The 71,675-nt window shown below is 45.0% G+C and overlaps 3 protein-coding genes and 1 long non-coding RNA gene across 6 annotated transcripts in view; 2 read left to right on the plus strand and 2 right to left on the minus strand.

The window, feature by feature from the left end:
• KCNE2 (potassium voltage-gated channel subfamily E regulatory subunit 2) overlaps positions 1-7,927 on the plus strand; it is an 18,217-nt gene extending 10,290 nt beyond the window's left edge. Inside the window, exons 1-2 of one of the 3 annotated variants that reach the window (XM_045002511.1) lie at positions 1,061-1,092; positions 7,181-7,927. In XM_045002511.1, coding sequence (XP_044858446.1) covers positions 7,193-7,570 — 378 coding nt within the window. In that variant the 5' untranslated portion in view covers positions 1,061-1,092; positions 7,181-7,192 and the 3' untranslated portion in view covers positions 7,571-7,927. Of the gene's footprint in view, positions 1-1,060; positions 1,093-5,412; positions 5,551-7,180 lie in introns of those variants that run through there. The other 2 variants (XM_045002510.1, XM_045002509.1) reach the window with 2 other exon arrangements.
• Positions 7,928-11,615: 3,688 nt separating this feature from the next.
• On the plus strand, positions 11,616-24,125 carry SMIM11 (small integral membrane protein 11). The gene is made up of 5 exons (XM_045002512.1): positions 11,616-11,671; positions 12,747-12,809; positions 16,701-16,812; positions 19,780-19,960; positions 23,939-24,125. Exons 3-4 carry the CDS (start codon positions 16,792-16,794, stop codon positions 19,945-19,947), a joined length of 189 nt encoding a protein of 62 aa, XP_044858447.1. The 5' UTR covers positions 11,616-11,671; positions 12,747-12,809; positions 16,701-16,791; the 3' UTR covers positions 19,948-19,960; positions 23,939-24,125.
• Positions 24,126-34,363: 10,238 nt separating this feature from the next.
• Positions 34,364-35,262, minus strand: C1H21orf140 (chromosome 1 C21orf140 homolog). The gene has a single exon (XM_045000872.1). The coding sequence runs from the start codon at positions 35,214-35,216 to the stop codon at positions 34,455-34,457; it is 762 nt and encodes a 253-aa protein (XP_044856807.1). The 5' UTR covers positions 35,217-35,262; the 3' UTR covers positions 34,364-34,454.
• A 23,609-nt stretch (positions 35,263-58,871) lies between these two features.
• Positions 58,872-71,675, minus strand: part of LOC123365132 — a 14,110-nt gene continuing 1,306 nt past the window's right edge. Inside the window, exons 2-3 of the long non-coding RNA XR_006577442.1 lie at positions 61,406-61,522; positions 58,872-59,614 (exon numbers count right to left, since the gene is read on the minus strand). This is a non-coding gene — a long non-coding RNA (uncharacterized LOC123365132). The remainder of the gene's footprint in view (positions 59,615-61,405; positions 61,523-71,675) is intronic.

Consider the following 71,675-nt stretch of genomic DNA (forward strand, 5'->3'; position numbering starts at 1 on the left):
GCATGTGACATGGTGTGCCTAGAAGGATCTGTTCTATCTCCCCTGTTGTTCAACTCGGCAAGATCATTTTGAACCACAGGGTGGGTTATCATTGTGCTGAGGATGCGCCTCTGGGTGTGTTTTGATCTGTGAACTCAGCAAGCTCAGCAGGTGCCAGGGAGAATGTTTCGACAATGTTTCCAGCAGGGGTATCTCAGTCTCAGTCCTGAGGAGACAGAAGAATTGCAGGTGGTCAATAGGAGGCTGTGACACACTCTCAGGGCATCCAGAACTGTAGGTTACCCTGCTACCCTTCTGCCTTAGCAATAGAGGGCTTTGTTGGTGCTAAATTGTGTGACCTGCCACCCTTAGGCAGCCAAGCAAACTCCTTAGAACTCCACCAGTCCTAACTTTGCCTTGGTTAACTCTTGGTGTACTTCAGTTCCTGAACTCTCCAGAAGCCTCGCCCTGCAGCATCCAGCCCCTGTCATGAAACGCTCACAGAAATGACCAAGTTTGCTGTCTACAAAGAGATCGGACACACACCCAGCCTGTTGGCTCAGCTGGGGACGCCCACCTCCCTCTCGTATAACAGCACGGTGATGAATTTCTCATAAAAACAAGAATGAGTTTATTACTAAAGAACAGAGATGGAAGTGACACTAAGCAGAGATAATAGCAACAGAAAATGGTTACAAACAAAACAGAAGTATAATCACGCTGCCTAGTGACTAAAACTTAGCTCTACAGGCTACAATCCTTGACTAAGATAAGCAACTTTTCAGTGTCACTCACCTCACATGGCTGGGGATCCACCCTCCACCACAGAACGCAAAGAGTGCTGACCTCTTTGTCCCCTCAGCGATGGATAAGGCTATGTTTGTGTCCCAGAGGTCATGGAAGTCACGGAAGATAGTCTCCTTTGTGTTAGTTACGCAATACTTGATTCACAACAGACACCAAGGCAGACTGGTAACATTCCTTTGTCTGGGAAAGACTTGTTTATCTGCCCTGCTTGGTTACATGGTTGTAAACACTTTTTAGTCTACACATACAACTTTTTAATTAACGGCCACACAGACATCATGCAATGTCACTGATGACCTGTGTGAGGTAAGTTTTCATTTGATAGTTTACAGGACTTCTTTATAGATAAATATCATGAGAGTAATGTGTTAGGTGTAGTGAGTTTGTCAGGCCTGATGGGAGTTGCTGTTACAGGGCAATGACCCCTTGCCAGTGGGCACTGAGGGGCTCGTAGGATCACAGAGGTGACTCCATTTGTCTTTGTGTCCTTGCTTATCAAAGGGTTGGTAGTCAGTGAGGTTAACTCCAGTCTCTCGAGGTTACTTGAAGGCATGTGCTGGACCAAGTAAAATGGGTTGTGTTTGCTTTTTCATGTAAACACTTTGTGCAGGCTACACCCTTATTTATCCCAGATAGCTGGCACAACAACAAAATATACCGCCATGGCAACAGTGCTCAGTTACTGTAATTACCTCCGTGCCATCCTGTGCAGCGTGTGTTGAAAAGAACAGCACATGATTGCATCCCAGCCACCTTGCATTCTCTACGTCGGCTGCAACAGACTGAGTCCAGTGTTGCCCCTGCTGGTTTTTAAACACTTTAGTGATGTAGGAGCTGTTTCTAAATCGTCCCCTTCAGACTGGTTCTGATGGGTATTTGCACTCTCACCCCAGCTACATTTAGGGATTCTCCACAAACCATGTCTTAGGCTGGCAGATGATTGAGCTGCTAGTGTGTGTGTACGTGCATGTGTACAACTCACCTGCCCCTCTCAGTCCATCCCGCCACACTTCTAAGTAATCACTGAAATTGTCTCTGTGTCCCAGTGTTTTATTATGATCACTGATGGCCCTGCTAGGTAGAACCTTTCCCAGTTCTTCTCCTCCTGGCAGTCCTCCCTCCATTTGTTTATGCAACTTTTATTGTTTTAGAACAGGGAGTAAATATTATACAGAATCCTGAGCACCTCACGGGTGGGGCACTTTATACATACAACTATTAATATATTTAGAGACAGGCCTCCCCCAGCACTCCAAATCCAAACACTTCTGACCTTTGGGGGCATTCAAAGCCCAGACACAAACCTTGATCAAAAGGACCTCTCCCTAAAGTGGGCTGTATTAGAAAGCCTGATCAAAATTGTATGGCTTAGACCATCTCTAATAATGTTGTTATACAGCTCCATGTTATCTATCTAGCTAATCACAGAAGAAAGAGTGACCAGCTAGCTCAGGATTTGGCAATGTTGCATAGTGACTTTCTTCTGAACCACAAGTTGTTGGTCTTGGATGCAGGAATTGCGGGCAGGGCTGGATGGAGGCAGAGACACCATACGTCCTTCTGTAGGCCTCCCACCACTTGGAGTCATGTGATTTCATCTGTAGCTCAGCTTTGACTCTTTTTTTTTTTTTTTAGTAAGTTTCTTGTCCTCATGGTTGTGAAGAAGACTTTGAAAATATGACCTAAATGTAACTGATATAGTGACAAATATCAGAGTGGGTAGCCGTGTTAGTCTGGATCTGTAAAAAGCGACAAAGAGTCCTTGCATCTGACAAAGTGGGTATTCACCCACGAAAGCTCATGCTCCAATATGGCTGTTAGTCTATAAGATGCCACAGGACTCTTTGTCGCTTGATATAGTGACATCTGCCTGAGTCTGCCAACAGCCTGAACCAATAGCTCTGAGAAGGGCGAACTTCCCTGTGTTTCTCACTGGGGTGGGAACTCCAAGACCCAGCATGCTGGGATGGCTCCACAACAGCCACCCCAGCAGATACACCTTGGCTGCAGGGTAAATAGAGGGACCCACTTGCTGTCATCCCCGTCCATCCACTGGGGAGAAGGGACCCCTGTTGCTGTCCCTGCTTCACCCAAGGGAAGGAGAGTCCCTTGCTGACATCCTTGGGTGGAAGAAGAGGGATCGTGCTGCTGTTCTTGCCTCTCTTAAAAAGAGAAGGGAGGGGGGCTTCCCTTGCCACTGCTACTCTAGTTGGGGACCTGTGCAACAGGTGTAGAGCCACAGGGGCCCCTCTGTCATGGTGTCCCTATGGCCCTGCATTGCCCTAATTCAGCCCTGGTCCCAGGGTGAAAGGCTACAGCCTGTGTTATGCAGGAGGTCAGATTAGATGTCCGTGATTGTCCCTGTGGCCCACAGAAGAGAGAATCCTGTTGCTATCTACCTACTACTTGTGAGTTCTAAGGCAATTCACACAGGAAGCAGCAAAATGGAAGCCGTAGCAGTAAAGGCTGCCGGGAGCCCACCAGCACTAGGACGTGTGCATGCAAGGAGAGTCATTCAGCGGAAGCAATGGCAATAGCCATGCCAATGTCGGCAGCCTGGCACTAACTTCAGTGGAGCTTTGCCGGGGCAAATGATTTTTTTAATACAACAGCATTCATTTGCATGCTCTGAGCAGGCTGATCATATGTTGCCAGACTGCTTGTGCTTTCGTCTAGCTCCTCACAGGTTGATGTGTTGGAAAACCTATTTTCTCTGGGAATCGCTTAGGGGCAAAAGGACGTCTAAACTGGCAATGCTCTTTTGGGGAGGAACTATCTCTTACTAGGTGTTTGCACAACGCCTCGTCCAATGTTCTGAGCTGGAGCCTCTGGATGTTATTCTGCAATGTATGCATCATCATCCTGGCCAAAGACCATTACAAATCTTCACAACAAAGAGGTCTCCGCCCCATTAGAGTAAATCACTGCTATGTCTAAGGTTTTTCAGCTAGGTTTCCGCATGGTACTTGTACAGAAGAAAAGTTAATGTGTAATTCACTTTTTTAAAAATGTATTTCGTCCTCTTGCTTCTACCAATGGTCTCCATCCAGGCCAGGGTCGAGACATGTTAAAGAGACCAGCATGGAGAGGCTTGCCCAGCTTCTGCATGTGCTGTACCTGTTCCACATGAAAGACAAGGACTTCGCCATTAAGAGCTGTCATCAAGCTGACATCTTTCTTGAGCCTTCCTTTGGAATATAGATCATTGCAAAGAAGAAGTGTAGAGGACTTCTGGTGGAGCTATCTGGTAGACACTCAGAGTAGGAAGCTGATGAGAGGTGCAGGTGTCTGCACTTGAAAACAGAAAAAAACAAAAACAAAATTAAGTTAAAATGAGGGTTGCTGTAGGCTGTGGTCAGATAGGTGCTGCTGTGGGCTCAGCATGCCAGAAGGGTGCTGTGGCTCTGGGAAGAAATCCACTGCAAAAAGACTGGATCTGGCCAGGAGAGCTTCATGCTTGAGGAGCCCATCTCCTGCAGCGTGAGCTCCAAAAGGAGGCTGAATGACCAATAAAGGGAAGGTCAACCATCTGAAGCATCTAGGGGAAAGGCAAAGGAAGTGGCAAGGTTGGGACAGAGGAGCTGGGAAGGTACCCAAGGAAGAAATCACAGAATTGTAGAACTAGAAGGGATCTTGAGAGGTCTTCTAGTCCAGTCCCCTGCATTCAAGGCAGGACTAAATATTATCTAAACCATCCCTGAGAGGGGTTTGTCTAATCTGCTCTTTAAAAACTTCAGTGATGGAGATTCCACAACCTCCCTAGGCAATTTATTCCAATTAACTACCCTGACAGTTAGGAAGTTTTCCTGATGTCCAACCTAAACTGCCCTTGCTGCAATTTAAGCCCATTGCTTCTTGTCCTATCCTTTTATGTGCTTGAAAACTGTTATCAGGTTCATCCTCAGTCTTCTCTTCTCTGGACTAAACAAACCCAATTTTTTTAATCTTCCCCCCTAGGTCATGTTTTCTAGACCTTTAATCATTTTTGTTGCTCTTCTCTGGACTTTATCCAATTTGTCCACATCTTTTCTGAAATGTGGCACCCAGAACTGGACATAATACTTCAGTTGAGGTCTTATCAGCATGGAGTAGAGTGGAAGAGTTATTTCTCGTGTCTTGCTTATGACAGTCCTGCTAATACATCCAAAAATTATGTTTGAGAAGAGTAAGAGCTGGAAGGATTGGGGGGCGGGGGAGGTACTCATAGTTGTGATTTGAGGAGAGAAGGAAGGAAAATAGAAAATTCTACTCTTTGGGTGACGATACACCAGCTCTGCAGAAAAGTTCTTTTACTGTGTCTGTGCAGTATTCAGCACATCACGCTGAAGTTATTCAAGAGGTCTTTTTTCATTTTTTAAAAAGCACGTCTTGACCCTTAGCCTATAATGTGGAATAATCAATACAGAACAAGTTATGTCAATGTATAATCTTAAAAACCTTCATGGTGTTCTTTTAAACTTTATGGTATTATAGTAATTACAAACTTAAAGAGTGCAGTACACTGTTAGCCAATAAGATTACATTAGTTTTCAGCCAATATTTAACTTTCCAGTAAGATTAGATTTAACGTTTCATTTAATATAAACATAGAAACTAGAGTACAATGTAGTTATTTCACTGGCCAGTATATAGCTTAGTCTAAGCTGGTAGTTTCTTGAAGCTTAAGATTTTTCTCTACCCTCCAAGATTATTGTAACATTAGCAAGTGAAATTTTAAAATCTCAGTTGTTGCTGTGAATTTAATTACACGAAGACACAGAAGAGGTAAGTTTCTGTTAATAATTTTTCATTTCCAATAGAAAAAGCACAATACCTTTTCTTTTGAATCTTTTCCACAGAAAAGCATAAATAATGAACAAAATGGAATGTGCATGACAATTTTTAATTTTACTTATTTTCACAGAAAATTAATTAGGTCATCTTAATCTTACACAGTTGTGTGAATATGTGTACACACACACACATTCAAGGAGAAGATATGTGATAGTAGATTTAATTGAGCAGATGAAGGCATAACAAGATCCAGTGACTGGATGATGAAGTTAGAAGAATTCAAATTGGAAATAGAATGAAAATGCTGATCAGACAGGATAATTCCTCATTGCAGCAGTTTACCAAGGGATGTGGTAAATTCAACATCACTTTAAGTCTTTACATTGAGATTGGATTGGATACTCTAGCTCAAACACAACTCATTGGGCTTGATAGTTTTTATGCATGCAGTAGCAAAGAATAATATCCACTGAAGGAATTACTGGTTGAAATGCAAAGGCCTGTGCTATGCAGGAGGTCAGACTAGATTATCATTATTAGGCAATTCTTGTCTTAAATATCTGTGAAATTGTGATCCAATCACAGCTTTTTATTTTATTTTAAACAAGCAAAAAACAAGCAAACAAAAAAAGCAAAACACCCGAGGAAATAAACGTTTTGTTTGAGCTTTTAGACAAAGAAAATCTAAAGTTACAGTTCCCACCACAATCATGATACACCACAATGTGCAGAGAGAAATGCAGTAACACAGCATACTATGTAGTAGCACCAAATATTACATACACAATTGTGGGCAAATCCTACCCCTGGCTAGAGGGGGACCCCTGATTGTGGAACTGGTGTGGTTCTGGCATGTAACAAAGGCAAAATTTGGAGGGGGCTGTGTAGAAGGATGTATTTCCAATGAGGTGTTCCAGCAGCAAGAATGGGACAGGTGGGGGCAGAGATTCTGGTTTGGGACTGGAGAATCTGCTACGTCATACTCTTCCCATTCTCCCACACCCCATCTGGGGGTGCAAAGGCCACAGAGGGCACTGCAGGCACTGTGCGTCCGTAGTCTCTGTGTAATAACTCTGCTACAACACCTGCCTGAAGAGCAGGATTCCTTCCTCCTGTCCCTCACTCTGCCTGGCACTCAGCTAGCACTGTGCGAGGGGTGCATATTTGGATATTATGCTCGTCCAAATGCATTTGTATGTGTTGCGTATGGGCATGCCAGATTTCATTTTTTTTAGATGAAACAAGAAATGGATCGCTGAATTCTGTGCTGATATACCTTGTGCAGCCTCATTGATTTGAATGGCACTGTCCTGGCTGCTAGTCAATGCAGAATTTGACCATTCCTACTGAGCCAAATCCTAAGGGTCTTACTCAACTTTTACTGAGTCCTAACTTAGACAAAACTCTTCATTTGGCCTGAGTATAGACTGAAACAGAACTGAACTAAGAACTAAGTAAAGACTCACTTGATCCCCTAAACACATGGTAAAATGCAGACACTTGGGACCAGATCCTCAGCTGGTCTAAACTGGCACAAAAGTTTACGCTAGCTTAAGGAATTGACCCTGCAGTTGTTATAGTACAGAATTAAAAATATCTATATATTTGTTTTCAATGGCAGTGCACGGGAAATATGGTCGATTTACAAAACTTCACCCAGATATTGGAAGATGTTTTCAAAAACACATTTCTTAACTACATGAATAACTGGCGCCGGAACACGACAGCGGAACAAGATGCACTGAAAGCAACAGTTGATGCAGAAAACTTTGATTATGTTATCTTGTACCTCATGATAATGATTGGAATGTTCTCCTTCATTATTGTGGCTATCCTAGTGAGCACGGTGAAATCAAAGAGGAAAGAACACTCTAATGACCCATATCACCAGTACATTGTTGATGATTGGGGTGAAAAATATAAGGGCCAGATTCTGAATCAAGACGACTTGAAGTGTACGATCCGTGAAAACATCAGTGCAAGGGACAAAACAACCCCTGGATCACCTTGATTTCTTGGAGATAGCACCAGTGAACACACTAGAAAGCCATGTATGTAATGTAATGTTTTCACTAGGATTCTGAATTGCCATCACATTGTCTGATAAATACCCAGAGGTGTCTAGGTATAGATCGTTCCTGAGAAATTAAATCTACTGCTTCACTGTGAGATTTTTGGGTGAGGCTACTTAGTCAGCCATCTGAGAAAGAGACATATTCATACTCTATTTTGATTTTCTATTCTGCTTGACACTTGAGAGGCATGAAAACACCTCACAAAAGTCACCCCCAAACTATGGGCAGATTTAAAATCTGGATGCGGATCTGACTCTGAATATCCCAAATCGAAATAACGGACAAAACCAAATCCCCAGATCTGAAGACATGTGAACTTCAAGGTGCTCAAAATCTGGATCATGATCCAACCAGGGCAGCTGGAGTTCATCTTTTATAATATAATAAAATCTTATAAAATAAATCTACATGTAAACTGTCTGAACAATAGTTTATGGTGTTAGCTATAGGAGATATTCTATCCCTCCATCCGTTCAGCACGAATAACACTGATTTTACAATGCAAATTCCCATTTTCAGTTTGATATTCTTCCATATCCAAGACAAACATTTAAAATACAATACCTCAAAGAGTCCAGTTTTAAAGCTACAGAACTCTACCTCATCCTTTAACCACCTACTGGTTATCTGCACTCGGCACCACCCACCTTCCAGGGTTCCACCTTTGTGTCTGAAGTCTTTGGAGAACCAAATCTTTGTCACAAAGCCTGGTGCTCTCTAAAATGTATAACACATTCTTCCTTAGTTAATTGTCTTACTTAATCCCTCCTCTCTTTTATTGTCCAGTGGAGAAGGCTGGGAACTGGGAGACCTGGGTTATACCCACTTTTCAGTGGTGTATGTGGCAGTCAGGACCCTGAGAACCAGTGAGGTCCTCTGTGTGTGTGTGTGTGGATGTGCGTCCACATATGGAGTGATGTAAAGATCCCAAGCATTGGACCTTACTCCTGCCAGCCACACGGGTGCACTTTTTAGGTTTTCTTCCTGCATGGGAGGGAATGGGTGGGTGGGTTTCTGCTCAGTGGGAACAGGTTTCTGGAGGCAGAGACTATGTCTTCTCCTATATTAGTAAATCACCACCAGGCTGGTGCTCAAACAATAACTATAGGCCGAGCTGGTAGCACCACCTATCATTAAGGCACATAGAGAAAGGGGATAGGAGCTGGGTGCAGATGGCTAGGAGCAGACAGGGAGGAGGCAAGAGCTGGAATGGGGACCAGGAGCCAGGGGGTGGATAGGAGAAGCGCGGGGTGGGGGTGGGGGTGTGTGGATGTGGATGGGAGCAATGAGAGAGGGAGATAGGGTGGTGTTGGGATGGATAGGAGCAGAAAGGGACTGAAACAGGCTGAAGGCACAAGCGCAAATCTGGGTTTGTAATCACTATAACACATTGCCCTCCGGAACTTGGCAGAGAAATGTAGAGACTCTGGACTCCTGGGTTCTATTCCATCAGCAAATAGCTATCCCGATAATGGCTGGACCACACAGACTATAACAGCCTATTACTGCTACCAGTTATTCCATTAGCTCAAGTGGTCAAGGTCTGTTCTGTGGATCTAAAAGTCCCAACCCTGCTGATGAGCCATGTGAGGGTCAATATGGTTCTACCATGATGGGATTTCTCGTTCCTCAATTTGTTTAATCAAAAAATAGGAAAATACATTAAAAATAGTACATGAAAAGAATGTGAAGGCTGCAGAGTCAAACACCTCAAAGTTAGGAAATAATAGAATTCAGGTTGCCTGAGCAACATTAATTCAGCCCCAAGTGTGTATGTATTATGATACAGTTTTCCAAATGACCCCTGCTTCATTCAGTGCACTGGCTGGACCAGTTCTGGGATGAATTAGGGTTGTGTAGTGAATAGGGCTGTTGTGTGCAGCAGGGCCCGTCCCTCATGCTGGGCTACTTAAACCAAACTTTTCACAAGTGGGAATTAAATGTGTGTTCCTCATTTTTGGCTGCCAGGCTTGAAACCCTGAGGACAGATGTGCAGAAGTGCAGAATGCTCACAGCTGTACCTGAAGTCAATGGGAGCTCTGCTTTGAACATATAAAGTGCTACAGAATGCTAAGTATGTTGAAAACTCAGTCCCTAGGTGTCTCAGGTTAGGCATCCAAACTTAATTAGTTTCAGCACCTACAGGTCTTCACTTTGCAAGTTTGTTACCCATGGGATTCAGTGACAAAACAGCCTTCTGAAAACTACACAACAACACATTTAGTAGGAACAATGCATTTAGAGAAAAAAGGATTTTAAAACAACAGTTTTCAGGCATCTCTGTCTATCCTAAAATCTTACACTGTCCTGATGGTAAACTAGTCAGACCTAACTGGTTCACAGCCCAGCTTTCGCTTAGCAGTGCCTGGAAGTACTTTGGTTCAGGCTTCAGGCCTTAGACTGGGCCTCTGACACAAAAGTTTGTTTCAGGGCCTCATCTTACTACAGCTTTAGTCTGTAGCTTAGCATGGCTTAATTGCACACACGGAAAAGGATAACCACAGGACATGAAAATCTCCTGAGAAATTAACAGTTTAGGCATTAATTTTTCCATCACTAGAAAGTCTTATTCTATTTCTATCCAGGTTACTTTGCTTAAGGCCTTCTGTTTCCATTTAGCTGCCTTTTTACAGTGAGCAGCTATGTGTGTATGGAGTAACAAAAATACATCAGTGTCCAGCAGGGGTGAACTAGAAAGACAATACTTGTGCTATTAAAGGAATGTTGTCAGGTCGAAAATCATGTTTTGAAAATAATAATATATAAATATAAATAAGACATAATATGTCATGTAGGTCTACATGGCAAACCAACACCATTTGCTATTCAAACCGAAAGAGTGTTGCTGTTTTTTTGTGTGTAACTCATTTAGGTTGGACATTGAAACTGTAGAGATTATCTGTCTTGCAAAGACGTTGCATGAACTCTTCAAACATGGAGGGACAAATACACTATCTGGGTCAGATCCTCAGCCTCTGTAAGGTGACTTCAGCTTTATTGCTCCTCAGCTATACTGATTTCAATGGAGTTGCGCCCATTTACACTTGCTAAGCATCTGGCCCCCATCTACCTAAACCAATAACATGTATAAAATTGTATCAGAGCAATTCTTTAAAAACATTCTTTAAAAAGAAGCAAACTGCCCACATTTCCTGGTTTCCCGTGTTCCTTGTCATGGTATCTTAGGACCCTGTTAGAAAAGAAAACAGGTAGTGCATTATTGGGTGGCTCTCTCCGACTCCCATTGGCCCAAGGCTAGGAGAGATGATCTAGCAGTTAGAACACTAGACTAGGATTCGGGCAACTTGGTTCTGTTCCCTGCTCACCCACAGTCTTCTTTTGTGAACTTGGGCAAATTAATCTGTCCTATACTTCAGTTCCCTACATATAAAGTGGGAATAGCACTTCCCTGCCTCAGAGGGGTGTTTGTAAGGATGATGTCCATTAATGAGTAAGAGGTGCTCAGACATAAAAGTTATGGGGGCCATAGAAGAATCTAGATCAAATATTTTGGGTGGAGAGAAGGGTTCCTTGTCTTGTTTTTCAGGGACAGATAAGGTGATGAGATGGGTGTAGAACTTCAACCTAAACTACCAGGTACAGGTTAATTCCAAAGCAGATCTTAGTTAAGATTGTCTGCAGGTAACGGTCAAACTGCCATAGTGTATAGGGTTTAAATGTCAGCCAGCACAGATTCATGTCAAAAGCATGTATCTATGAATATGGGATGTTGTGGGTACTTTAACTCTGGATTTCTATTTTTTTCCACACCTGTAGAACAAGCTCTCCACGTGTTCTACCAGGTGTCATTCTAAAAGGACAAATTCCACATTATCATTGTTAATAATATACATGGTGTTAAATGTGCCAGAATGTGCACTGTGCACGTTTGTTTTATGGAGGTATACTGGAAAAAAGGGTTAACAGCCAGCTATGATTGTGGCATGCTGGGAGCTGTAGTTTGCCAGCTGTATGGCTTCTGGTATTTGTAGTTTGTGTCCACTTCCCCTCTGTGTGTAATGGCTGCGTGCTGCAAGGTACTGTATCAATCTGTTCTCTTTGGGAAGGTCTTATTTTTAAAATGAATCCGTGACCTAGGGGTTTCTGTAAGAGCTGGACTTTCGGCACAAAATGCAAACCTTAAGCAAAGTGAGTTTCAGGTAAAGTTACGTTTCTGGGCCTGATTCCCTGTTTGTTTGCATCGTGTGTTGGCATTGCTGTCAGACACCTTACACACATGTGCAAGGTAGTTCAAAATTGGGCTCGTTTGTATTTTTCTGGGCTATGTCCATTTCCCCAATCTGTCTCAGCAACTTTATTGGACACATGTTGGACATTTTGAGCCCCAAATTTTGTAAGGAACCCCACCCCAGCTCATTAAAATGGTTTGATATGATTTTAAAATTCAGTGAAAACATATTTGACTGGATGTGACCATCCCCTGCAGTATTGCAACCCAAGCCCTGATGCAGAGTTCTGGGGTATGAGAACCTGAAAATGAAGTTGGCTATGGACTAGTCAGTTTCACTTATGTTCAGTTTCCCTGTCTCAGCTGAGTGAAGTAAATGAATAGCAGAAAGAGAGTGAAGTATTTTTTTCAACACAGTAATTTTCAGTTTCCTGAGCTGTGTGTGCAATTCAGGTACAGTGTCGGTGACAGCTGGGAGAGGACTTCCATTGGGGAGTGCCTTGTTTGGGGGTGAAGAGTTGTGGGGAGCAGAGGTAGCAGGGCCCAAGTAACAATGTCAGGGGAAGGCAGTACAATCAAGCAGTGGATGGGTAGGGGACGGGCACTGGGGAGTGGTGGGAAGCTGGTAACTGGCAGCAGGAAAGCCAGACAGGGTGCTGAGGGGTGCAAGGCAAGTGAGAAGCAATGGACATGGGTGGTGTTAAGAGGGAGGCATGCAGGTGGAAGTAGCCCAGCAGTATGGTGGTTGGGCTGGTAGTGAGTGCAACGGTGGTGGTGGCATTGTGGAAACCCCTCTGATCTACAAGCAGTCTGGCATGTGACTAAAATGGTGTGCTGGGGCCCCTGGGTTAACAATCTGAGATGCTGCAGGCATTTAAAATCTGTCTCTTTAAATTTCCCTTTGCTCCATGTTTAATTTCCAGAGTATGGCATATGTGAGGCTCTGTCGGAGAGGCTGTTAATACATCTGCTCTCTACAACTCCAGGTATGAAGATCTCAGCAGTGCTGTATATTTCTGTTATTCATTTAACTGACTGCTCTCAACTACACTGGTTTGAACCCAGAGTAACTCCACTGGCCTCAACTGAGCAACTTTTGACTTACACCAGCGTAGCCTAGAGTAGAATCTGGGCCGCTCTGTTTGAGTTATAAAAGTATCTGGATCCGACTGGCCCTGTACGATTTCATCCTGTATCATATGCATAGGCAGCGAGTTACGTGGGCCCGTGGTGCCCATGCTCCACCAGTATTTAGGAACATTGGCCCAACTCCACCAATGTTTGGTCTTACCGTGCTTGGGGGGAGCCCCGTGCTTCAGGTGGATGCGGGGTCCAGGGGTGTCTGGGGGGATAGCGGGGGGCCTGGCGCCGGCAGCAGCAAGCAACCTGGCTCCCAGTGTTGCTTGGGGTAGGGGATGGAAGCCAGGAGGAGAGACGGGGCAGAGGCTTGGGAAAGGGGTGGAATGGGGGTGGGGAGGGGTGGGCTGGGGCCAGGTCACTTGCTGCTGCTGGCGCCAGACCCCCTGCTAACCCCCCAGGTCCCCCTGGACTCTGCGTCCCCTTGAAATGTGGGGCTCCCCAAAGCGTGGGCCCCGGGGTGGTTGCCCCGGTCTGTCCTATGGATGGGACAGCTCTGCTTGGACCCGTTCTGGGCACGACCACAAATTATACAAACCCGGCGCCCATGATCACATGCACTGTTGGGGTTTTGAGGAATTGTGGGAGTGGCAATCCAGGTTCAGATCCTCTCCCGCTGTGTCACACAACGGCTTTTTGTCTGGGTTCGGAGAGCCATGTTGGGGTATCTTGGTCCCACTCTCAGAGAGCCCAGCCTGACACACAGCGTAGCATCAACAAGTCAAGCCCTGTGATTGTTCCTCTGCCCAATAGCATGCTGTAAAATGTATCGATGGTCTCTTTAAATATGTGAACGAGGGGAAGCTAGCAAGATCAGCAAGATAGTGAGAGATGGTCCGAAGAAGAAAACATGGTTTCTGTCGAAATGGAAGGAGGATACACATTTTTAGTGCAGGTTATAGTCTGCCATCACCTTACTGTAGGCGCAATCAAATACATTCTACACCTCAACCCCGATATAACGCGACCCGATATAACACAAATTCGGATATAACATGGTAAAGCAGCACTCCGGGGGGGTGGGGCTGTGCACTCCAGCGGATGAAATAAAGTTCAATATAACACGGTTTCCCCTATAATGCGGTAAGATGTTTGGGCTCCTGAGGACAGCATTATATCAGGGTAGAGGTGTATTTTACCCTTTTATGGTGCCTTTCGGCTCATAGCGCTTTATATACGTTAATTAAGCCTCATAACACCCCTGCCAGGTAGAACAGTATTATGAGCCCCACTACACTGCTGAGTAACAAAGCTATCAGCAGGCCATGGGAGTTTCCCAGACAACATCACATAAGAGGCCTCATTCCCTACTACCTTGTACCTCATCTAGTCATTTACAGCTGTGCACAGTTGATGTGAGACTGAGTGAGTGGAGGATTATGGTTTGGGAGCAGAGGTAGAGAGGAAGGATGGTGCAGTTGTTAAAACAGCACCCTAGGCCTTGAGAGTCCTGGGTTCACTTCCCTGCTCTCCACTTTGATTCATTGTGCCTCAGTTTCCCCATCCATAAAACAGGGATAATGGTACTTAGAGAGGTGTTGTGGGGATAAACATGTTAAAGATTATGAGGTACTACTATGGTGGTGGTCCTTTTACGTGCATTTGCGCAGGTGTAAATGACTATGCAACGTGCAAGTCAGTGGTGAGCTGAGCCCTGGAAGTCTGTGACAATGCTCAGAGTAGAGATCAGATGCTCGGTCGCTCATGTGACATAACCACAAGATCTCCTCAGAAGTCCTGACTGCAAGTGAAGGTGACCTCCTTTACACTGAGCTGGGTCTCCTTGCCGTGACCGTTGTATTTATTAAGAGAATATACGTTTTCAGGGGAACAAACAGCTGAGTGTAGATGTTTTTAAACTCCTATCTCTGCCTTATCTGCCTTTGAAAAAGCAAACATGAAACTTCGATTGTTTATTTGCCTGCCTCCCTTTAAGATAGCATAACCTTGAAAGTACAGTGTGTGAGCTTTTTTGTTTTTAAACCAGTGATATCATTGCTAATAAATGTTTCTTTAAAGTATGAAGCAGTCAGTCCTGCCTTTCATACATACACATCCAGGCTTCTTTCTCCTGCCAAGATTTACCAGGCCTGGGTCAAGATGGGGAAGCAGGAGAACCCAAGAGGCCTAAAGCAGGATTAAGTGGGGCCACTGGAGGTTGGGGACATCAGAGAGTGGGTATGCAACACTGATATATAAAGGTGGCTTCAAATCAGTTCAGAACAGTGAGTAAAGCTGATGCTGTAAGTAGGAGAGATGGCAGGAGGTAGGAATCTGTCTCATGGGCACACAAGAGCCTTAAGACCACTCACTTGACTCCTCTATCTTAGTCAGAGAAGGATCAGAAAGGCAGCAATGGTGGGCTTATTGTTATTGTTTGTATAGCTCTGCAAGTGGCTAAGAAGTGGTCCCCATTCTGCAGATCACACGGTGAATCTGTTGTTATACAGAAGCTCCCCGACTTATGCAAGCGTTCCGTTCTGGAACGCCTTGTGTAAGTCGAGTTTTGCGTAAGTCGGGAATGTATCTCCTACAACTACGCAAAAAAAAAAAAAAGTGCTTACATAACTTTTTCTGTAAGTCCGGATTTCCGTAAGTCGGGTTTGCGCAACCTGGAAAGCGTCTGCACAAACATGGGACACATATAGGGAATCAGCTCAGGGACAGGTAGAGCATGTGCAGGGAAATCTATTTAAAGTGGAACCCGTGTGTCTGATGTTCTGAAACCACTGGATAAGCAGAGGTGAAAACCAAAATGCAGACTCATCCATATGTAGCTGCCTTATGTCCACTTGAGGCTCCTCAAGCATTCCTCAGCTGGAGATCTCAGTGCTAGCAGCAACAGCAAGCGCCCTAGAGGATCACTGACAGTGAGTTTGACTCATGTTGTGTTTGCCATAGGAAGACTTACGTATAATGTTTTTTCAAAATCCAGAAGCATATTTTCACTTCCCCCAGATGATACTAAAGATGAGCAGTGTTTCTCAAACTGAGGTCACCGCTTGTGTAGGGAAAGCCACTGGTGGGCCGGGCCAGTTTGTTTACCTGCCCCGTCTGCAGGTCCAGCCGATCGCGGCTCCCACTGACCGCGGATCGCTGCTCCGGGCCAATGGGAGCTGCTGGAAGTGGTGGCCAGTATGTCCCTCGGCCCACGCCATTTCCAGCAGCTCCCATTGGCCCGGAGCAGCGAACCACGGCTAGTGGGAGCCGTGATCGGCCGGACCTGCGGACGGGGCAGGTAAACGCACTGACCCGGCCCACCAGGGGCTTTCCCTACATAAGTGGCAACCCCAGTTTGAGAAACACTGGACAAGAGCAATCGAAGCAGTGGGGATTCAAGCTCTGAGCAGGGCCGGTGGGATTAAAACCGCAGCCTTGGTTTTGGTGGGCTTGTTTTCCTAAAACATCTCATGGGGATAATTCCTTTGCACACACGTCATGCTTATTAAAGCAGCCAGCATTGCATTTATAGTTGAACAGCTGCAGGGATGGGCCCCCTCCATACAAACAAATGACACCTGTTCTAGGCCTGTCAACCTTCAGCTCTCTGTAAGGCTCCAAATGGCTGTTGTACTTGTCACTCAACCAGCTACAAAATAATCTGCTCCCTGCGAGGTGGTTACTGAATGTTCCGAGACTATTGTAGCAGTAGGCTCGGTGTGCTTGTCAGAGACCCGCAGCTAGGACATGTCAAATGCAGACAGACTGGCTCATTTCTTTCTTTATTTTTATTTCCTCAGATGAATCCGCCTCCACCAGTTTCTTATAAATCTGACAAACGTTGCTGGGCTTAGACTGTGGTGTGACCCGTGACATCATCAGAGATCCAAGATGGTGGAATTTAATTGGAGGGTGAGGAGACTTTTGTTATTAAAGCCTGGAGGGTGGGGGGAGTGTTAAAGAGGAGTGTGTTAAGCTAGAGTTGGGGATGTTGTGTTGGAGCGTGTGTGTCTTTGTGTGGAATAAACGCCATGTTCACGTGTAAGGGGATTTAACCACAGCTCTCTCCCCATGGAATCTGGAGACTTAATATTATATTTCCTACCATATATATTCAGTGCCTTGCAAGTTGACTTTGCTGTGTGCATATGAATAAGGACTTTGCTGTGGGCCTCAGAGTACTATAGGCAGACTCTGTCTTGCTTCTCCATACACACACTCCACATGGCATTTGGCTCTGCTTATCTTACTTTCTGTCTAGTCTCCTTTTCATGGCTATGCTGTAGCGCAGTTGCTGTGTTGTATATACCACTCATCCCCGTTTTGGTGTGCGGTATCCCTGGTACCGATATACCACTTAGCAAGCAGCACACCAGACGCAATGAAGCGGCAGCCAGCACATCCCTCGTCCGCGCCACTTCCTGCAGCCCCCATTGGCCTGGAACAGCGAACTGCGGCCAGTGGGAGCCGCGATCGGCTGAACCTGCCAACGTGGCAGGTAAACAAACTGGCCTGGCCTGCCAGGGGGCTTACCCTGGCGAGCCGCGTGCCAGAGGTTGCCGATCCCTGGGCTAGGCACTAGGTCAGCTAGGACTTAAATTTTTCTTCTCAATTCTGTTTGCTTGCCCCATACTCCCATATTTATGTGTGTGCTTAAAGCTGAGCATATGCGTAATCTTTGCAGGATCCTGGCCTCGGTTTGGTTTCCTCTGAAGAATTTAATATTGGTCAATATCAGAGACATTATCAAATATCTTCTATCCTGAATCGAGCAGACATCCTCCCACCCACCTATGCCCTGCTTACATTAGAAAAACAACCCATTTACTAAGAACATGGGTAGTTTCACTAAAAGGGTGCGGAACATAGTTTCCCTTTGTCTGCACTTGCAATTAAGTTCAGCACCCATAGCTTACAACCATTCTAGTGTAGGCAGGGCCCCAGTGAACCCGTCTCACCATACTGTAATGGATATTTATTACCTCATTGACTTGTGATGATGCCTAGAGCTTGGTTAAGAATATACATAGACTGTCACAGGGTTGGACGGGACCTCAGGAGGTCATCTAGTCCAACCCCCTGATCAATGCAGGACTGATCCCCAACTAAATCCCCAAATGGCCCCCTCAAGGATTGAACTCACAACCCTGGGTTTAGTAGACCAATGCTCAAACCACTGAGCTATCCCTCCTCAATCAATCAATCAATCAATAAATATATAGTTTATTCTGCAAGTTTTTCTGTGTGCAAATTGTCTGCAAACAGATCTGTTTTCTCAGATTCAGCCATTACTCAGAATGATTAGCCAGATAGCTTTTGTGACTGATGTGTGGCCTGAAGTTTATTCACAAGCAGCACATTGTGAAATATTCATTATGAAATGTCTGAGCTCTTTTGACTGGACACAGAGGTCACTGCAACCTGGGGAAGCAACTCAACATAAAAATGGGGGATGAGCCAGCATTTATTATCCACCCCTGGGCAACAAAAACAGCCTTATCCCAAGGAACCTACAAGTTCCTGTTTCTGGATCAGCTGCTTCTATGGCCCCTCCCTGGAGCTCTGTGTGGGCCAGAGATGGGATGAACACAGGGTTATCTGATCTCTGCACCCAGTCCCCTGGTGTATTTCTGTGCCCTGAATGGATGAGATTTTTTTTTCAATATGCAGCACTCCCTTTTTGGACTTCGACATCTGCACGGGTATTCACAGAAACCACCGTCGTTCCTCCATCCCCCCCTCCCTTGAGAGAGGAATACACATCTCCCCATGTCTGGATGACTATCTCAACAGATCACCTTTATAGATCAATGTTACGCAGAGCCTGGCAGCCACTGCTACATGCCTTCAAGATTATGGCTTTGAGTGAACAAGGAAAAGAGCCAATTACAGCCCTCACAACCCCCCCAGTATTGGTGGGGTCTGGTCACCATCCAAGACAGTGTCCTTATTTCAGAGGAAGATCGTGTCAGTGATTTGTCAGACATTGGCCTACAGCTCCTAAGCTACAATTCTTGGCTCAGCTCCGGCTCTTTTGGTCTCGTACATGAATACCTTGTGCAATTCCTGTTTTGTTTCCATCCTGCAATTGCAACAAACCAGTACATAAAGATCTTGGTCTGGAGCCAGTATTACCATTGCCTGATTTGCTCATCTTTGAGCTGCCTGATATCAGGTCCAGGTAAGATGGTCATCAGCATGGCTAGCAGGCTCCATGTAAGAGGAGCACATTTGGGCTGTTGTGTAACTCAAGCAATGAGGTGCCAGGAGGAGTTTTGATATTTAATGGTTCTAGAGTTATCATCCACCGTAATCCCTCTTTTCCAGTTGATGATTCTTCAGAAACCTGGGGTGAAATCCTGACTCCCATTGAAGTCAATGGCAAAACTGAGTACATAAACTTCTAGGAAGGCCAAAAATCTTCAGCACTGCCCAGGAAAGCAACTTTGATCATGCCTAATGTGTGAGATGAGTGTAGGAATCAGGTGAATCCTCACAATTACCACTCCAAGTTTGCTTTCTGCAAATTTCTTGCAACATTCACTTAAAATTTGCCCTTCAAACAAACCATGTTGCCAGTAAACTAATTCACAGAAGAGCAAACACAGAAGGAGGTGTGAATATGGGCAAAGCAAATTCGTTTACAAATTGAGATGAATGGAGGGAAATATTTTGCAGTCTGCATCTGAACTCTGATCCACATGGCCTGAAATTTCCCATGGGAAGAACGCATGCACTGCATTGCCATAGCATGAACAAAGTCTTGAACAATACAGCTTCCATAGGGAAGTTGCATAGTATGCCATAGATGTGCTTTAAATGTCCCAGTTGCTCAAGTGTTGTAGAAACTCTGTTGAAATATATTGTTTTATATTTCAGGTTTTGGAGAATTTTCCACTGCTGATGTACATTTTGGCAGCTAAAACATTAATTCTTTGCTTGGCATTTGCTGGAGTAAAAATATACCAGAGTAAAAAAATTGAACAAAAAATGAAAAAAGAACGTGAGGCAAAGCTGAAAAATGAAGCAGAGAAGAAGGAAGACTGAAGAGTCTTACAAGGTATAGAATTACTGGCTCAGTTGGTGTGCAGTATACTGTTATAGCTCATTGTTATGTTTTGCTTCTGATCTAGTTGGATTCAGGCGTTATCTCGCTCATCACCACTTATCTTGTCGTCAAACAAAAATATTTCCTGTGGTACTTCAGCACATGCATGTACACTAAGCGGTTCAATCCTCTAGCACTGACACAATGATCACCAGAAAAGTCACACTGCAGTGAAATCTCTTTAAGATATTCTCTTTCTGCTATGTATCTACCTAAGTTTTTATACCATGCTCAGCGCCTATGGGATCTGAGCACCGGAAAACAAGTTTAAATTGGGCTCAACTGAGGGGTAACTGGGTGAAAATTCTCCAGTCTGTGTTATATATGAGGTCAGGCTATATGATCTAATGGTCCCTTCTGGCCTTTAAAAAAATCTAAGACTTTAAAGAAAACCCAAATCTCTCACATAGTTTAAGTATGTTACAGGACGAAAGTAATTTAGCTGGAAGAGCAAAACCATATCGCAAGGAGTTCTCCGAGGTGGATATATCATGCAAGGTGGATATATCACTACACAACAGGCTATGCACTTTACTGGTATAAATGGGCTCCATTTTGGGAGCTGTGAGCAGTGCTCGGTGCTTAGAGGTGTTGCATACCCTTGCCTCTGACTGGCTTGAGAGAGAGCTGAGCACGCTCAGCATCTGATTGAGCCCATAGCATGGAGAATTATAGTCGTGCCAGTATAATGTACACCATCTAGGATGTGGTACCCAGAAGAGTGTTGTCTAGTGATTAGCGCATAAGACTGCAGGGGGGATCAAGAGACAAGGGTTGTATTCTCTGCTCTGCCACTTGTTTGCTATGTGACTTTGGACAAGTCACTTTCTTGCTCTGTGCCTTAGTTTCTGTATCAGTAAAATGGGGCTAATATGACTTTACTTCTTTGTAAATGTAAAGTGTTGTTATTAGCAGGACTCCTGTTGCATTTTTAAATTAAGCATCACCCCACGTAAGAAATCAGTTTCGATTTTTAAGAGTGTTAGCAATTTGGGCCCAAGTCATGTCACCATTATTCTTCTTCCAGAACTCCTTTTAGAGTGAATGGGAGTTATGCATAATAGCTGGTGGCAGAATATGGCCCTAAGAATAAGTTGTGGGAATGCAGTGGTTGTCTATATGCCAAGTTGCTTCACCACTTTAGGTGCTGCGTCAGCTGTGATTTTAAACTGATGTAGTTAACTGGTACACAAGGCTCCATAGACACTCCTAATTCAGTTTAAACCAGACTTATTGCAGTTTGGCCCAAGCTGATTAGGAACTGGTTTAAGGCAAATGGAAATAAACTACTCTTAAACTGAAATAAGAGTTTCCCTGCAGGGATTTGCAATGATTTAACTAAACCTGTTCAACTAAACTGGTGCAAGCTGTAGATAAGGCCTAAGGAAAACAGCAAAGGGCAGATAGAAAAGTTTCCATGAGACACATTCATTCAGTATGATTCTGCATGTGAATCAAAATACTAAAATGGTAGCTGTCACTAGCAGGCAGGGAGACTCCCTGTGATCCAAATATCCAGTCCACAGCATGGCAGCATGACGCCATGCACCACAGGGAGGGTCATTGTTAGCTGAGACAGGAAGATACAGAGGAAAATGTTTTGAATTTCTTCTGTGTGTAGTCCTTTGATTTGACGTCTGGGAAGGATTAATTTATGAACTAGAAAGATAGGGAAGAACTGTTTTGTTTCTCTATCATGTTTCAGTGACTGTTTTATTAAAATTCTACTCGGCTCGGGATAAGATTTCAGAAATAAATATCCAGGGCTGGTGTATGTGTGGGAGAAGAAGTGTTAAGGAGCCCTCTCCCTCCATTCCAGCCACTGGGACACAGCACTAGGGAGGTGTGGGAAAGTCTGGCTGTCACTGTGGCCTGTATCTGCAAGGGAAAATGGTTTCCTGCCTAAGGGCTATACCCTGACCCTCCATTAGCTAGTGTTCAGACTGTGGTTAGTAGCACTCCGCTACTTTTATGACAGCAGCAAAACCTACCCTGCCTGTGTACTATCACTGGTCTGCCATGAATTCGGGCCAGAAGCATTCTTGGCAGGGCACAAAGGTTATACCTGCCAGTGTTAGAGATTTTCCCCCCAAAAGGCATAATTTGGTCCTGACGTGTTTTGGGTCTGATTTATACTGCCTGTCATCTTAGACTGTGAACATTGGAGCAGATCCTCCACTTGGCACTGTACAGCAATGAGAATGTTTTGCATGTTTAATAAGTAATAAAAATTCTGCTGGAGAGAGAGAGAGAGGTTAAACCAAAGTAGTTGCATCCCTGCTCCTGCCTGGCATCCGGTTTCATGTGGAGCCCTTCCTTGATGTTATCCTCTGAGAGAGCCATGCTGCCATGAAGCATGGGGAGGCCCAGGGAGTACTGAGGAGATGGGCTTCCACAAGAACACCTTGGCTATCCGAAGGTGTCCCCAAATCCTCAGGATCGCCTCACAGCTATTGGGACACTCATGGATTGGAGGATCAATCTCTTCTTCGTTTACATGGGGAATGGTGGCAGCGGGAGGAACCCTCCAACCCAAAGGATGTTCTAACACAGGAACATAAGAGTGGCCATACTAGGTCAGACCAATGGTCCTTCTAACCCAGTATCCTGTCTTCTGACAGTGGCTGGTGCCAGATGCTTCAGAGAACAGAACAGGGTAGTTACTGAGTGATCCATCCCCTGTTTTCTGGTGCCAGCTTCTGGCAGTCAGGGGCTTAGGGTCACCCAGAGCATGGGGTTGCATCCCTGACCATCTTGGCTAATGGACATTGATGGACCTTTCCTCCATGAACTGAACTTATCCTTTTAGCCTTCACAACGTCCCCCGGCAATGAGTTCCACAGGTTAACTATGTGCTGTGTGAAGAAGTACTTCCAAATGTTAGTTTTAAACCTGCTGTCTATTAATTTCATTAAGTGATGCCTGGTGCTTGTGTTATGTGAAGAGGTAAATAACACTTCCCTATTCACTTTCTCCCCACCGCTTTGTGCAATCAACATAGTGTTAAGGCGGCAGAGCTTTGTGTTCGGCCATGGCTTTCCACATGGGAAGGCTGATTTAGACCAGTGGTTCTCAATCTTTTTTGGGCTCGGCGCCCGTTTGTAAGTGTTTATGGCTTCTCACAACCCAGTAAATACTCTGAGGGTAGAGGGTCTGGGGCATTTTAGTGCCCAGGCGAGCAAGCATATTTACACCCCCTACCAGAGGTGATGTGTGGGGAGATCACGTGCCTCCCCAGATTTTTTTGGTTGTACCCCCTCCCCCAACCCAGAAAGCCTGGGTGGTCTATTGAGGTTCATTGGGGGTGGAGGTGGTGTGCCCTCCCTGAGCCCCACTGCATGGGGTTGACCCCATCGAGCCCCACCTGGCATTGCTGGCCTGAGCCACCCCTGAGGCTTTGCGCTCTGGCCAGCTTCCCCTCTCACCCTGCCCTGGTTCTGATCCTGCCCTGAGGTGGTCTCAGGTGGATCCTGCCCAGCACTCATCCCATAGTGGCAACTCCTGTGCTGTGGGGCTGACTGGGCTTCGCTCTGGGCGTTGCAAACTCCGGGGTTGCAGCACCAGTCAGGTTTGGCCCCGCCCCCGTGACTGGACCAGCTTTGTGTGAGTGGAGTTGTGACCTGGCTCATGGGGTTGCAGTACCTCTCACTCAAATTTGGCCTACCCGGACTCCCGTAGTCATGATAGCTGGGCCAAGCCTGAGTGGCGCTGGGACCCCAGAGGTTGCAGTGCCTGAAGCAGGGAGGTGAGCCCAGCCAGCCCTGTGGGATAGGAGACACAGGAGCTGCTATGTGCCCCTTCGAAACATTCTGGTGACCCAATTTGGGGGCCCAACCCAGGGGCTGAGAAACCCTGATTTAGACCATATGTTGTTGAAAGCGTATCATGTTTTCTGTTCTCACTAATTTAATCATTGTTTTTTCTCTGCAGATTTCCTGACGTTTCCTGCTCATGTGGATACCTTTCCCGGGAGGGTGAAGACTTCCCTTTGATTGAACGATGTGTCAAAGAAATAAACCGTCCCCGAGCAGCATTCACTTAAACTGCATATTGACTTTTCATACATGTAATAAGAATATCCATCCTCTATTTATTCAATAAAGGTTCCTCAATAGGAGCGGCCTGAGTCTCTGCTTACCAGAAATGCTGCACTTAAGGCAGGTGATGTAAAAGAGGCTGTTCTTAAAATCAGCTGTGGAGTGCAGAAAGACAATCACTTCTAACGAGGAAATCCATCACAAGTGCTACAAGCTGGTGGCGCTTGCAGGAGGCAAAAGCCCCAGACTCTCCTTGCTCCTTTCTCAAGGCAGCCTGCACCGGCTGCAGAGGAGAGCATAGGGCATGCCTAGTCCCTCCCCTGGACCCAGAACCAATCCAGGGTGTAAGCTGTAGGGACAATATCCATGTGTCTTCCTAGATCTACCCTAACTGCAGCGCCTAGTGCACACAGTGCTGTACTGTAATAGTAATAGCACAAATCAAACCATAACTATTAAAACTCAGGTTTCAGAGTAGCAGCCGTGTTAGTCTGTATCTGCAAAAAGAACAGGAGTACTTGTGGCACCTTAGAGACTAACACATTTATTTCAGCATAAGCTTTCGTGGGCTACAGCTCATTTCTTCGGATGCATAGAATGGAACACACAGACAGGAGATATTTATACATACAGAGAACATGAAAAGGTGGAAGCATGCATACCAACTGGAAGAGTCCAATCAACTGAGATGAGCTATCGTCAGCAGGAGAAAAAAAACCTTTGAAGTGATAATTGAGATGACTCATAGAAGGTGTGAGGAGAATTTAACATAAGGAAATAAAACTCAGCAATTTCTGCCCTTTTGAGCAGTTGGAGGTTTCGCTTGCATTATTTTGCTACACAGAGAACACTTAGAGATGCCAATAGTTACAGCTGCCTCAGTATTTCCATTATAAAGAGTCTTTCATCAATGGCTTATAACTTCTCAAAGTTTCACCCTTGTGTCTGAAATTTGAGGGAAAAATCAGGCCTGTGGCTCTGAGGTCACAATTTGGGCCTCCGTATAGTGCAAGAGGTGACCAAACAGTGGCTCACTGCTGCCCTCTTTCTGCGACTGCCCATTGTTGTATCTGGTGAACTCAAACAAGCAATTCTAGCTATTGGAGACTGTGTAGATCGGGGTAGGCAACCTATGGCATGTGTGCCAAAGGTAGCACAAAAGCTGATTTTCAGTGGCACTCACACTGCCTGGGTTCTGGCCACCGGTCCGGGGGGCTCTGCATTTTAATTTAATTTTAAATGAAGCTTCTTAAATATTTTAAAAACCTTATTTACTTTACATACAACAATAGTTGAGTTGTATATTATAGACTTATAGAAAGAGACCTTCTAAAAAGATTAAAATGTATGACTGGCACGCGAAACCTTAAATCAGAGTGAATAAATGAAGACTCGGCACACCACTTCTGAAAGGTTGCTGACCCCTGGTGTAGATATTGTGGGTATTGATTTGTTTACTGCTCATGTAACTGAGGTGCAGCTCTGGGGTGGGTTTCAGTAGCACAGAATTACATAGGCTACCAGTAACAGTGATGACTTTTTAGAAAAACCTAGCAGTCGAGCTAGCTACCTCCATGATAGTCTCTGACAATCCACGTTTTGTAAAACGTATACATCTACCAGGGACAGAAACTGAGAAGGTGTGGAAAGGTGAAAGCGTCTGTGGTGGTACAGAACTCGTCTTGCACTGTGAGTCTCCAACAGTTTTCAGTTGACAAGCCTGTCCATGGAATATTTATGTACTGCCTAGGGCCATCATGTGGCAACCACAGTGAATTGCAACAGTTTCCATATCTGCCTCTGGATCATGTGTATGTATGAACATGGCGTGTAGTCTCCTTTAATGACTCCACTGCATTCAGTTCCATTCTGCTCCACCGTCTGGGGAAAAAGCACACACAAAAGATATTTAATCAAACTGTAAAGCCCAACCCTTCAGAGAAAGCCCACTGGCTTCAAGAGGATGTCATGCTTTGTCAGGTAATGACTGAATGGATCAGAGCTCATATGCCAACATATTTGGATCATATCTTCATGATCTTCCCTGATTTTTAGAGTCCTGTAGCTAAAATGATCCCCATTCTAGGAAGCGGCATACATGGTTATTATAGTCCAAGAGTAGATTTTTAAACACACTTAGGATAGCAATCATTTGACTGTGTTGGAGTGTGGGTCTCTACTCTGAACCGTGATTATGTAACAATGGCACCTCCTCCCTCAAAACAGCTGCCCCCAGTGCAGAGTCAGCAAAACATGGGCCTACTTTAAAAAAAAAAAAGGGAAGAAACTTGCTTAGCGCACAAAGCAACTGAGGCTGGTGTTAGAATTTGTGGGACCCCAACCTGCCAATGGTGAATGGAGGACAATAAAACAAAGGCAGCACTACCTCCTCATCCTGTCCCGTGGCTGCAGGGGGTGAGGAAGCCAGGGGGGAGTTGGTTTTTCCCTCCCTCTACCTCTGATTCTGCTGCCGGAGCAGGAGTCCCTGCCTGCACGCTCTGTAACTAGGGTGACAGACAGCAAATGTGAAAAATCGGGACGGGGTGGAGGTATGGGAGCCTATATAAGAAAAAGACTCAAAAATCAGGATCTTTGTCCCTATAAAATCGGGACATTTGGTCACCCTATCTGTAACTCAAAGGCTGGCCACTTGCATTCCTTGTGCTTTAGCTCTGCCCTGAAATTAAGCAACCCAACCATAACCAAACATGCAGTACCTTAGCAAAGGGATGGCGTGGGTGTGTGTTCGTGTTCCCAGAAATGTGTCAGCGGCCTGCTGGTGCCTGCACTTCAGAAACAAACTGGTTTTCAAGTCTTAATGGATCATGGTTTTAAAGAGCTTCTCCACAACCATGAGGGCTAGAAAGTTACTTTTCCAAGAAAGCTGAATGTCTCATATAGTCACGGACTCCAGCAGCTGGGGCTTTAAGAAAAACACCAAGTATTGTGAGACATGATAAAAATCAGCAACATTGTGCATTATGGACTGCTTGAATAGAGTAAGTATGGCTTGACCCAGCAATGCTACACTGGGGTTTTTTATTTAATACTTTGCTTTTTTTTAATACAAAGTGAAAGTGAAGAAAAAGGGTTCCAGCTGGAACTGCATCAGACATGTTCAATAAAGAGAATGGAATTACCCACTCTGGAATTTGGCCTGAACAATGGTGTTAACAGCCTGGTTTTGGTGTCGTCTTTTTTTTTTTTAAACCTTGAGTGGTTAGGGCCTCAGCTTTAGGTTTCTCCTGAAAAGCAGTGTCCCTTAATATTGTAGAAAGTTACATCTTCTCTGGCCATGGTATTCAGGGATGGGCCATTGCAGTTCCAAGAGGTTTCTGGTGTTTATACTTATTTAGAAGAAGAATATGCAGCTAAAATGCCGTATCTCCAGAAAAATTGCAGGCTCACACTTCCATGGCTGATCCTTGTCTACCAGGGGATTGGTTCAATAATACAGCTAATATAGTACACCAGACTGGGATTTGGGAGACCTGAGTGCTGTTCCTAGTTCTGCTGAAGTCATTCAGGTGCTTCAATATCTTTGAGGATCTTTGCCTCAGTTTCCCCATCTGTAAAACAAGGATAAATGATACTGATCTTTTTTGTAAATCACTTTGAGATCTATTGATGAAAAGTGCTATACAAGAACTAGGTATTATTACTTCCAGCAACGAGAGAGTATTTCTTATAGGTTCCCCCGTCCAAGTACTGAGCAGCCCTATGTAGTTTATGAGAGCAGAACCCAAGGAATGTGGCCATATTTTTCTCAATATACCATATATACTCGTTCATTAGCCCGTTAGTTTATAAGTCAACCACCCAAGATAGGTTAAAAATAGCAAAAACTGTATGATCCTTTCGTAAGCCGACCCTCTATTTCTGGGGTTGGCAAACTTTGGCTCCTGGCCCCTTAGGGGCTCCATGACTGCAGATGCTCCAGGTAAACAAAACAACAATGTATTAGATAGTCAAGTCAATGATTCCATAGAGTTTAAAATCATCAAATTTTGGTGTAGACCCATCTATAAGCCGACCCCCGCTCTTTGATGCGTCACTTTTTCCCCAAAAATATTCAGCTTATGAACGAATATATACTGTAGATATCCAACAGCAAAATCTAACTCTTTTACATGAATAGTCTGCAGTTGTCAGAGTATTCATACTCCATGAAGCTAGAAACTTTATAGGGCATTTTATGAAAAGTTTGTTTGTTGCAGACATACATAATTAGGCATATTCTGGTCTCTGACGCCATATGGCTCTTTTCCTGTTTGAATCTGAGACAATATCCACTGCAAACATCTCTATAACCAACCAATAGCAACATCAAAGGCTGTATGTCACACCTGTTGTGAGGCTAAAATCAAGTCTATAAACTGCTTGGAGATGCTCAGATAAATAGGACTGTAGTAGTTGCAAATTATTTATAATTGTTACTTTTCATTGATTATAAGAATGATAGCAAGGGCTTCATTTTTTAACATGTGTGTGTCTTGTTTTTTAATGCTTTTTCTTGACATTTGATACTCCTCCCCTTTTTCTGCTTAGGATGACCAGACAGCACATCTGAAAAATCGGGACGGGGGTGGGGGGTAATAGGAGTCTATATAAGAAAAAGACCAAAAAAATCAGAACTGTCCCTATAAAATCAGGACATCTGGTCACCCTATTTCTACTCATGTTGCCTTTTTTCACCTTATTTTTTTAAGTTCACCATGTTTGTCTTTTAAAACCCCTTTTTGTATTCTGCTCCATGCTCTCCCTTTATATATAAATTGTTCCCCCCTTTGCTTCTCCATTCCGATCTCTCTTGGCTTTCTCTTCCTAATTCCTGGTGACTGCCCCTCCAGTCCGTCCCCTCCACTGTGGGACTTGCTCCATGTAGTATTGTAGCAATCAAATGCAATTGTCGAGATCCAGTCTGAACTGAGAAGTACAGCTCGGGCTTTGGAGGTGGGTGCTTACCCATTTCACATTGCGTGTGAAGCAGGGTGGAGTAAAATGTGCTGATAGCTGCAAGTACTGACTCACTTTGAAGCTGATCCTTATTTAAAATTGTATTGCCCATTTTCTGTGTCAAACTGAGGATTAGCTAAGCATCTCTGTAATCCTAGGGCCAGCACAGACAGGAAGGGCTCCAGAAGCAGCTAGGGAAGCAGCACCTTGCAATATGCTCAAGCAGCCACCTATGGCCAACTTATAGAGTGTGGCATTAATGGATTCCAAGAGACCACCACAAAATAAGGTCTGTCATAATGTTGAGCCATTGTAGAGCACAGGAAAATGATGAATTCCAGAGGACCTCCTACAAAAAATCTAGTGCTGTCCTATTGCTGGAGAAAACTGGAAATGTATTTCTATTTCTTATGTTTGCACACGGCTCATAGAATAATTTACATCATTCTCACTTGTTCTTAACATAAGAGAGCTTAAACCCAGGCAGACTATCCAGGAGCTAGATTATAATGCCCAAAAGTAAGCGTGTAAAAATAAATTGGGCTTAAAATTAAGAGGTAAACATGTGATCCACTCCCCTTTCTCCCAATTCTGCCCTAATGACCTACTAAACTTCCATGCATGAAGTACTTGGGCATATTGGTAAACAAAGAACCAGGAAATTATCTAGTCATTGCATGCCTGCTCCATGAACTGGAGCAAATAAAGTTTTCATTGAGAGGCTGCTCATTGAAAAAGTGTCTCCACTTCAGAACCAATTAACCAGTGAGATAGTAATTTCAATGGGTTCCTTGGGTTTCTTTCAATTAATACATAGGTCCATGTAATTTCAAGCTATTTGCATTCCGGCTTGCCTTGGGCACCTGCTATGGCTCTTTCATCAGTATTAGAATTTGCATCCGCCTCTCATCTGACCTCTAACCTTTATTCAAAGTTACTTGAATTACTTTATCCTACTTGTGCAGTTTAATCACACAAAGAGATATGTGGATAGGAATTAAGATATATGCTTTGATAATAGGTAATGTTCAAATGTATTGGACTATACAGTACTACAAGGGCTGGTACTAGTGAGACTATACTGAAATCACAGCAAGTTAAAACCATATAAAGAATTTATTACACTCATCCATGCTAGTTTAAATGCCCTCTGCTGGGAATTGGGTGCATGTTATTTGTTAATATCCTATTATTAAAAATGGTTAGTCATAGAAAATGCTTGTTATTCTAAATTACCAGCCCAGTCAGAACTATATTATTATGTATTATTTGTATTACTGTACAGCCTAGGGAGCCCTAGTCATGGACCAGAATCCCATTGTGCTAGGTGCTGTCCCAAAGAGCTATATTAGCCACGTGGTTTTTCATCATCTTAAAGGATTGCAAAATCCTGTAGAGAATAGGTTGCAATTTCCATAAATTGTGCAAAAGAACTTAAGGTGGATGTGACAGGTTCAGTCACAGAGACCCCCACCCCACCTTGGGACGGTCACCTGATGTGCTGAAACTGCCTCTGAGCCCGTTTTCTCTGATGGCCTGGGACTCCAGAACCCTGCCATGTTGAGCCAGACATGCTAGCCTGCTGCAACGCAGACCCAAGGTCTGAACCATGCCCCCAAAGCTGCAGACTTAATTGAAAACAGCTCAGCAAGTACTCCTGTCTCCAGCACCCAGACACCCAGCTCCCAATGGGATCCAAACCCCAAATAAATCCGTTTTACTCTGTCTAAAGCTTAGACAGAGTAAACTCATAAATTGTCTGCCCTGTATAGTACTCATAGAGAGATATGCACAGCTGTTTGCTCCCCAGATATTAATAACTTATTCTGGGTTAATTAATAAAAAAAGGATTTTATTAAGTATAAAAAGTAGGATTTAAGTGGTTCCAAGTAATAACAGACAGAAAAAAGTAAGTCACCAAGCAAAAGAAAGCAAAAACGCACAAGTCTAAGCCTAATACATTAAGAAACTGAATACAGGTCAATCTCACCCTCAGAGCTGTTCTTCTCTCACAGCCTAGACTCCTTCCTAGTCTGGGCCCAATCCTTTCCCGGGTACAGTCCTTGTTAGTTCCAGCTCAGGTGGTAACTAGGGGTTTTCTCATGACTGCAGCCCCCTTTGTTCTGTTGCACCCCCTCTTATAGCTTTGGCACAAGGTGGAAATATTTTGTCTCTCTGGATCCCCACCCCTCCTTCTAAATGGAAAAACACCAGGTTTAAGATGGATTCCAGTTCAGGTGAAATGATCACATGTCACTGTAAGACCTTATTCTTCATTACCCACAGGCTGGCCCACACATCCACAAGAAGGCTTGCAGGTAAACAAACCATCTACAACAGGCCTGCACAACTCGTAAAGCGGCGAGGGCCACATTACTCCAAAGAAAACAGCTGAGGGCCGAAACCTCCCAGCCCCGCGGAAACACCCCCCACCCAGCACCTCGCGGCCCCGCGGAAACACCCCGCCCCAGCACCGCCCAGCCCTGCAGAAACAAACCCTCCTTCCCCAGCGCTGCCCCACCAAAACAGCTGTGGGCCAAAAAGAAAAGTTGGGGGTGGGGAGGTGATACTTGATTTTAAATCAACCAGGGGCTCCCAGCTGAAGAGGTGGCTGGGAGCCCTCGGGGCAAATTAAAGGGCCCGGGGCTCCGGCAGCTGGGGGAACCCGGAGCTTTGCAGGGATTTAAAGGGCCCAGAGCTCCTGCTGCTGAGGGGAGCCCGAGCCCTTTAAATCCCAGCCCCGGCCCATCCGCTGGAGCCGCGGCCGGGATTCAAAGGGTTCTGGGCTGCCCGCAGCCACGGGGAGCCCTGAGCCCTTTAAATCTCAGCCGCCGCCGGGAATCTCTGCGGGCAGCCCAGAGCCTTTGAATCCCAGCCGCGGCTGAGATTTAAAGGGCTCTGGGCTCCCCACCGCTGCGGGCAGCCCAGAGTCCTATGAATCCCAGCCGCAGCTGGGATTTAAAGGGCTCTGCGGCTGCGGGCAGCCCAGAGCCCTTTGAATCCTGGCCGCGGGCCGTATGTTGTACAGTCCTGATCTACAACCAATTGTCCTAGTCAATGGGAGCTGTCAAGATTCTAAACCACCATTAATGGCCCACACTTTGCATAATTACAATAGGACCCCAGAGTTATATTTCATATTCCTAATTTCAGAAACAAGAATGATACATTCATACAAATAGGATGAACACACTCAGTAGATTAGAAGTACTTGTGGTGGTGATACCTTACAAGAGACCTTTTGATTGAAGCATAAGTCAGTTACATTATATTCACACTCATTAGCATATTTCCATAAAACATATGGAGTGCAATGTCACAGTGGATAAGCTCCTGCCTGTGTTAAGCTTTTAAAAGTTACTGTGTTACTACGACATAAATTGCTTCCAGAGGAAGGTCTTATTTCCAAGATTGATGACAATGAAGAATCTCATGCGATAGGGGAAGAGTCTCTCTTGCTTATCTAAGGGCCTTTACTCACACTGAGTAGTGCCTGACTCTGCAGATAGTCCCATTGACTTATGGGGGGATGGCTCAATGTGAGTAAAAGGTGTCTCAATCTGTTCCTAAAGAAAAACACAACTGTGCAAAGGGGAGGCACATAAGCTCAGTAGGGAGGCACTGTATTGGTGAAGCAGTCCAACACTTTGTTTTGTTCTAGTGTTTAGTTTAGATTCTGATCTTACTTCTGCCATAGTAAATCCAGAGTAATGCAATGGATTTATTTTGGATTTATCCTGGTCTAACCCAGATCAGATAGTTTTATTCTTGTGTATAGTGTAGTATTATTGTTTAAAGGTCAAGAAAGACATTCCAAAAATGTGCTGTATATCATCTACTTTGTTAATGAAATAATTAATACTGTGCTGGCTATGCAATTATTGTCCTTCATCACTCAAAAGACACACTGGGCCAGATTCTCTTCTCAGATTGGTTTTCACACCAATTTAACTCCATTGACTTGAGAGGAGCTACTTCTCATTCACACCAGTGCAAAATCAGAATCAGGCCCATGGTATTTGAACAATAAAAGCTTGTCCTCTCATACTTTTTCTATTCCTTCAGTAACATGTGCCCATACTTGGGCCATTTCCATTTACAGCATTTAGTCTGTCACGGCCACTTCCCCCTCCACCCTCCCACCCCCCACCCCCCACCCCAAAAAAGAGCAGCAGTTTATAGTAATTGAACACAAAGCTACGAAAAGACACACTTTTAGGCATATATTCACACAGTACTAGAAAATATACGGTAGGGAAATGATACTGCTCTGATTCCACCGTCATCCCCCAGGGGATGGACTAGATTTCCTAATTAAGTAATTTACTTTTCCACCTCTAATTTCTATAATATATTATGTGGTTTCCACACATGGAAAAAATTGCCTGCATTTTCAGTGCATCAGTCAAGCCATTAGAATAAAAATGGAAAAGCATCATGTGATCCAAATGTGTTTTTTTGAGTTGAAGTTTTATCATTTTCTGTGTAAGAGGCACATGGGAGAGGTATACAAAATAATGAATGGTGTAGAGAAGGCAAATCATGCACACTTATTTACAAGAACAAGAGAACATTCAGTGAAATGGAAAAGGCAACACCGGTTAATTTTGATATGAAGAAATACTCCTTTAAACAAGTCAGACTTAACCTATGCAACAAGGCGTTGAGTCTGAGAACTTAGTAGGATTCAAAAAAGGATTAATTGTTTAAATGGATAAGAAAAACACACTGTTACATTAGGTTGAGTGCAATATTTTATCCAAAGGGATATAAACCAATCACTAACAGACAGGGGTTAGACACAAACTTTCCTCCTTGGCAGGTTATTCCATAATTGACCACTATGGGGTTTCTTGTATCTTCCTTTGAAACATCTGGTGCTGACCATTATCAGATACTAGTCTGAAGTGGTATGCCAATACCTATGTTTTATGTTAAAGTCAACTGTAACTTGAATTCCTCTGGCTTGTTTTCCCTGTTGAGCATTTCCACCTCAGATGTACTTTACTCATTAGTAGATCTCCCAAGTGGGTCAGAGATCAGATACAGATACAAAATTCAGATACAGATCAGGACCCAACTCAAACGCTGGGGTTTGATTTGGTGAAGGAAAGAAGAAAGCCATAAAATTCAGACCCTGATCAGCATCCGAACTTGTCCCCAAATCAAGCTGTTTGGATTCTGGGTTTTGGTTTGGGCCCATCTCTGTGATTAAGGGAATTAAGTCTATCCATCCCAGCATTTATACACCATTTCCCACCCTAGTCCTGGACCACATAAAGATCTTACAATTCAGATTAACCTGATGTTTGTTATTAACATCACTGTTGATGTTTCTGTTTTAGGGTGGCCTCTAAGGAGGGAAGTGGCTCAAGAGAGCTGGTACACTAATAGGTCTTTTAGTTTATTTATTTTTAAATCAAAGAGCATTTGATGTTTGCAGGAGGAAACCTTCAAGCAAATGTATCAAGGTAGTAGTTCTCCCATCTCCGCACTTTGTTAGTCGCCATCTTCCATTTGCCTGGGGTCATCTTCTCTAGTCCTTTCTCAAGCAAGTCACTGAAAAGTATACACCTGTAGGAATACGTTCTCTCAATGGACCTCAGACAAAACTCCTTCCTGTTGTTAATAATAAACCACTTCAGAGAAGACCACGCAACATCCATAGGGTGGAGATAGTTGTAGGGCAAAGGCACGGAGAGAAGCTCATGGCCATTGGCTTTAGCAATTTGAGGGCAGCACTCAATGCTGGACATGTAAATGACTGATGGGACCTGCGGGTGAGTTATCTTCTCCTGAGCAGTGGGTTCTTTTGTCTGCAGCACACTAGGCTGCCTTTTCTCTCTCACTACAATGATGCATTTCCCATAGAACTTGTTCAGAGAATCGCAGAATTCCTGAAAGATGTCTTCATCCTGCTTCATGGGCAGTTCATCTCTTAGCAACACTCTGTATCTCCAAGGCACCCAGCCTTGACTGCTTGCAGCATGAATGAGTGTCCATGTTGGCCAGTTCAGACTGTCTTCCTGCAATATCTTTTCCCCTGTTATGAGAGATTCTGAAATATCAGTTTCTCCTAAGAAGATGGTGTTGAGACCATTAAACTGCAGAGTCCTCAGAGCTTTTAAATACTTCAGGCACTGCTTCCTCGCAGCAGTGTCAAAGGAACTCCTGTGAATGATATGCTTTAAAAGAGGATTTACAAAGCGATACATGTTGCTTTCCCCAGTACTTTGAAGTTCACAGAAGGTTCTGATGATACAGGGTAGAAAAGTGATGATCTCATAATGGCTCTCATTACAGTGGTGTTATTCAGTAGCATCATAACAGACAGTGCATGGTGTTAGCATTTTCAGATGGCTGTTCAAAATTCAGAGCGATCTCAGGAAATAATAGCTCTGTCAGGCTAATTACCCCCTCTTCCCGCCTACCTCCCCGTGTTTATTAACATAACCTATCCCAGCTTAGTGTGGCATCTGCCCCCTGTGGTGGTAACTAGGCCACACAGAGGTTGATGACCCTGTTACAACCTTGGGTAAGGTAGGGCTTTTAGCTCAAGCCATGCAGGCAGGCCTGGATTACGATCTAGAGGTCCAAGGTTTAATCTTCACTGTCAATGGTCAACTGGGGTGTACTGTTACAACAATTTGAAAAAGAGAAGGTTTTGGAGTGAGGTGTTACCACAGCCACTGGCGGAACACACCTGCCAAAGTGGCAGTAAGAGTCCTCTGGCCTGTCCCGATGCTGTTGGAGGGCAGGGCAAGTAGAATGGTGGGATTCACCAGGGGGATTTAGATGCCTAACTGCCACTTTAGATGACTACGTCCAATATTTAGAAGCCATTGGCATTCAGAATCTCCCTGCTCAGCTGCCACCTAACTCTGTCGGCCCTTAAGGCTCCGTCTACACCACAAAAAGCCACCCACAGCCATGAGTCTCAGAGCCCAGCTCAATTGACTTGGGCTCATGCTATGGGGCTAAAAATAGCCTGGTAGATGCCCTGGCTTGGGTTGGAGCTTGGGCTCTGAGACCAGGCGAGGGTGAAGATCTGAGAGACAAGGCTTCAGCCCAAGCCTGACCATCTACACAGCTAGTTTTACTCACATAGTGTGAGCATGAGTCAATTGACCCAGGCCCTGAGACTCACTGTCGCTGGGTTGGGTCTTTTTGCTGCAAAGATGTATCCTAAGTTTCCACTGTTAAAGTGCCTGTAGTATCTAAATTTCAGTGGCTGGGCGTGAGCACAGCTGCCTAAGTGCTGACACTGCCCAGCAGTGTGGTGCTAACTCATGCCTAAGCACCAGAGGGATTCACAAACTAGGGATCCCTCCTTTCAGCACCTAAGTCCTCCTTGTGAATCTAGCCTTGCTCTCACCCAAGGAAACGAGACAAAGTGGGGAATGATGGGAGGGAGAAATTAAGGCTACTTTGGGGATGGAGGTCATGTGGGGATGGCATGTTGGTGGACCTCCTTCATCTCCCTCGCTCCTGAAGACTGGTGTGTATGTGGTTGGGGGAACGGGATGAAGAAAGTTTTTGCGTGGGGGTCTGAAAATGGGTGAGATATATTTCAAGACTTAATTTCTTACCAACTTTCCCCCTACCTTTAGAGGTACAGACAGGTTTGCTTCTGCTGTAAAAATCTGGAAGTGCTAACCTCAGGATTGCTAAATTGCTCACCCTTAACCTGTATCTACTTGCCAGGCACTAAACTTTGGCAGATTATCAGTTTTCTAGGCTGGATTACACAATTAAATTCTCTGGCACAAACTCTTCAGTCTCTGAATATTGCATGCATGTTCTTGCCCTCTCTGAACAGAGCATACCCTACGACCCACACAATCACTTCCGTAAAATTCCTCTTCTTGCCATCTCCATTCCCCAAGTGGACATTTACTGCCTTTATTTTGAACCAGCTGGTGAGAATTCTGAGTCCAAAATACATGTGAAGGGAGGGCAGGAACTCCATCTCCAGTGACTAATGCACCTGACCCGTCGCCCGGGTTTTGAAGCTGGCTCTGCTTGCTAAGGATAATGAGTGATCCTGCCATTCGCTGTAGCCTTGTTAAACAGAGAATGCAAAACTAGCAATTTGGAGATGCAATCTGTCTGCAACTCCCTCAGCTGAAAAGTGATGGAAGATGTAGATCATGCATACATGGGAAAATGTTAGATGAACCTACAATACATACCCATCATACGGGACTAGATCACAAGACAACGCCTATGTATATTTATTAGCAGAGTGTAGGCTTTCAGTGTTAGGCCCCAATCCTACATAGACATACATGAGGTTAACTCTACGCACTAATAGGGTGACGAGGTGTCCAGTTTTGGACTGGAACACCTGGACAAAAAGGGATCCTGGCAGCTCTGGGCAGCACTGCTGACTGGGCCATTGACGGTCCAGTTGGCAGCATCATTGCGCCATGCAGTGGGGCTGGCAGACTTCCTGCTAGCCTCCCTGCCAAGTGGATCCCAGGTCAGGAAGCAGCCGGCACGTCCGGCTCCTAGCCTTAGGGACAGCTGGGGGGTTCGCATGCTGCCCTGCCCCCCACATGCAAGTGCAGCTCCCATTGGCTGGGTCAGGGCAGTGAAGGAAATAGCGCGAGCGCATCTCATGAGCACTCAGCAGGTGGCTGTTGAGAGGCCGCGTGGCGTGTGACTCTCCTGCTGCTGCCTGGCCCTCTTCTCCTCGCGCGGCTGGGCTCAAGCTGCAGTGCTTGCCCTGCGGCGAACCGCGGTCTGTCTGTCACCCAGTCGCCGGCACCCAGGAGTTTGAGGTATATGTATCCCCATCGCTGAGTGCTGGGAATGGGGCTTCATCCCCAGCCCCTGTCACTGCATCCCTTCCCATCCCAACCCCCCCGTACCCTCATCCCTCTCGCTGCATCCCTCCCCGTCCCATCCAGTCCTGCCCCCCACACCTACCCATCCCAGCCCTGTACCCCTTACAACTCTCTCCCACCCATCCTCTCCATCTCCCAGAGCCACCACCCCCATGTCCCTCAACCCCCACAGCCCTGCATCCCATTCACCTCCATATACTGCTGCACTCCCATTATGTCCCTATACACCCTGTGCCCCCAACATCCTCATGCACCTGTAGCCTTCTGCCTCCCCCTGCATCCCCATCCACCCCACATTCCCCTCACACTCCCTCCTCTCTCCTTCACTGCCCTCTCTGGTGATGGCTCTGAAGGTGTTGCCAATCACTTCCCCCACTTCCTGGCAGCGGTGGAAATTTCTTGCAATGAAGTCAGGGATTTGGCAATTCTCTCCACTCCTGTGGGTCTTCTGTTCTCTCTTCCATCCTCAACCCTGCAGCTTCTTACTCGCCTCCATTTGCTGGCACAATGGAGATGTGGATGTGGGGGTAAACATTTGCTCCGTGTGGAACCAGTGGCCCCAGGTCTCCTGAACTGACAAATCCCCAAGCTCTTGTGGAGCAGGATACACACCTGTAGTTGGTGTCAGTGTTCAACTAGTGCCAAGTGCAATTTCTACATCTTACAGAGGAGTTCCAGAAACATAATTACAACCTTGTCATATACATTGACAACAACATCAGCAGTGTTTGATGTAAATATTCCTTTGCTCTCTGCCCTTAAGAAGCCTTGGCAGCATGAAATGAACTGAAATGGTGACTGCTCCAAGTTGACTTGTGTTTTAGAGTCAGTGAACCAGATTCTCACTTCACTTTAAAAGATGTTGAACTGCACTGATATGTCAGTGAAGTTACATCTGTATAAAACTGGTGTGAGATGAGAAACAGGCCTGCCCTGGCCTGCATTACACTGACAGGCACTTTTCCCTCTTTAGTAGGGTCTTCAGAACATTTTAGAATGTATATGTCTCTTCCCCAACCATGATAACTGGAAAAGGTGAACATTTGTTTTACTTAATAATTTGGCTAATAGAGAAAGCCTTGTGAGATACACTTTTCATTTTGAGGGAGACAGCACTGATACAATGCTACCAAGAATACTTTTGTCCTAGACCAGGGGTCAGCAAACTATGGCATGCTGCCAAAGGTGGCACACAAGCCGATTTTTGATGGCACGCGGCGCAGGCTGAGCCGCTCAGCCCGCCGCCACTCTGGGGTTCCCGCTGCTGGCCCCTTGCCAGCCGAGGCCCTGCTATCAGTCCCACTCAGTGCCCGCTGCCGGTCTGGGTGAAGGAACCCCAGGCTGGCATCGGGCTGAGACCCCAGCTGGCAGGAGCCAGCAGCCGGAGCCCCAGAGCAGCGGTGGCAGGCTGAGCCACTCAGTCACTGCTCTGGGGTTCTGGCTGCTGGCCCCTTGCCAGCCGGGGTCCCTCGCCGCAGCACCTTGCTTCCAGTTGGAGTTCCAGTGCAGACCCCCTGCCAGACAGGGTTAAGGCCTCTGGCCCTGCTCAGCCCTACCAGCCACCAGCTCTGCTCACCTCAGCTGCCAATCTGGAGTTCCAGCTGGTTAACAACTGATCACTCAGAAGCCTGTGTGCAGCTTAAAGTATCCAAATATGTGCCACCAGACATTGGAAAACTCAGCAAGGAAAAGCAAGGGCAAGGATCACACTAAACTGATCAGATCTGCATTTTAATTTAATTTTAAATGAAGCTTCTTAAACATTTTGAAAATCTTGTTTACTTTACATATAACAGTAGTTTGGTTATATATTATAGACTTATAGAGAGACCTTCCAAAAAGCATTAAAATGTATGACTGGCATGCGAAGCCTTAAATTAGAGTGTATACATGAAGACTCGGCATACCCCTGCTGAAAGGTTGCCAACCCCTGTCCTAGACTGAAGCATGCTACCACTATAACTACTACAACACAATAGGACTGTGGCTCCTTTGTGCCTCTTAAAATCAAGTGCCATATGTCTCATGTTGGGCACCCAAAAGCTGAGGCATCCAAAGTGAACACTCCTGAAAATGCTGGCCTGATTGTATGGCCCTTAATTTAGCATCAATCTTGTTTTCACAGTTATGCTCCAATGAAGACCATGAGTGAGGTGGATGAAGGAGACTCATATGAAATAAGAAATGAAAAATTCAATCATTTAATAAATCAGTAACTAATTACTTTCCAGCTGGTCTTTCCTCGTCAACATTTATCTGTGCAGTGGCCAGATTCCACTGACATTCTTACTGATGTCCCATGAAAATGTCATGACATTTTTGGAACGTCAGGAGACATGTACCTGTCATGGTCAGCAAGAGCGAGTGAAGCAATTAAATTATAACAATTACAAAAAATACCAAAGCAAATGCTAGGACTGATTTATACTGAAACAACAGGGTTTACACTATTTACTAACCTTAGTCATAGTAGCCATTTAAGGGCCAGATTCTTATTACACCCACTTAGCTGTCTGTTCCAGACACAATTTCTGGCTTTTAAAAAGCACCTTATTCACAAACCAAGCATCTCAATATCATTTTCCAAATGTCTTAGAGGCAGCATGGATAAGTCACTGGATGGGATTCGTGAGATCTGGGGTCTATTCCCCCAGCTCTGCCACTGATCTGCTCCCCATGCCCCCCTTCCCCTGTTTGTCTGTTTACATTGTAAGCACCTGGCGGCAGGGGCTGTCCCTCACTTGGTGTTTGTACGCCGCCTTCCACAAAGAGGCCCTGATCTCAGCTAGGGTCTCTAGGTGACACAATAAAACAAATAATAAATAACAACATTTGTCTAAGATCCACTGAAAATGTTCAAACGCAGGTGTCCAAAGATAAACACCGAAATAAGTGGCCTGATTTCCAGAGGTGCTGAGCAACTGCAGTTCCCACCTTATGAGATCAATGGAAACTGCAAGTACTTAGAACATAAGAACGGCCATACTGGGTCAGACCAATATATATCCATCTAGCCCAGTATTCTGTCTTCCTGCAGTGGCCAATGCCAGGTGCCCCAGAGGGAATGAACAGAACAGGCAATTGCTGAATGATCCATCCCCTGTTGCCCATTCCCAGCTTCTGGCAGACAGAGCCTAGGACACTCAGATCATGGTGTTCTATCCCTGACTGTCCTGGCTAATAGATGGGCCTATCCTCCATGAACTTACATAGTTGTTTTTTGAATCCTGTTACAGTTTTGGCCTTCGTGACATCCACTGGCAACGTGTTTCATAGGTTGACTGTGCATTGTGTGAAGAAGTATTTCCTTTTGTTTGTTTTAAACCTGCTGTCTATTAATTCCATTTGGTGACCCCTGGTTCTTGTGCTATGAGAAGGAGTAAATAACACTTCTTTATTCACTTTCTTCATGCTATTTACAATTTTATAGACCTCTAACATATCCCTCCACAGTTGTCTCTTTTCCAAGCTGTAACAGTCCCAGTCTTTTAAATTTCTCCTCATATTGAAGCTGTTCCATACCTTTCATTATTTTTGTTGCCCTTCTCTGTACTTTTTCCAATTCTAATATATATTTTTTCAGATGGGGCGACCACAGTTGCACGCAGTATACAAGATGTGGGTGTACCATGGATTTATATAGTGCCATTATGGTATTTTCTGTCTTATTATCTATTCCTTTCCTAAAGATTCTCAACATTCTGTTAGGCATGGAGTTAAGCACTCAAGTTTGAAAAATATGGCTCAGGTGAAGAGAAGATAGAGCTCCTGCACTTATCTCAAATGATCTGGTGTTCTCTTTCAACACAGAAAGTACAAAGATGGTGGGAAGAGGTGGGACGGGGGTGGGGCCTCAGGGGAAGGCGCAGTGCAAGGGCGGGGTTTGGGGAGAAAAGGCCGTGCGAGGGCAGGGCCTGGGGGAATGGTGCCTGGTGCAAGGGCCTGGGCAAAGGCAGGGCCTTGAGGGAAGAAGTGGTGTGGGGGCGAGGGCTCAAGGGGAAGGAACAGCACAAGGGGCAGGTCCATGGTTCAGGTACCAGTGACCCCCCCACACACTTTTAGGAAGCTTCCACCGCTCTTGCAGGTAGACCCATTTACCGTGTGTGGAGTCAGGTACTGCCAGTGGTGCAAGGAGAAATAATTTCTTGCCGGTACTGCACTCATGGGAGGGACACAAGGAGGTGGGGGTACGTGACCTCCCCACGTGACCCTCCATGTGACTCTTCCCCACCCTGCCCCCAGCCTGGGGCCCCCATGCTCTCCCCATCCCCTCAACACCCCCCTTTGTATATACAAACATCAACATGCTTACTACTCACTTTCCCCCAGATATGTAGTATTCAGTCTGTTTATATGGAATATGGGAGTTGAGTGAGGAGCCATTTCAGCATATGTATGACTTATTAAAAGACAAATTTTAAGTAGAACTGTATCCTAAACTGCTTTATGGTATTGTACCCAAACATTGCATTTCAATGGGGGATTCAACTTCCCCATAGGAACAGACTCCTGAAACTCTTAGGAGCCCACCAAAGTGGTCCATAGTCATGCAAATAGTCCCATTGTCTTCACTGGGATCGATCAAATGATTATGGGTTTACAGGATTAGGTTCCAAGTTTGTAAATTGTTCTGGATGAAACTGACAATGCCTGAGCTGTTAAATCAGAAGGAGCTTCATTCGAATAAAGATGGGCAAATGTGTGATAAGTCTTAGCTCCATTGCTAAGATGAGGAACTTATTTTCAGCAAAGTTCTTGGCAGATTCCTGAGGCAGCTAGTTTAAGGCTGTCAGTGTCTGGCATTATAATCTTCACTTATACCGTATTTTCTGGCATATAAGACGACTTTTTTTTACTAAAAAACAACCCCCAAAAATCGGGGGTCGTCTTATACGCCGGGTATAAACACTTCGGCTACATACAGAACGTCCCTGTGCTGATACTGTATGTACCGCGCCGAGCCAATCCCGGCAACCGGTGTATTCTATTAATGCATACAAAGCCTGCTCGGATTGGCAAAGGTTGTAATACCCCGCCTCTCTGACTCAGCCAATCCGAGCAGGCTTAATAGATGACACCGCTCCCGTGAACGCTCCACCCTCCTTCTCCTCCCCTTCCCCTGCTTCCCGCGAATCAAATGTTCGCGGGAAGCCTGAAAAAAGGAGCAGGCAGGTAAGCCGGGTGTGTGGGGGAGGGAGCGGGACAGCTCCTCCTGGCCCTGGCCGAGCGCCCCAGCCCGGTCCCAGCCAAGCACCCCTGGCTCGGGCTGGTCCCGCCTGCGCGGCTCGGACCCGGCCCAGCTCAGGCACCGCGGCTGCGGCTCCGGCCCAGCCCGGGGAGTTGGGCCCTGCGGCTCCGGCTCCGGTCCCGGTGCCGGCCTGGGCCGGGGAGTCGGGCCCCACGGCTGCGGCTGTGGCTCTGGCTCCGGTGTCGGCCGGGCCCGGGGAGTCGGGCCCCGCGGCTGCAGCTCCGGCTCCGGTCCCGGTGCCGGCCCGGGCCGGGGAGTCGGGCCCCGCGGCTGCGGCTCCGGTGTCGGACGGGCCTGGGGAGTCGGGCCCCGCGGCTGCAGCTCCGGCTCTGGTCCCGGTGCCGGCCCGGGGAGTTGGGCCCCGTGGCTGCGGCTCCGGTCCCGGTGTTGGCCGGGCCCGGGGAGTCGGGCCCCGCGGCTCCGGCTCCGGCTCCGGCACCGGTCCCAGTGTCGGCCGGGCCTGGGGATTCGGGCCCCGCGGCTGCGGCGCCGGGCCCGGTGTCATCCCGGGGAGTCGGGCCCCGCAGCTGCGGCGCCGGTCCCGGTGTCGGCCCGGGGAGCCGGGCCCCGCGGCTGTGGCTCCGACCCTGGCCCCCGGCAGGGGTAAGAGGCCAGGGCCAGGGCTGGGACTGGGGCGGGGGAGGAGGGGTTGGATCGGGCAGAGGTTCTGGGGGGGCAGACAGGGGATGGGGGGGTTGGGTAGGCGCCGCGTGGGAGTTCCTGGGGTCTATTGTTATTAAATGGTGTTGCCTCGGAAGGGGGGGTAGTCTTATACGGCGAGTATAGGCCAAAACCTATGTTTTAACTGGAAAATTAGGGGGTCATCTTATACGCCCAGTCGCCTTATACGCCGGAAAATACAGTAGTTCTCTCACTCACAAAGCTGGAAAAATGAGGCATTTGTTTTCTTTGTTTTGCTGCTCCAGTTCCAGTTAACAAAATGCATGGTAGACTAGTTTGGCTGCAAAGAAATATTCTAGGTACACTGGGGACAATGCCTGATTCCCATCAGGCTGCAGAACTGGGCTGACATCAGAATCCAAACATCCTCTGGTCTGTGCAAGCAGAGGCATTCCTCTAATGATTTGGACTTGATGTGATTCAGTATGGATGGCATGAATAATTCAGATGAATGGGGAAAAACAGAATAAAAAACATTGTTTAAACACCTTACGTCCCCCCCATCCCCCTCTTGAGGACTCCTGACCAATGTAACAGCACAATACATATGCTAACAAACTTAAATAAAGGTTTAAGTTTGTTAGTTAAACCTTTGTTTAAGTTTGTTAGCATATGTTAAAGCCATATAACGAATGAATGTTCTCCCTAGCCCCGTTCTGCTCCTTTGGAGCAGAGTGCAGACCCCCATCCCCACCCGGGGGTGGGGGGACTAGCCCCAAGTCTTTCTGGTACCCTGTACCCGCTAAAAATCTCTTGCTGTACCAGAGGGTACCTCCCTACTTGCACCCCTGGGTATTGCTCAGCCTAGGAAAAGATATCAGAATCTTGTCCACAATTTGTCTATGAAAATGAATAAGCAGATGTGAATTAATATCCAAAAAAAAAAACCCCAACAAAGAAACTACATAGAACAAACAAAGAGATGGAAATGAAGATTTCTCATAACACATAGATGCAAATAGCCACAAATATACCACAATAGCTTTCAAACCTATCTTTCTGCACATATATTCATATGAAGTGTAATTCCTACAAGGCCTATGCCTCACTTAGGTTTTTCCTCTACACAGGGATGAATGTCACCCCCCGCCCCCCAAGGGTAAGTTTAACAGAGTTCTTAGTGGAAATGGATCCAGGCCGAAGCCCAAGATCTGAATGTTTTTGAATATTGTAGAAGTTCAGATCTGGATTCAAAGTCTGTGACTCAAAGCCCCTCTCAATTATTTAACAAACAGCGTTGAGTGTTGTTTGTTACAGGCACAAAGCAATCAAAAACTCTATCAGTTCCTTTGAATATTTGGAATATGGAATTTTTAAAATATAAAGAGATTTCTCTCTAAAGAGAATGTATGCAAGTGTAAATTTCTAGAGACAATCATTATGATGGAAGACTTCTGGTAATTTACCACTCACTTTAGAATTTGCAGATTTATGGGGTTGACTGGTGTAGGGATATTAAAGAAGGTTTATATTAGACATGGTTTATATGAAAAATGACTTATTGTTAATTGATGCCTCATAACTAAAGGTTTATGTTAAAAGTAAATTTGTGATTCTAACCTGCAAGCCACCAGCTGTGTCTGTGTGAAGCCTGCTCAAAGAAATACTTTGTATAAAACTTGTTAAACATTAATTAACTCTAAGTAAGCCAAAACAGTGAAATAGATGTGATTAAGATAGAGAATGTATGTGACTGAATGGTTAGGGAGTTACCAGTCTGAAGAATTCAGTGTTGGCTGAAGAAGGTGTCAAGTGGGATCAACCAGATGACCCACCACACCTCAAAGGAAGGAAAAACAAGCATCTGACAGAATGGAGCCAGCCATCTGCTGATTGATTTAGCAACAGCAGAATGAGGCAACTCCTATGAACTAACATAGGGAAAAATCCCTATAAAACTGGACTCTAAAGACTGAGGACTTTGAGTCTATGGTTCTGATACCAACCTCCAGGAGCATCAGATGCATCTGACACAGACTCGGCTCCATCCTCATGACCAAGGTACCTGGCCAGTAACTTGGCATGAGCAACATCTAGGCTGGTAACTATAACATCTATACAGAACCTGAATGAATGATTGTGTAAATGAATATGTGTGTGTGTGTGTGTGTGTGTGTATGTGTCTGTGTGTGTATAAGGAATAAGTAGTAATGGAAACAAGTAGGAAAACATTGTCTTTTGTTTTGTTATGGTATTTACAATAAATGTGGCATCTTTGCCTTATCCCTCTTAATAAGATCCTGCTGGTTTTTATTATATTGGTACAACACTGGGAGGTAAATTGAGAGTTTTAAAATAGCAATAAAGCATGCTCAGGTTCCACACCCAATCTTCTGCCTTGTCAGCTTTTCCAGCTCCAGTAAAGGCTTTTAACTGTAGTGACACATACTGTCACCCTAAACAGCTTCTAACCAATCTTCACTAGCATACAGCAAGGCACTGCTCTCTGTTGCATCCTGGTTCTGATTGCTCTACCCTTGCCCTCATCCAATACTAAGTGTAATGTGGTTTATAAGCATGCATGCCTGGAGGTCTATGGGCACCTTAACAGAAAAATAACTTAACACAAAGAGCCATGTCCTGGTCCCCATTAAGTCTGCTCTATACATCTCCAATAGCACATAACAGTCTCAAACTGTTACTTATGTCAAAATGTTACTTGGTAAAGTAGCAGTCCATGGTGAATTTACATCTCATGGCCCAAATTCTGAAACCAACACAGACCAGGAACTGTGAGACTTAGGTTCTAGTCCTGGTGCTTCCACCAATTCCATAGTGACCTTTGGCCAGTCACTAACGTATATGGTCTGAGCTCTCAGTTAGACACCTTCAGAGAGTGGCCAGAAGTACTGAGAGCTGAACACTTTTGAAAAATCTGATGCCTAAATGGCAGCTAAGGTAGTCTGATAATCTGGCTCCACCTGTGAGTGCTGAGCACTTTTGAAAATCTGGTCCTATATTCTTAAAAGTGTCCAATTCATTTTGGGATCCTCCGTTTTTGAGTGCCCAACTCAAGACACGTTGGGCCTGTTTTTCAGACAGGCGGAGCACTCACAGCTCCCATTGATTTCAGTTGACTTTAGTGTCTTGTCTGGAGTGTAAGATCCCATACACTGTACCTTAACAAGTTTCTTTTCCTCTCCCACATGCACCCATACCTCTAACTGATGTACATGGGCCTTGTGTGCTCCTTCTATGTAAGGCCCATCGATTGTGTGCTTCAAGCAGCATTTATTTGTGCTGCTCGTGTAGAGTATGGAGAGGTATATGCCATGAAGAGCTGCTAACTATGCCCCTTTCCCCATGTAATTTACTGGCAGTGTAGATATTTTAGGAAAAAATGGCAAGGCAGCAAGGAGGGGAACAGAAAAGCTTTCTGTGTGGTCTCACTTTTTTTCCAGGGTTTGTCCCCTTCTACTGTACACAGCTGTTGTGGGCATAAGCCAGTGGGAATTACACACATGGAGACAGCAGACCTTTAGGAGCCATTTGGAAGAGCAATGTTCCATGGAGGAGGAAATAACTAAATAACTGTGTCATGCCACAGATCTGAGACCCTACACTAATTTATTGTCTTCCCATTGCTCTTTCTCTGCCTCCATTTCTTTCATTGGTTATTTTTGTTAACCAGTTATGGCTAGTGCTCAAAGAAAATGGTGGGGCTGACAACTAGACAACACCCCTTCATTGCTTCCCCCCCAATATTCCTGACCCCCACCACCCTCAAAGAGATACACACCATTTCTGATCTCCCAAATAAAATCAACCAACCAACCACTAAACAATTTGGGACTCCTCCCTCTTCCCCAATAAATTCATTCTGCCCCCCCCCCCGCAACAGCTCCCTTGTTGCTCCTGAAAACAAGCAAGCAGCCAACTTCCACTCCTCCATATTGCCCCCTCCTTGTGCCTTCCTTAGTATTCCCAAGTCACAGGCCCCTACCTGCTGCCTCCTGGTCATAACCAGCTGGTCAGATTCTCTGCCTCTGTTTTGCCTACAGGACCCTGTGTCCCTTGTGGTGGGGAAGAAGCTCTGCAGTGAGGCTGCAGTGCTAACGCTTTTTGGAGAAAACTTGCTTTAGCCCCCCACCAAGGAGTTGGTGAGAAGGCAGCCAGTGACAGTGAGTGACTATGCTCTGAACCTGATCTCAGCTCTGCTCTATACTTCCAGCGACACCATCACAGGACCTAACCAGATCAGCCACACCATCACCGGTTCATTCACCTGCACGTCCACCAATGTAATATTCACCATCCTATGCCAGCAATGCCCCTCTGCTATGTATATCGGCCAAACTGGACAGTCCCTACGTAAAAGGATAAATGGCCACAAATCAGATATTAGGAATGGCAAGATACAAAAATCTGTAGGAGAACACTTCAACCTCCCTGGACACACAATAGCAGATTTAAAAGTAGCCATCATGCAGCAAAAAAACGTCAGGACCAGACTTCAAAGAGAAACTGCTGAGCTTCAGTTCATCTGCAAATTTGACACCATCAGGAAATAACATTCATAACATTCAGCTCAGGATTAAACAAAGACTGTGAATGGCTAGCTAACTACAAAAACAGTTTCTCCTCCCTTGGTTTTCACACCTCAACTGCTAGAAGAGGGCCTCATCCTCCCTGATTGAACTAACCTCGTTATCTCCAGACTGATTCTTGCCTGCATATTTATACCTGCCTCTGGAAATTTCCATTACATGCATCTGACAAAGTGGGTATTCACCCACAAAAGCTCATGCTCCAATACATCTGTTAGTCTTAAAGGTGCCACAGAACTCTCTTTTGCTTTTTACAGATCCAGACTAACATGGCTACCCCTCTGATACTATATTGTTGTATTGGAAGGTGATAATATCTACTATCAAATGAGTCTTTGATCTATTGACAATAGACAATCACAGGTCTGGTTAAAGCCCAAGGGTGTGTTAAGCACCCTTCTTTAAAGCTAAGTGGAAAGAGCAGTTAAGCCCCTTTATGTAGTGAAATAGATGGAAACAACAGAAGCCGCCACCCAAGGCAATGACCCACATGGCATGGCCTGATTAGAAATTAAGTTGACTGCACACCTGGCTGCTCTGCTGTTAGATATATCTCTTTTATTTTCATGTATATTGTTTTATTTTTATATTTTTTAATTTTGTTTTTTATTTTACTTTATATTTTTGTTTTATTTTTATATTATACCAATTACCAAACCAATTACCAGATACCAATGAGAATACCAATTACCAATTTAAAATGTTCAGCTATTATATTATGTCATGTGTCAGAATATTTCAGATCTTATCTTAAATAACATAAAAGTCAAGTTGATAAGATCAAAATGAAATGTCAGTTTGATTGTTCCTAAACAAAACATCAGAATTTCTTTTCATGGCAAATGACAACATTTTGTTTTTTCATTTCAATTCTGAACAATTTTGGGGGGAAATTTCAGAATTTCCTGTGGAATGGGAATTCTCGGTTCCAACCAGCTCTATCCTTGACTTGTATCATCCATGTCTCCTCCTATCAGAAACAATCCTGCAAGGCCATGAATATTGGCTAACCATTGAGGCCAAATGGGCAACTCTGGTATCAGGAGCAGGATAATGTTTCCAAGGAGAGTAACTGGGAGCTGGTATTCCCCTTGAACCAAAATGGAACAGATAACAGAGGTGTTTACAGAAATCAATGGTAACCAAAAGGACTTAAAGCAAGAGTTGAAAGACTTTACAAAATAAATTAAAACAAGACTTAAAACAAGAGCTGGCAAGATCTCAAAAACAATTTAAACTACATCTGCTCGTTTCCCAGCAAGGACTGAGAGAAGATGACCTGCAATTGGAGATAAAATCTTTGTCGGGGCAGAAGCTACATAGTGTCTGGCCATTTTTGGAAAGCCAACTATAAAATTCCCAGGCTGGATTGGCAAAATGGATCAATGAGTAACCTAACCCATTATGAACCAAAAGGTTTTCCAGAAAAGAGAAGAGCCCAGAAAAATCTTTGGTCATCTTTGAACTTGTTAACAGAGATGAGCTGCAGAAGGATTTAAGGAGCTAAAAAAAAATATCCCTGGAGAGGAAATTCAAAAGGTTGTAGACCATAATGGAAGTCAGCTACCTAGATATGGAATTGGGCCAGCCAAAGGAATTGGTAAAACAGGACATTTACAACAGTTTTCTTCCCCATTTGTAATACGTAGAGGCCCAGAGGAGAGAGGCGGGATTGTTCCAGCTCAGGTAATATAAAAGCCCACTGTCTTTGAGGGAAAATTTCCCTGGGAAGCTGATTTGGCTCAATTTAACATCATAACTCAAATGAATGGTTGGGGAGATGAACAGAAAAGGGGGGATGGAGGGAGCCTTTCTAGCAAGAAATGTGAGTGGCCCGGCTATGATGGTGCTGCAGAACTCAATCACCAGAAAAAAGGCTGAGTTATCCTGATCTAGTACATGACCTTAATATGCAGTTTGGAGTTAGCCAGCAATCTGAGCTGGTCAGGACACAGCTAAGGGCTAGAAGAAAAAGAAGGAAAGAAGAGACCTGAACTGGCAGAGGACCTGAGAAGACTTGTATTCCTGGAGCCCCAGATACCACTGAAGCCTTCCAAGATAAATTAGCAATGAACCAATTTATATAGAAATTCAGATTATCTTGAACTTGCAGATCAAGATCACCAAAAGGAGGTCAAAGACCCTTCATGAGGTTGTGGAATTCATCACAGAACCTGCCTGTATTTTTCCTGGCATTAGCCCAATGGAAAGGGAACCAGCTGCTAGTGAAGAAGGTGGAAGCAGAGTGTCATGATCCCTGTGAATACAGCTTTAAGTCTAATATATATGATGGAAAAGGGGATTTGAATCTGGTTCATGATATTTTGAACAACTGGAAACTTTGTTACATCTGGTTTGTAAAACATGAGAAATTGGCCATAATGCAAAACTTAAGGAAAGCAAATATCAGCTCTAAAGTTTTTGTTTAGATCGGGGCAGTTAAACAGCAATACGGGGAGTTTGGCTGTTGACTTCTCTCCCCATAATTTGCAGAAATGCAAATATTCCTTATTCATTCACTGAAACAGCAGATGTGGGGTTGTAGAAGTGGACTTCAGAGTAGTTAAAAGATTCCTAAAGAGAAGATCCTGATATCAGGATAATGTGCTGTTTAACTGCCCCGATCTAAACAAAAACTTTAGAGCTGATATTTGTACCTCCAAGCTTTGCACTGCCAGCTTGATGTCCCCCCATCTCCTGAACTGGAAGAGAGACTTTCATAAGGCTCTTGTGACTCTGTCTTGGCTTTGTTACATTTATAACAATCCTTCTTTTTATGGCCAAATATTTCACAATACCAGCAAACAAAACGATCTTGAAACGTAGCGTCCCCTCACGAAACCACAGTAAAATTTTCTAGTCGTAATGGACAGCTTGGAGTTTAAAGAGAAAATACTGTATAAGAGATGGAGAAACCAGTGGGTGATGGGGACAGAGCTTCTATGCAGCAGTATTTTGTGCGGGCCACCAATACAGCGTGTTGCTGTTGATGTGCTTGGACCTTTGCTGGAGACAGTGGCTGGCAATTTTTGCTTCTAGTTATTCACAAAATGGCATGAAGCCAATGGCCATTAAGAAGCCATGTGGCTGACCATAGCAGGGGTGACAGTGGTCTAGTGAATAAATTCTTCTCTTGATCTGGAGTCCCGGATGAGTTGCATACAGATTATGAGAGAAACTTGGACTCCAGAGAGCTTCAGCTGGCTTGCGAGATTCTGGAGATCCACAGAACTCTTACACCCACAATCTGATGGGATGGTAGAAAGGTTCAATAGGACTGTGGGGTTCAAGAACAGCACCAATGGGACTGGGACCAGCCTATCCCATTCCTTTAGATGGCTTATAGAACTGCAGTCAGTGAGAGTGCAAAGCATACACAGCACACCTCATATTTAGGCATGAGCTAAGGACCCCAGCAAACCTCTTATATGGAGTTCCTGAAGAGAAACAAAGGGATTTGAACTATTTGGACTGTGTAGAAACTGTACCGTCCAAAATTGAAAAAGCTTACCCCTTTACTAGAGAAACGTTGAGGAGAGCCTCAGATAAAATGAAAAGGCTATATGATATAAGGTCATATGGGGAAACTTTTAAAAAGGAGCTGGTCTGGTTCCAGAGGGAAGGTAGAAGCCCTAAACGGGATAAATCTGGGGAAGGACCTTATACATTACTGTTTCAAATGAGTGAAGCAATGGATTTATTTGGGTCCCAAGACTACATCAAAAGTTAGCCCATAAGGGCCATTTGAGAAGGTATCAGTGGGCCTGAATCTCAGCTTGGCTGTCCCCAGAAACGGACAATGTAGCTGTGGAAGCTGAGGCTTGAAGAGTTGTGACGGTGATGAATTCCCCATGAAAACAGACTGGGCAAAGTCTATTCCAGCTAACAGACTCAACAGAAACAATAGATACTCTTCAGGAGCCCATTAAAAATGGCCCGTCTCATTTGGATGAAAGGAGATCAGGCAGGAAGAGGAGAGCTCCAAGGAGATGCATGGATTTCAAGGCCAGAAGGGACCACTGAGATCTTCTAGTCTGACCTGCTGTATAACACAGGCCATAGAACTTCCCCCAAGTAATTCCTAGAGCAAAGCTTTTAGAAAATGTATGCCTTAATTCCAGTCTGAAATTCGGTTGGGGGGTAACATTGATTTATGTTGGCGATGTCAAACATCCTGACAGAAAGACAATATGTAAATATGTAAATAATTAATTAACTGTTAAATTATTTATTTTCTTTCTATCTGGGATAGGTCATTCAGGGTGTCATAATTTTAAACTCCATCAGGACCATTGATAGAGCTGAAATGGGCGGTGCTGAAAGGTACTGATGGCTGCCATTAGTTCTTTGAGTGTCTATAGAGAATCAAAGGCCTGGTGAAAGCTGATAAGTGTGCTAAGCCCCTTTCTTTCAGGCTAACTAGAAGGAGAAATTAAGCCCCTTTATGCAGTGAGATAGCTGAAAGCAATGGAAGCCACCACCCAAGGCAATGGGCCACATAGCAAGGCCTGATCAGGAAAGCCATTTAAGGGAGGCAGGGCGGGCTCCTCCCCTCACCCCCAAGTTTTGTACAGGAGGTGTGTTCCCAGGCAGAGCTCTTAACTGCACCACAGCATTTGTGTGGAATGTGAGTTCAGCAGAGGAAAGGTGCTACTCCCAGCTTGTGCCCCTCAGGCAGGGAGTCAGTATTTTGTTTACAAACAGAGGCAGGGTGATTAAGATAAGAAAGGGCTTGTAATTAAATTAAGAATCTGGAAGTTGTTACATGAGCCTGTAAAACAGGAATCCCTCTGCAGGTGTTTGAGGTGTTTGAAGAGAGAATGCAGGGGACTCAGGAGAAATACAGCCAAGCCCTCTGAGCCCAGGTTACATTCACAAAAGAGGTAGATTTGAGGGGCATGGTGAAAAGAAGGGGCCAAAACCAAGGGAAGGGATAGCAGTGGCATAGAGAGGTTCCCACTCTACCTGTGGTACTTATGTGGCCCCATCACCATAGTATCTGAGCGCCTCAGAATGTCTAACCTATTTCTCCTCACAACCCCTGTGTGAGGTAGAGCAGTGCTGTTATCCCCATTGTACAGATGGGGCACTGAGGCACAGAGTGACTGAAGGCCAATTTTTCAAAGGTATTTAGGCACCTTGTGGGATTTTCAAAAGCACCTAGGAGGTTAGGTGCTTTGTAAACCCCACTAGATGCCTAAAAACTTTTGAAACTCTGTCCCTAAGTCAGATAGGAGTCCATAGGGAGAGTAGAACCCAACTCTCTAAGGGCTAGTTCCCTATCCACTGGACCAGCCTATCTCTCTGCTGCACACTGCAAAAAAAAGAGGGCTCTGATAGATAGAAGTAAAACCAAGGCAGTCAGTTCTGTAAGACTCCAGCAAACAGTCCTGGGCAATTGGGAAGGATGTCATGGTAGACAGCATGAAAAGCAGCACAGAGACTAGAAACAGGAAGGATGAAGAAAGATAGAATGAGAGCCTGAAGAGAGGAGATCACTTAGCCCCCTAAGGGGTGGCAGGTTCTGCCCCAGATTGGGCTGTAGAGCAGTGGTTGCTGTGCAATTTTAACAGAAAACCATTTTGTTTTGTCATATTTTCTGCTGAGTTCAAGAAAGGGAAGGAATCAGAAAGTGTCATATGAGTATCAGATGTGTTTATGCCTCAAATTCTTAGGGTTTCCGCTGTATCCAGGCCAATTCCAGAACAAAGAACAGAAATAGCATCCACAGAGTCCATAAAGTAGATGATGATTATCATGATTTGTATTATTCACTGGGCACCATCTGTGTGCTCAGCACTGTTCAGAATATGCCAGAATATGTAATCCCTGAGCCAATGTATATAAAATGTGTAGCCCTGGATAAAATGGCTGAGATATTTAAATATGAAGTGTACAGTTACTGAACACATGTTATGACATGTTCACTGTGATATTAATTATCTATGAGTGGAGGCGCTGATGGCAATAGAAGTTTTATTTGATTAAGGGCTAGAAGATGTGACCCTCTAACTTTCTTTCAAGAGGAAGAGCTGCCTAGAGCTCCTGCCCGCAGCAGCCAGCAGCGGCCTTAGGCACCAGAGCTCCAAGTGCATGTCTGGGGCAGCAAGCCGTGGGGGGCACCCTGCCAGTCCCTGCAAGGGCGGAAGTCAGGCAGTCTCTGGCAGCTTGCCTGCTGGAGGTCTGCCGGTCTCGCGGATTCGGCAGCAATTTGGTGGCGGGTAAGCCGAAGCCGCAGAACTGGTGGACCTCCTGCAGGTATGCTGCCAAATCCACGGGACTGGGGACCTCCCACAGGCATGCCACCAAAGGCTGCCTGTCTACCATGCTTGGGGCAGCAAAAAAGCTAGAGCCACCCCTGCCGCGGCCCTGATATACCTCAGAAGTCTCCATTTTTTTTCTCAACTTTAGAATGTGGAATGTTCTTGGTGTTTAGTTTTAAATAGTATCCTGTGAAAACTGCAACTCAATCACTGTAGTGTTGTGTTTAAGAGCCTTCTGGAAAGTAACTAGCCTTTAAACAGAAGTGAAAGTGACCTGAAAGTGTTATTTTCACTCTTGTTTAAAGTCAGTTTCTAGTCTATTATTTGTAAGGCTATGAGTCTGTCATGGAGGTCACAGAAGTCATGGATTCTGTGACCTTCCGTGACCTCCGTGACTTCTGTGGGGCTGGTGCTAGGCAGCAGAGGGGGGGGGTCTCCACACCGCGTGCTGCCTGCACCTGCAGCCCTCCCTCCCCTGCAGCTCCCATTGGCTGCGGTTACCAGCCAATGAGAGCTGCGGCATCCGGCACTTGGGGTGGGAGCAGTGGAGCCCCTGCCCTGGCCCCTGCCTTTGCCACCTAGAAACTGCAGGGATGCGGAGCTGGGTAGGAAGCCCCTGCTAGCCCCACCAACCTCCCCCGGCTCCACAGTACCAGCAGGGGTCCCGGGCCGCACACCACGGGCCCTCCCCTCCCCCAGCACCAGTGGGGGTCCTGGGCCACCTCCCCCAAAATCCACGGTGTCCCCAGACCGCTACCCCCGAGCACTTATGGCCCCCTGCCCAAGTTCTAGTCAGGGTGGGTATTTTTAGTAAAAGTCATGGACAGGTCACGGCCCTGAATTTTTGTTTATGGCCTGTGACCTGTCCATGACTTTTACTAAAAATACCCATGACTAAAATGTAGCCTTAATTATTTGTAATAGGGTAACAGCGCTAGAACACCCCCACCCCCTAACCCCCAGGCAGGTGCAGTATAAACTTATGGGGCCTTCCCCTAGTAGGATATTTTCAAAGTTAAAATGATCTATTCCAAGCTTCGTGAACTGCAAAGAAGTGATAGAAAGTAATCTAGATTTTACTAGAATTGTTTCAATTGTCATACTCAAAAAATTAGCAACAAAGTAAGAATATACATTAAAATTGTAAACCTAACCAGTGTCCCTTAAGTGACTTGACACAAGATTTCAAAACATGTTAATATTAGACCTGAGTGGGTCTAATATTTCTTTTTCTTTTTTTATATAGGAATTAGATACAGTGTGGTCCTGGCAGCTAATTTCTAAGTTATCTGCAAAAAAACCCTAGCGTTTTCAGGTACCTAAGTAGCCTCTGGAATCAAGGTTAAAGTTGTTCCCTCCCTCACCCCCCAATCTGAAATGGCACCCCTGGCCTGATCAGAAGCTTAGTTATATGGACTGAGGGGCTCCCCTATTGCAAACACAAGGGCTAGGCTAGGGGATTGGCTGTCAAACTGTATGTGTACTAGAGGCAAAAAATGGCTTGAGAAAAGCTATTGGACAGTAAGAGAAGCAGTTGTGAGTGTGGCCATGGGTGCAGAGAGACAGAGGCTCTGCACTTATGGGAGAGGGCAAACTTGGAAATTGTGAGCTGTTGTTAGTTTCTGCATGTTCAGGGACACAGGACTGGGTGTACGTTCTTTTTTAAAAAACAGGATTGCACCAAAGAAATATCATCCATTTCTTCTCCTAACGGAAACAGCCCTGCAAGGCCATAAATACTGGCTAGCTTCTCCGGCCAAAGGGGCAACAATATGTATAGCAGATATTTCGGAGGCATTTAAGGCTGTGATCCTCCCCCTCTCTCACTGAAAAATGTTCTGGAGGGATCGGCTGACTCGGCAAATCCCACTGTAGTTGAAACGTGTGGTGTTCCAGAGGGGCTATCCCTCAGTGGAGGAGGCAAGGGTTTTGTGGCCCAGCAGAGGTGGCCATGGGCATTTGCCCTCCAACATCATGAAGCCTGTGGTTCTTGGGGCATCGATCCAATCTAGTTACTGCTTGCTAAGCTGGTGCTGTCACACATTCTGCTGTCACTGGAACCCCAGCTATGCTTGTGCCCTACTTCCTGCTTGCCACAAGGAAGCAGGAGTGGAGGATTCCTGGGAGCTTCTGCTGGCAGGGCTAGTATTAAATGCAGAGGGAATTCTCTAACGAAATTCCACTGGAATTGTTACAGGAAGTGCCACAGTGCCTGATAACAGCCCTTCTGCCTTGCCACACACCCCTAGCCATAACTATTGGCCTCATCCACAGCCCACTGAAGTCAACAAAGTGAATCCCATTGATTTGAATGGGCTTTGGACAGGAACGCCAGAACCAGGCGGGGCCATGTGTCCCCCCCACACTTTTAAATGTGGGAGGGCCATGCCCATCCACTTTTTAATATGGACATAGTAGCCTAGGGCAGGCACGGAGTGGCAGCAGCAGTGCTGATAAGGTGATCAGCAAACCCACTGCAAAATGCAGTCCCTACTAGCGGCACCAGCCTCTTCCTGGGGGAGGGGGGCGGTGCTGAAGTGGGCCTTAGCTCCCTCTTGCCATGGAGCTGCCCCACTCCTCCTCTTCCCCCAAGGCCCAGACCTCAGGCCAGGCCAGAAGCTGAAGCCAGAGCCAGGCCATGGTAAGAGCCACTCAGGGAGCCCGGGCTTCTGTGGGAAGCCCCGGACCCTCCACCTGCCCTGGGCAGCACACCCCAGGGGGTGGGAACATGGGCCGGGGCTGCTTCCTGGGCGGCTCTTACCATGGCCCAGCTCCGGTTTCCAGCCTGGCCAGGGGGTGGGGCCTTAGGGGAAAGAGGAGAAGCAGGGCCAGGGCCCCAGGGAGAAGAGGAAGAGTAAGACGTGGGGCCACAGTTCTTGCATCGGTGGCCCCTCCCACTTCTACACACAAAGGGGCTTCCTGGGGGATGGGAGGAATTATGTCAAATACCGTCCTCAGACCAGGTTGCAAAGTGAGCACTTTCTCTTTATCCAAGTCTTAGTTCTTCCTCAAGGCCCACAAGAAGTACCTTTACTCAATTTACTTTTTTTTTTTTTTTTTAAATCACACTATGTTTGCTCCAATCCCTGGATTTCCCGGTGTGTCCTGCTGTGACAAAGCGGGATTTTTTTGTAATGTTTTTAATGAAGCCTATGCATGTCTCAGTTTCCCTCTGTATTTCCCATTGCTTCTCCGTGAGTGCAAAAGGGTTAGCACTGCTCCTGGAACAGCAAAGGAGGCATGAGGAGTGTGTGTGTGTGTGTGTGTGTGTGTGTGTGTGAGAGAGAGAGAGAGAGAGAGAGAGAGTGAGATCCAGATCAACAGAGGATCCAGAGAGACAAGGAGATTGCCCCCCACACACACAATGACTGAACAATCAACACCTAGCAGCAGGAAACTCTGGCAGGTGGGATATGTGAACTGGAGAACAAAGGTGGTCTCCTGCCGACAAAAAATTTCCACCCCCTATGAGCGGCAGCAGCTTTGTCGGCAGAAGAGCACTTCTGCTGACAAAGCTCTATTCACACTGCCGCTTTACATCGGTAAAACTTTTGTCATTTCGGGGTGTGTTTTTTAACACCCCTGAACAAAAAAAGTTTTGCTGATGAAGTGCCAGTGTAGACAAAGCCTAAGGAAAAAGAGGTGGGGTGAGGAAGCAGGAGATGGATTCTATTACAGCTTGGCTGGCTCATGGCACTGGTTTGGCCAGAATGGACTATGGCTTAATCTCTGCCTCTGTTTGCGAACCTAAGGACTTTCAGATGCTGTATGCCAGGTGACTAATAACCTGCTACCTTGTTTTGAGACGGCTCCCTGGTGTCACTGCAAATACTCCCTGAAAGCATTGCACCTTGAAGGGGTACAGTACAAACCTCCCACAGGAGTCTGGTTCATCTGGATTTGGTTCAGGGAGTCACCAAGAGAAACTCAGGGATCGCTGTTGCTGAAGAACTAGTCTCAGAGCCTTGGAGACGATAGGCCTGCCCTAGTGGAACTGTGTACGTCCCTGGGCCTGGCTCATTAAAGGGCTCGAGCCCAAGTGGCACCCTGGTTATAGGAGGGGGCACAGACCAGACCCTGTGGATCTATGGCAGTCCTGCATTAGACCATAGCACCATTTGCCAGAGACTGTCAACAGTCTTTATTTTTGTATAGCATACAGCCACGAAGAGATGGTTGGTGCTAAACAAATAAATAAATAACAAATAATAATAATAATGCCAACATGGCTAGAAAAACCACTAGCACATGCAGTGACAAGACAGGCGCATAAAGAGGGAGGCATTTTGTTCTTTTGAGAGACGCATTATAAAAACACATTAGAAAACAGAATATAAAAGAGTTACACAAGTTTGCACTTGATTTCCAGTCACTTTTGCACAGGCCCAGTGCTGGCATCGCAAGGGCATTGTGTTGCACATCAGGATTGAGGAGGTGCTTTCACAGCTGCATGTAGGAAGCTTGCACCATACTGCTCTGTGCATGTCCTGGCACTAGCCAGTGCTACCAGTATCTCACTTTTGTGAACAATAAGATCACCTTTTGATTCCTGTTCCTTCTTTAAAGAAGGTCCATCAATGCTCTTTCATATGTTTCTCAGAATTGCTTCTTGGCTTGGTGCCTCGGGCTCATTGTTATTGCTGTCAGTTTTTTGCCATTCCCTAGTGTTGTTGGGGTCCACCATCACTTTGTCGCTAATCGTTACCGATATGTCTTTGCTTTCTTTTCTGTGAAGTCCTTTCTCATTTCCCTGGTTGTTAAACTTCCCAGAATAGAGATAGTCAATGTAGTTTTCAGGCTTGTTGGAAACAATATTGCTGATCATCAGGGAGAAAAGGAGGAAGCCAAAAAAGCCAACGATGATAAGGATATAAAAAGAGGCTGTTATCTCCTCTTGCTCCTTCAAGGCCGGGCTGGTGAAATTATTGAGCCTAACGCTTTTCCTCTCTTCCACGTACATCTCGAGAAAATTCCGCAGGACAACGTTTGTTTCTGAGTGGTTGAAATCCATTTTACGGTTCCACTCTGGAAATAAAGAAAGCAACTGTAAGGAGCCTATTTCATGCTTTTGGCTTCCTCAAGGACAGCTCAAAATTGACACTGATATGAACACATTTTAGATTAGTTCCCCACCCAAGTCAAAACAAGTAATAACCACACTAGGTATATACTGACCACAATCTACCATTCTTCCATGCACAGAACTTCCCATAAAATCAGCAAGAGGTTCATGCAAAAATCATGGGGTGAATGTATTGGCTATTACATTGGTAAAGAAAACAGAAAACTCCATGGAGGGGATTCTCTTTTCACAGTGCTGTGAATCAGAATCAACTCTATTGCAATCAGTGGCATTATACAAGTGTCCAACATGCGTGCACAATATCTAGCACAAAGGGGCCCTAATCTGTGATTGGGGTTGGTAGGTATTACTGTACTAAAAGTAATATATGATTATTAATAATAATACTAAATGAGAGGCAAACGAGGGCTGTACTCTACCTTTGTTCAATGAGTGGACATGCCATTGACAGCTGTGATGGTACCAAGTTAGCTACAAGTTCTTTTGTCCAATTAGTGCCCGCACTCAGGGTGACCAGGCAGCAAGTGTGAAAAATCGGGACGGGGGTGGGGAGTAATAGGAGCCTATATAAGAAAAAGACCCAAAAATTGGGACTGTCCCTATAAAATTGGGACATCTGGTCACCCTACCTACACTGTACATACAGAAGCCTCTCTGACATCCTTCATAAATAGAAGCCATCATTTCTCTCTCCCATGTGACCAGTAACTCACTTCTTTCCTTTGTCCTTGATTCTCTGAGGATTTTACAGTCCAGATCCTCAGCTGGTACTGCACAAAATCTATGGAGGCATGCCGATTTATGCCAGCTGAGGATCTGGCTCCATCTATTCATTCCCCCACTATAAAACAGAGCCAATGTCTATCATATGAAACCAAAGCAACACTTATTTTAAAGAAGTACAGGAGATGAAGAACCAAAATAAAAAGAAGTTAAATATCAAACATCTGAGGTGGGCAGTAGAGAAAGCTCTTACAGACCAGCACTACCCTTTAATCACAGCAAAGCCATGCAAGCCATTCAGCAGGATTAAATATGGATTACCCGTGGAAGAGATCATGCTCAGGACCCAACCTCAGGGCAGGCTGCATCTCCAGTTAGAACCTTCCTCTTCCCTTCCAGCCAGCTTGCCTGTCCCAAAATGGACCCTCTCTCCCCGGAGAGCTGTTTTATAGCATCTCCTCACCCCGTGAGGAAGATTACTCCTGACTGAAGAGAGTACGCCATTTCCTCTCCAGCCCCTTTCCTGGTGAGTATTTGGAAGCCTGCTCAACTGAAATGCTAACTGTGACTGGGCACATGAAGTTGCAGGAACATCCTGAATGACTCAGGTTAACGATCCCTGGTTAACCTTCCCCCTCCCTCCTTGGGACTATTATCTTTTAATGGCTGTGTTTACCTTACCTTCATGGTTGTGACTGGGCCATCTGGAATGCTATTAACATTCAAACAGCCCCTGTGACCCAAGAGTCCAGTGTGTGACTTTTCCACTTCACACCAGACACATTCATAATAGCAAATACAGATTTACAAGCGCAAGGACAGGTACCAAAAATGTAGCAGGCGGATTATAATAAATCACAACCTCAGTGGGCATTTGGGATAAATATCAATGGTACAAAACACACACACACACACATATAAAGTGGCACCCCTACCAGAAATTACAACAACAAATTCAATTAAACTGCCCACAGAACATGACCTCCACCCTCAAAATCTGATAATGTTACCTGAGCTCAGTTGTGGCAGAGATCTGTGTTCATGACACTATCTACATATGACAAGTGTCCTTATGGTCCCTGGTTTTCAGAGATGAGTAATTTAGCAGGGAATGAACTCCATGTGGCCTGGAAAGAAGCAAAAAGTTATCAGCCTAAGGAAGATTTTTTCAAAAGTAAACAAGATAGTTTAGGCTTTTTCATCTTGTATCAGGAAACTAATACCCTCCTGTCTCGCTATACTATGCCTGAGGAGTTCCAATCCCTTGCTGAAGCTCCCAGGCACTCAGAAAGACCTTGCATCCTATACACCTCTACCTTGTTATAATGCCAGCTGATATAACACAACTTTGGATATAACGCGGTAAAGCAGTGCTCCAGGGGGGCGGGACTGTGCGCTCTAGTGGATCAAATCAAGTTCGATATAACGCGGTTTCACCTATAACATGGTAAGATTTTTTGGCTCCTGAGGACAGCGTTATATCGAGGTAGAGGTGGTACTATCCTTTGAGATAGTGCAACCTGCTTCCCTTGGCTCACCAGCCAGCTCCATGGGCAGTGCATAAGCCAGCATTATACCATGCACAGATTCTCCCAATCATAGAGGACCATTTAAGATAGTATCACAGCCTCTCGGCACTGTCTGAGCAGGGCTGGGGATCTAGCCTTATATTGCAAATGTATGCTATATTTTTTTTAAAAAAGTTGTTTCAATAACATTCTTTTTATTTGTGCAATGTCACCGGGACCACTCACTAATAAATCAGTTGTGTTCCACTTTCCAGAAAACCACTGGTATAGTAGAGACACAGTGGAGATGTCTGAACAATGTGGGACTCGCTGACCCAGAACAGTGAAAACCTGCAGGCATGTTTTGAATGCTGTATTTTACCTGAAACTGCCTTGACAATGTTAATAGTAGTGATACATAACAAAATATAACAGAAAAAAGATGACAGCGTGTGATCATGCCCACAGAAAACAACGACAAGCACTTGAGTCTGCTGACATCACAAGAGCAGATAGAGCACCTGTTGTTACTGTAATGAACACGTAATTAATAACAGGTTAAACATACAACACAATCTGACTTGTACTCAGCAGCCTCTTCAGGACTTTCTTGCAGAAGATGTAAAACAACTGATAAGAACAGCACCTGCGAACATGTACAATAAAGGAAGAGGGAACAGGTATTTTGGGCTTGATCTTGTGCTTATTGACATCAATGGCAAAACTCCCATGAACTTCATTGGTGCAGGATCAGATCTGTATTGACCTTTGGTTCAAATTGGTTGGTCTCAAGGAGAAATTAAAAAAATATTTTTTTTGTACAGTACTTGTAGCAACTTAAATTGTATGTATAACCCCCCTGCATGAACTGGAAACTTACATTATTTGACAAGGTGTGTGTGCATTACACACACACACACAGACACAGAATTATAGAGTTTAAGGACAGAAGGGCACACGAGATCACCTAGTCTGTCCTCCTGAATATTACGGGCCACTAAACCCCATGCAGTTACCCTTGTATCGAGCCCAATAAACTGGATTAGACTAAAGTATTACAGCCCTCAGGATGCTAAACTATTGTGTGCCACAGGCAGGGAATAGGAAGGACCTAGGCCTGAGGCCCTTGCAATGGCAGGGAATGTATTTGATGACATATACCTAGATGATCCTAACAACTGCAAGCAACATATGCATATACACATAAACATACATAGAAATGCACGCACACACACACATATATGTATAGAGAGAAATACACACACAAGTATATGAACACACTAAATACACACAACTTATATATAGCCAAATTTGTCAAAAATGACATAATTTTGGGTGCCTCAATTTTTGGATGCTCAACTTCAGACATTTCAAAGGTGGATGATTTTTATCAAGCAGGTAGGTGCTCAGCATACTGTGAAAATCATACCCTTTCAGATGTTTTGAAGTTGGGTACCCAAGGGGTGAGGCATTCAAAGTCAGTTACTGCTGAAAATTGTGGCCATATATTACTGTGTAATGTAAAAGCCAGATACAAACACCTTGCAATAATGGTAATAAAATGTATAGACATTTTAGTTGGCTACTTACATTGCAGACTTGGGTATGTCCTTTGAGCAGCTTCTCTTTTGGATATTAAATTAAGCTAGCTCCACGCTGACACCTGTATTTAAATATTTTAAGAACATAAGGAGAGAGAGGCGTGGCTTCTGCTTCTTTCCTCTAGCAAATAATCACAGGCATGCTACACGTGACACAGTCATCAAGGAAATGTGGTAACATAATATTATCAGAATTTTAGGTTTGTACAACATGGAAGGCACACACATGTTGCCATATATATCTTCAGTTAAGGTGGCTACGTAAATATATTGATCATAAGTTCTGTGGCTTGATTGTCTCAGTACTGATAGGAATACAAACTAATTCCTAATTTTCAATGGATATTTGTTGCTGGACAGAGCATCTATGATAACAGATTATGCCTGGGGTCTTGTTTTCTGCGGCTGCTCTGTAGATTACAGATGAGTTGCTTTTAAAAGTAGTCAACAGGCATTCACAAAGCAGGATGAAAAATCTCTTTATTCAACAAGATTTCTTGTTCAATGTAAGTCTTGTTAGGCAAAAGAATGAGGCAAGAGTACAACTGGAACTGGAAAGAATATGTAAGATGAAGCCACCCTACCCTACCACACTTCATTTTGCACCCTCCTGTTACTGCTTGCTACACCCCATTCTGCCTCCTGGCTGTGAGTGTTTCATTCCCTTTGCACGCCGTCTCAATACCAAATCAGTGCAAGTTAAACTACTTTACCATCTACACCCATTTTATGACCAACCTGTAACTCACAAACAGTTTACAACATTCATTATTTAATTTAGATCAGACGCTGCCATGGGAGTTATACTGGCTGGGACAGATTATTCTGATCTTGTGAAAATTTAGTGTAGCTCTATTGAAAACAACTGAGTCCAGCTCGACAATAATTTTTGTAAATTGCAATTTAGATGACATTTTTCACTGAAATTTCAAATAAAAAAATTTCAATGACAATTTTTAAAAACATTTCATCTTGTTTTTGATTAGCTAGGGAGCTGGCAAAAAATGTCAAAATTCAAAATTTCAGTCATCAATTTAAGAGAAAGGAGAAAATAATCAGGAACAATTTCCCCAGAATGAAGTCCTGTTTTTCAACCAACTCTGCAACTAAGTTAAATCTGCTCCATGTATCATTTGGATAGAATCTGGTCTGCTTACTCCAGCAGCCTGCAGTGTGGGTTGTGTATTCAGCCTTCAGGAATGAGAAGTAAGAATGAGGCATTCTAAACATTTTGCTGTGGTATGTTGGAGATGCAGTTTGTATGGCTAGGTCAGGGGTAGGCAAGCTATGGCATGCATGCCAAAGGTGGCACGCAAGCTGATTTTCAGTGGCACTCACACTGCCCGGGTCCTGGCCACCAGTCCGGGGGCTCTTCATTTAGTTTAATTTTAAATGAAGCTTCTTAAACATTTTAAAAACCTTATTTACTTTACATGCAACAATAGTTTAGTTATATATTATAGACTTATAGAAAGAGACCTTCTAAAAATGTTAAAATGTATTACTGGCACGTGAAACCTTAAATTAGAGTGAATAAATGAAGACTCGGCACAGCACTTCTGAAAGATTGCCGACCCCTGGGCTACGTGATGGTCTCCTGCAATTGTTAGCATGTTAGAGAGTTTTTTGGGGAGGAGGGTAAGCTAGATGGCTCTAAGGATGGTGTATTGGGAAGAAACTGGCAGTATGTTGAGGAGCAATCTGGGAAGGAGGAGCATGACCAAGTTGAGGTGTATGGGAAGGTTCTCCTTATTTGATCTTTTCCCAAAATTATCAGGGCAGACTAGAGAAGGGACGAAGATTCCAGACAGCACCAGTTGGCCTATTCCTACTTCTAGTGTTTGTTATCATCAGGGCCTCAACCCCAGATGCCTCACTGAGTAAGATGCTGTTTAGCTAGCAACAGCAATGCTCTTTATTCTCACTACCCTAACTCTCAGTCAGCGCATACTTTGATAGTGATAGATTCTGAACATTTAAAGTCAGGATAAGATGCTGGGCAGCTTCTAAAAGCCAATAAAACAAAATCAAACACAACAGGACCACACAAGGACTGGGACATGACACTTTCTACCGGATCTAAATTGCATTCTTCTCAAGTCTATTAAGGCTTCTGATTTAGTCTAGACAAAGCCCAACTTAAAATGACACAAGCAAATCAACAGAGTGAATAGGTTCAAAAGTCAAAGGTTATGCAAGAATTATTTACTGTCTTTTGCCAGGAACAAGGGAAAAAATTTGGGGGCAGTATGTGTGTGTGTGAGGGGTTGTTATTTTTTAGATTGAGGATTAAATAAGATAAAGGATATAAGAAAGGGCATCATTAACTTTCTACCTATTCAAAAAGAGAGCAGGAAGTAAGTCAGACAGAGGCTATTAGAAGCCAGTGCTACCATAATCATTGCATCATGTTGTTTGTACCTTTAAGAAGCAGCAGCCATTGCTAGGGGATGATGGTCAGACGTATTATTAAATCTTGCTGTGAGGCTCAGTCCCAAACTATTTGTTGCTGATAATGGTGATCTAAAATCACTGCCACCATAAAAGACAAAATCCAACCAGAGCAAGTAAAGTAGCATCATGCTTCTCTAAGGTCCTCATCTGGATTTCTTGCCTTTCCTAGTATCGGAGGGGTAACCGTGTTCGTCTGTATCCATAAAAATAATGAGGAGTCCAGTGGCACCTTAAAGACTAACAGATTTATTCGGGCATAAGCTTTTGTGAGTAAAAAACCCACTTCTTCAGATCCATGGAGTCATGCATCTGAAGAAGTGGGTTTTTTAATCCATGAAAGCTTATGCCCGAATAAATCTGTTAGTCTTTAAGGTGCCGCCGCACTCCTTGTTGTTTTCATTTCCTGATTATGTGGAGGGACAACCCATTCTGAAGTCATCTGGAGATTGCACCAGATTGTGCAATCTGGATCTGGCACTAGAGATTGTGCACCAGTGCTGGTATTTCTTGTGAACAAAAGTAGGAGTGAGTTTGAAAGCACAAAAAAATCATAACTGCAATGCCAGTAACTTCCTTCTCTTCATGCCCTTCATCACTATGCTTCTGCTGCAGCATGAAAATGGCCCTGGGACAGAATAGCAGCAGCCATAAGAACAACTCATGAGGGAGCTGAGTCAGGGGACAGCGCTGGGGTGCAGGGCAGAAGAGGGAAAAAATGCAGAATTTCTCCAGGAAGAGACTTGTGGAAGTATATCAGAAGATACCACTTATATATAGAGAGGGGGCATGGTTTTGTAGCCCAGACCAAGCCGTAATTATTAGCAGGGTACCAGTGAAATATTTACTGCTTGTCAATAAAAATATATGGGCCACATGCTCAGTGAGTGTAAATTGTCATAGTTTCATTGACCTCAATGGAGATACAGCTATTTACACCAGCTGAGGCTCTGGCCCACATGTAGAGTGAAAAGTCTGATCTAAACAGTGTCCTAAATCTTCTAGAACTTTTAGTCTGATTTCGACACTAATTAAGAGCTTTGGGAGTGTTATCAGCCTTACAACAATACATAAGATCCCTGTGAACTGAGCTGTTATTTCTTGCTTCTATGCAGTCTTTCAAAGTGAATGGAATGTGTCCTTACAGCACGGCTATGCAGAAGGGCCAGGGGAGGCCTGCAGAGAGTGTGTGGGGACATTAGCGAGAACGCAGGCTAATTGCTTTAAAATTCCTTTTGCTGAAATTAGAAAATCATGGACCTTTCAATGTGCTGTGGATGGGCCTGGAAAGGCATCCAGAATTTCATGTGCCAAAGGATCTTCAGAGTCATCGACACTCACATTAATGCTTTTATTTGTAACTTAGGGTATGGCTACACTTGCAGATGTAGAGCGCTGTGAGTTAAATCAGCCCTTGGAGAGTGCGGAAGGGAAAGCGCTGCAGGGTGTTCACACTGTCAGATTTAAGCGCATTGGCATGCCCACATTAGCAGCTCTTGCAATGCCACCGAGAGCAGTGCATTGTGGTAGTTAGCCCAGCATGCAAGTGGCTGCAATGTGCTTTTCAAATGGGGAGAGTGGAGTGTGACAGTGAGTGTGTTGTGTGTATGCGGGGGGAGAGAGAGTGGGTTTTTGGGGAGGCTGAAAGCATGTCAGTATGCTGTCTTGTAAGTTCAGACAGCAGCAGATCCCCTCTCCTCTCTCTCTCAAACACACACTCTCAACAGCAGCATTCCACACTAATGGCTTGCTTTGTCCCAGAGCAGATAAGCATGCCGGATGTCAGAAATGGAGCTTTGAAAGGGCATATCTGCATTCCTACAGCAGAGTCCAAAACAATGACAAGAGTGGAATTTGGGACGTTTCCGGAGGCCGATCAAAGCGCAGTAATGCAACACTTCATTCACAGTGACGCTTTTCAGCCGAGGCGCAGCAGCCATTATGCTTCTCGTGGAGGTGGATTACCAGGAGCGCTCCAGCTGCAGAGTCCAGGCACTCTAAGTGCCTTGCCAGCGTCGTGAGTTAGGGTGCCTGGGGCTGCTTTAATGTGCTCTAACTTGCAAGTGTAGCCAAGCCCACAGAAGCTTTGTTTCTGTGCATTAGTTTCTGTGCTATAGTGGATGGAAGGTATTAATAATTCCATGCTGTACCCACTCTCTGCTACTGAAGATCAAATAGCAGGTGTTGTGCCACTGGAGCAGTCCAATACACAGGCCTCTTTCACAGGTCAAATGTGCCATCAGCACAACACCTCTGGTTTTCAGTGGCTTGGGGAAGCAGAGTTCTGAGCTAATGTGTTCTATAGCCCATCTCATTATACTATTACAGTACCATGCCACTCAGCTGGTCCTATTCCTCTATCTTAGTCCAAGTGGAGGTGTGAGGTGAAGGACTGGTTTGAATCCAGGCCTGTTTGCGTGATATTCCAAGAAGTGTCTCTCTTTTATGATAACTTTCATTTTTAACTTTACTGATTTCACATTACTGGTTATTCTAACAGGACTATCAGGTTTCTTCATGTAACTGTCCATAGCCATACGCAAAATACAAATACTTACACAGTAAACATGTAGAGTGAATTACAAGAGTCCTTCGTGACTCTGGCAGACCAGTTGCTAGCTCATGCCAATGCCCATAGGACTCAAATGAAGACTGACAAATGCATAGCTGGAGACCAGGCTGGCTCACCCGTGTGTTAGAATTGTTAAAATAGGTATTAGAGTTATAAAAATGTGGTTAGAGTTTAGAATTTATGAAACGCTTGTAGGATGCTGCATGTATTAATCTCACTGAAAACATCTGTACCTCAGGTTATAAAGTATATTAAATGTTTGCATTGTAATCCTCTAATTGTGTGAGTCATCAAACTGGAAAGAAACATTAACGGAAAATGCTGGCCTCTTACAGAAGGGGTTAGGCCCTGCCCACCAAGAAGGCCCATTGCAACCAAATGAGCCATAGTGATACATCAAAGAACAAAGGCTTTATTAAATGCATTCCTTCCCACCTCCATGAAGAGGAGACTCATGAACTTGTGTGAACTCATCCCATCAGCTTGAACATTGGCGGGGGGGGGGGGGGGAAACAAGAAGAAACGGTATCTTTAATGATGCTTGGACTCTGAGGGGCAAGGATTACTAAGCATAAGGCAAAAGATCCCCAGGGCTTGGCCTGGGTTAGCCCTAAAGGACACATAGAACTTGCTTATTATAGAAGCTTCTATTACCTTTTAAAACTTCAGACTGGAACTCATTTGTGCATGTATGTTTACCTGCTTTAACCTTGGAAATAACTCACATTTCTTTTTCTTAGTTAATAAAGTGTGTGCTGGTTTATTATAGGATTGGCTACAAATGTCTTTGGTGTAAGATCTAAAGTGCAGCTGGCCTGGGGTAAGTGACTGGTCCTTTAGGATTGGCAGTAACCTGAATATTGTTGTGATTTTTGGCATAAGGGACCATCTATCACAAAGGCAAGCTTACCTGGGGGGCAAGTTAGGTCAGAGTACTCAAGAGGACTGTCTGTGACTGCATAGTAAGGCTGTTATAGTGCATGAGGAGTCCACACTTGATAACTGGTTGGTGAAATCTAAGTATAGAAATCACAACCAATTTGGGGTTTGTGTCCTGTTTCCTGCCCTAAGGTTGCTACTCATGCTTGTGAGCCACCGCAGGGCAGCTCAACACCCTTGGAATTTGCCACGTGCTCACATTATACAAAGAGTGTAATTAGATAAAGCTCAATTACATTATGACTGATTGATTTAGTCCGGTGATAGAAGTCTCAGGCAGCTAAACATAGGCACCTGCTCTTCTTTTCTTTAATACAGGTTATTCTTAAGTCCACATTTTCCCATCCCATCCCCAATGGGTTGGCTTCCATTAAGGCAAACGCAGGATGTGGAGTCACTGTTAATGATACTCCATGCTGTTTGGCCAAAAGAGATGCTGATCCAGCTATGGATATAAGCAGGGGAAGTGGTTCAACTAAAAAGCATCTCCAGAAGTGATTTAAGAGGGTACGTATATTTACCACCATTCAAACGTATACCATGTATAGGATGGTAAAGACTCCTCACTTCAGTCACACCTCTGCCTGAAGGTGTGATTGCAGGGAAAATATAGAGCTATTGTTTGGGATGGGAATATTTGGGCTGTGCTTGTCACCACGTTGTTCGATATTTTGACCTACGTTTGCAGAAGTCTGGGCTCCCTTTTGCAGATGTCGTTTGTGCTTGCAAAACTTGTACCCAAATTTTTTCCTACACACCAGCTTTGTGATTATAATCTGAAAATGGATGCTGTAGACATGCCACCATGAAGCTACATGCTTATTATTTCTCAGTGACATCAGAACCTGATGAATCAACTTACTAATGAAAAGACATTTTTCTCCAGGCCAGCTCTTTAGAGATAAATTGAGATGTAAAAGTCAAAACGGGGTCCATTTTGCTTCAGGCATCAGCACTACAAAAAAGAAGCTTCAATTGGAACTTAGTTAACAAGTCTGTTGATAATGCATGAACCAGAATAGAATCCAGCTCACTCTGTCATAGCTGTGTTGGCTCTGAAGATCTAACAAGAGTAAAAAGCAGTAAAAACATTTTTTGTCAGCAGATGGAACTCTGAATTCTCACAGGGAACAGATTTGCTGAGTAAGAAGGTGCCACCTTTGCAGTCAATTTTCTGCCCATAATTATACTTCAAGCAACTCTGAATAATTGTTATTTATGAGCTCATCAGTCTTTGGATGATTCTTAGTTTCCTCAGCATGTGATGATCATGATGACTGACAGATGATGATAATTGATTGAGGAAAAGGATAGTTAGAATTCTCAGCCAAAAGCCCCATCCCCCTATCCACCCAGAGTCTGACACTGGACCATGAATCAGATTAACAACACAGAGGGTTGGGTTTATCTATGGCTGAAGTGGAAGGAAGGGGCAGTTTTCTTATCTTGATTTTTTCTTGTCGTTGGTATGTTCAGGGGGGATCCCAGCCTGCTGTGGAGTTGTACAGTGGAGGCAGGGGCAGCTCTAGCCATTTCGCTGCCCCAAGCATGGCGGCACGCTGCGAGGGGCGCTCTGCCGGTCGCCAGTCCCGTGGCTCCGGTGGACCTCCCGCAGACGTGCCTGCAGATGCTCCACCGAAGCCGCGGGACCAGCAGACACTCTGCAGGCACACCTGCGGGAGGTCCACCGGAGCTGCCTGCCGCCCTCCCGGCGGCCGGCAGAGCGCCCCCCCACGGCATGCCGCCCCAAGCACGCGCTTGGCGTGCTGGGGCCTGGAGCCGCCCCTGAGTGGAGGTAGGGTTCAGGTAGGGTAACCAGACAGCAAATGTGAAAAATCGGAACGGGGGTGGAGGTTATAGGAGCCTATATAAGAAAAAGACCCAAAAATCAGGACCGTCCCTATAAAATCGGGACATCTGGTCACCCTAGGTTCAGGGGTTGTTTGACATATTAGGTATGTCTATATTCCTCTGTTCAGGCACCTTTCCCACATAGGCACTGACTTTAAGTTTTCCCCAAGGGTGCTTCATCTGCACTCTGCCCTGAGGCTCCACCCCCATTCTGCCCCTTCCCACAAGGCTCCATCCTCGCTCTGCCTCGTCCCTCCCCTGAAGCCCCACCCTTGTTCCCCCTGCTTCCCAAGGCTCCACTCTCACTACACCTCTCCCCGCCCCAACTCTGCCCCCTCCCACCCACCGCTCATTGCTC

Source organism: Mauremys mutica, chromosome 1, assembly GCF_020497125.1.
Source record: "Mauremys mutica isolate MM-2020 ecotype Southern chromosome 1, ASM2049712v1, whole genome shotgun sequence".
Taxonomy (NCBI): domain Eukaryota; kingdom Metazoa; phylum Chordata; order Testudines; family Geoemydidae; genus Mauremys; species Mauremys mutica.

What these genes read in the sequence shown, in the direction of transcription:
- SMIM11 (XM_045002512.1), top strand. Translation starts at nt 16,792, where the DNA reads ATGGTGGAATTTAATTGGAGG. An exon ending in TGGTGGAATTTAATTGGAGG is followed by an intron (nt 16,813 to 19,779) that starts GTGAGGAGACTT and finishes TTTATATTTCAG; the next exon opens with GTTTTGGAGAATTTTCCACT.
- C1H21orf140 (XM_045000872.1), bottom strand. Translation starts at nt 35,216, where the DNA reads ATGTATCGCTTTGTAAATCCTCTTTTAAAGCATATCATTCACAGGAGT.